This window comes from Tachypleus tridentatus, chromosome 8, assembly GCF_004210375.1.
Source record: "Tachypleus tridentatus isolate NWPU-2018 chromosome 8, ASM421037v1, whole genome shotgun sequence".
Taxonomy (NCBI): Eukaryota; Metazoa; Arthropoda; class Merostomata; order Xiphosura; family Limulidae; genus Tachypleus; species Tachypleus tridentatus.
Window position 1 is genome coordinate 28,951,690 of NC_134832.1, and position 60,948 is coordinate 29,012,637.

At 33.3% G+C, this 60,948-nt stretch overlaps 1 protein-coding gene and 1 non-coding gene across 3 annotated transcripts; both read left to right on the forward strand.

Annotated features, from left to right (window-relative positions):
• Window positions 1-3,245: 3,245 nt before the first annotated feature.
• TRNAR-UCG (transfer RNA arginine (anticodon UCG)) lies at window positions 3,246-3,318 on the forward strand. Its single transcript has one exon. It is a non-coding gene; the product is annotated as a tRNA-Arg (tRNA).
• Window positions 3,319-28,685: 25,367 nt separating this feature from the next.
• On the forward strand, window positions 28,686-58,973 carry LOC143222058 (salivary peroxidase/catechol oxidase-like). 2 transcript variants are annotated; one of them, XM_076447908.1, is made up of 14 exons: window positions 28,686-28,811; window positions 29,606-29,850; window positions 30,175-30,322; window positions 34,155-34,381; window positions 35,669-35,863; window positions 37,612-37,764; window positions 43,308-43,409; window positions 44,341-44,454; window positions 47,385-47,520; window positions 47,922-48,485; window positions 49,076-49,245; window positions 49,454-49,559; window positions 54,820-54,878; window positions 58,566-58,973. In XM_076447908.1, exons 1-14 carry the CDS (start codon window positions 28,792-28,794, stop codon window positions 58,571-58,573), a joined length of 2,247 nt encoding a protein of 748 aa, XP_076304023.1. In that variant the 5' UTR covers window positions 28,686-28,791; the 3' UTR covers window positions 58,574-58,973. The 2 variants fall into 2 exon arrangements, with proteins under 2 accessions (XP_076304023.1, XP_076304022.1); XM_076447907.1 differs by lacking the exon at window positions 28,686-28,811 and adding an exon at window positions 28,861-28,963.
• Window positions 58,974-60,948: the final 1,975 nt, after the last annotated feature.

The following is a 60,948-nucleotide window of genomic DNA, read 5'->3' on the forward strand; positions in this document are numbered from 1 at the left end:
TGTATAGTATGTGTTACTTCTTAATTGCTTGTGTTGTAAAAGTACAGAAAATGGCCATTATTCCCTTCAAACTTTGCTTTTGTGACCTGGATAATGAAATTTAGAAATTAAATTAACCTATTTTCTATGCAAAAACGGGCAAATTTGCACATTTTAATTTACATAAGGTCTGAATAAAACTACATATGAATTAAGATTTATACATATTTATATAAAAGTTATACAAAAATGTTTAGAAGTGAGTAATTTTTCGAGATTTGCGACGGTAATGTAAATCACTTTCACATATCAGGCCCCAAATATAGACTCCCATCATGTTCTCGTTATACGCTCCTTGGTAGCGGCGTTCAAAGTTCAGTATATCTTGGTGGAAGCACTCGTCTTGCTCCTCTGATTATGCTACCATGTTCTCCTTGAATTTATCAAGATGAACGTCAAGGATATGGACTTCCAGCTACGGCAAAATGGGCTGCAGTTCTTCATCAGAACTTCAACCAGTTCCACATAATTTTTGGCCTTGTGATTGCCTAAGAAGCCCTGAATTACTGTGTCAAAGCTGCCCCAAGCTCTTTTTTCCTTCCTACTGAGCTTCTTGGAGAATTCTGTGCAGTCCAGGATCTTCTTTATTTGTGGTCCAACGAATTTTATGATCAGAGTTAACACTTTGCTAAAATACCATACATCATATCACTTTCCCATTTTCCCTCCCTAAACATACATTAATGGAACAATAGAAAGAGATAAACCACAAATGCCTGTCAGAAAAGTATCAAGATGTTTATAGAGAACGAAACTGGTTTTTGTAGCAGAATCCACATGCCAGAACTATGAATGTAATATAGAATAAGGAGGCGTAAAAAAAAAGACAGGTAAATGATGGAACTGTGAAAACGCTACTCAGAAAAAACTCATGAAATGAATTCTACCTTCATATTCATGTCCTAAGATTGTTGTTATTGTTGCTGTTTTGAATTAAGCATAAAGCTACACAATGTGCTATCTGTGTTCTGCCCACCACGGGTATTGAAAGCCGGTTTTTAGCGTTATAAATCCGCAGACATACCGCTGATCCACTGGAGGGCCATAGCCTAGGAAGTGATAGCATTAAACTAATTCCGGATCTTTTTTCCCCTTTTGGAAATTGGAATCTGTGAAAGAAGTTTTTTTTAGTTTATTTGTAGTTTTTCTGTGCGAGTTTTATACCGTATCATATTCCTTCTTGGACACAAATATGGGATTCAAACTGTATCGTGCTTCATTTCGCTTCTTCTTTACGTTAAAACGTTTCTTCCAGAAAATAATCCTACTCCACTTTTCATTTCGCGTACTTTTTTTTAATCTGCAGAAAGTTATGGGTGCCAATTAACGAGGTCAAGGTTTATTACCTGTTCTTACTGTAAACTTCATTGTGTACTTTTATGTTATTCGCTTAAACATTAACGTCCGTAAGTGCACACCAACTCACTGTCATGTGTAAAGTTTTAATAGCTTTGTGTTCTTTTTAAAGTATTCTTAAGTAGATGAAATTTGTTCAGAAGTATTTTTTAAAAATATACAAATGTTTGTGTGTGTTTTCTTACAGCAAAGCCACATCGTGCTATCTGCTGAAGCCACCCAGGGGAATTGACCCCCTAATTTTTATGTTGTAAATCCCTAGACATACCATTGTACTAGGGGGGAGCAAATTTACAAATGAAATCCATGGTTTGTTTTCTTGAAGCACTCTTGTTGAAGTATTGTTGTATGTTTTAATATCAATCGAAATGTAGAAATAATTTCAGATGGAATAACAAAATTCATTTTGTGACAAAAACAGACATGTCAGTTTAGTTTGTTTCTTCCAATTGCAAACTATAACTCCGAATACTAGCAAAATTACTTCTTACTATTCAAACATCTGTATTAATGTTATACAAGCAGTCAATATTGAAGAAGTGGAAAATATTCACACAAATCCCTGTTTTTATCTTCAGGCCAGTTTATCTCCGTTTAAAATATCAATTTGTTTGTTTGTTTAAAATTAGACACAAAGCTACAGAGTGGACTATCTGTGCTCTGCTTACCAGGGGTATCAAAACATTGTTTCAAGCGGTGCGGGTCCGCAGATATGCCACTTTGCTACTAAGAGGCTTAAAATATTGGGAATAGATGAGAAACATTAAGAATTATAAAGCTATTATTTACAATATTACGATTGAGATATTTGTGTTACTGAATTTTTATTATCATTGTAGGTAACACATAAATTGAGTCAACTGTTGGGTCTCACTTAAAAGATAAATATTACATCTGATGTGTTTTTTTTTAAATTAATATGATCAACCCCTTTCTTTAAAAACAAAAAATGAAGAAAAAATTTCATTTTTGAACTATATATTTATTTATATCTGATTACACATTTACAACATAGAATTAGGTAACTACTCATTTCACAAAGCATCGTGAAAACTGAATTTTAAGACTAATATCCTTATCACAACTATTTTTAACTAGTCTTATACATCAGGTCATCCAATAAGTAATGTCCGAAAATTTAATACAAAAAGTACATCATCATTTATGTCTTTGTAAAAGGCTTTAATGGCTAAAATATATAGTAGGACGTCTATATTTTGTTTGTTTTGGAATTTCGCACAAAGCTACTCGAAAGCTATCTGTGCTACCCGTCCCTAATTTAGCAGTGTAAGACCAGAGGGAAGGCAGCTAGTCATCACCACCCACCGCCAACTCTTGGGTTACTCTTTTACCAACGAATAGGGGGATTGACCGTAACTTTATAACGCCCCCACGGCTGGGAGGGGAGCATGTTTAGCGCGACGCGGGCGCGAACCCGCGACCCTCAGATTACGAGTCGCACGCCTTACGCGCTTCGCCATGCCAGGCCAATATATAACTTATAGCGTAGCTTTACGCCTAACAAGATATATAAAAAAAAAAAACAGACAAGTCACTTGTGATAAATGGCTTTTGATGTAATGTGAAAGGGACCAAGTGCAGGTATAAAGCAATAAGACTTACGAAATAGAAAATTTACAAAAAGTTATTAATATATCTGTATTTACGAGGGCTGTTCAAAAAATACGCGGACTGACGTCATAAAACAAAATGTACTTTATTTAGAAGTTACAGGTCTGGGACTCCTTCAAAGTACTCTCCTCCCCAACGCACATACTTATCCTAACGGTGTTTCCACTTGTTGAAACAGTCCTGGTACGCTTCTTTTGTAATGTCCTCCAACTCGAAAAGCACGCGTGGCCTAATGGATAAGGCGTCTGACTTCGGATCAGAAGACTGCAGGTTCGAATCCTGTCGCGGACGACGATTTACTTATTTAAAGGCCCGGCATGGCCTAGCGCGTTAAGGCGTGCACTTCGTAATCTGAGGGTTGCGGGTTCGAGCCCGACTCGCGCCAAACATGCTCGCCCTCCCAGCCGTGGGGGCGTTATAATGTTTTGGTCAATCCCACTATTCGTTAGTAAAAGAGTAGCCCAAGAGTTGGCGGTGGGTGGTGATGACTAGCTGTCTTCCCTCTAGTCTTACACTGTTAAATTAGGGACGGCTAGCACAGATAGCCCTCGAGTAGCTTTGTGCGAAATTCCCAAACAAACAAAACAAACAAACCTCCAGCTCCTTCGTCGCATTTGCCTTAATCTCGGGAATCGTCTCAAATCTTCTTCCTTTCAAGGGTCTTTTGAGTTTGGGGAACAAGAAAAAATCGTAAGGAGCAAGGTCAGGTGAGTAGGGGGGTGGGGAAGAACAGTGATCGAGTGTTTGGCCAAAAACTCACGAGTTCTGAGGGCTGAATTTCGCAGCAACGCAGTGCATCTTCAATTTTTCGGTCAAAATCTCGTAACAAGATCCAACTGATATCCCAGACTCTTCAACAAGCTCCCCTGACAGTCAGACGTCGATTTGCCGGCATCAGAGTGTTGATTTTGTCGACGTGTGGGTCGTCAGTTGACGTGGAAGGACGTCCAGGACGCTCATCATCTTCAATGGACTGTCAACCATCCTTAAAACGTTCATGCCACTTGAAACATGCCGTACGCTGCATAGCAAAATCACCATAAGCCGTGTTAAGCATAGCAAAAGTTTCAGTCGCAGATTTTCCAGGTTTAACACAAAATTTCACAGCAAGTCGTTGCTCCTTCAGGTCATTCATTCTGAAATCCGCCAAACGAAAAAATCGCACTTCACTTAAAACCGCGTAGCTAATACACAAATGAAGATATCTGCAATCGGAAAATGGCGCCGTAATCAGCTGATCTGTGCGAACCTAGCGACACCAAGCGGATTCCCCTGGAACCAACTGGAGCCGCGCAATTCAAACAGTCCCCATATTTTTTGAACAGCCCTCGTATATATAAAGCAATAAAATATTCGAGCCATAAACCAAAACACATTATTATGAAATAAAAATATATATATTTAAAACACGATGCACATTTTTTTTATTTTAAAAAAGAGGATCATAGGGTACAAGTTACAACGTAGAATTATAAAATGTGTCCTAGATTTTGGAGATGAGTGGAGATACACCGTCTATCAGTCTTAATTTTGTAAATTTTACATCAAAATTTCTTTCTTTCTCTTTGACATACCTTTATACAACGAGAAACTAAGATTGAATTTTGAAACAAGGTCTGAGTAACTTATAACTGAGTCATATACTTGCTATTGAAATGTCAAGCAAGATGTTTTGAGAATTTTTGCATAACACTTCCAACTTTGTTAATATTTCACTTCCTCCGTCTGTAGAAGAAAATAAATTACCAGAGTTGTAAACATGTTAGTAGGCAGAAGAAATGTACTAGCCCAAACTGAAAAGTACCAGTTTATTTATTTGATTAGCATAATGAGTTAGTTAATACAAATTGCAAATGTATACATGTTTTATTCCTTGCAATGACGTATTTCCATTTACTACGTTACTTCTTTTCACATGAAGGACTAGTTTCCTTCAGTGCTGCCCTCTATATGTAAAAACGTTATTACGTGTATTACAAGTACCCTACCACCGTTCTATTGGTTTGTTTTGTATTTCGTACAAAGGTACACGAGGGTTATCTGCGCTAGCCGTCCCTAACTTAGCAGTGTAAGACTAGAGGAAAGGCAGTTTGTCATCACCACCTATCGCCAACTCTTGGACTACTATTTTACCAACGAACAATGGGGATGACCGTCACATTATAACACCCCCTTGGCTGAAAGGGCGAGCATGTTTGGTGTGACGGGAATTCGAACCAGTGACCTTCGGATTACGTGTCAAGGTTTGCTTTTTAAAAAATTTGTTTCTGAATAATACATGATTGGGAGACAATATTCTGGATAATAAAAATCTAACTCTTCAAAAGTTACTCTAGTTTTTACCTCGTGAAAAATTATTTTGGTATTTGTATTAGATATATGATTACTGACAGAATCTTAAGTCAGGAAAAAATATTGTCTCATTGTTTATGAGAGATTTTATTAAAAAATAAAATGTAAGTGAAATTTTAAATTTTGTTTGTTTAGATAATAATGGAATATTTGGCAGTTGGCTCTTTGAATAATGTTCTCACCAAAACCCGCCTGTTCGAAAATGAAATACCAGCAGTTTGTAAAGAAGTATGTTATATTGACTGTTATGAATAGAGATTTTTGTAATTTTGTTTTCTAACAGATGTCTAATGATTACAATTTATCTAAAATCTGTTCAGTAATTATTGCAGTTCCTTTTCCATGTCTGTTATGCAAGCATTATTATATTAATAACATTGCTTATATATAATAATAATAAAAGCATGTGTCTGTGCGTGTATGTGACAGTCATAGCTTCAAGAAGAAAGAACCCAAAAACCAAACATTTTGCACCTGTACCAAGATGCTCCTGAGGGTATGCACCTGAGTATTACTTGTCCACGTATATGTGCATCTATTTAAGGAGGCAAAGCAACAAAAACCCCATAGAACAGGAGCGGTTCGTGGCATTACAAATACAAATCAGACAGACAGACAAACACCTGTGAGCAGGTGTATATGTGGATCTTTTTAAAGAAGGAAACTATCAAAAGAACTACATCGAAAAGAAGTTGTTCCCTATGTAATAAATTTTAATATATAGAAAAGTCAAAGCAAAAATTATACTTTTATGCTAAAATGGTTTCTGAATTTTCACCATAACATAAGTGTACAGTAGAGGTGGATGGACTGAGCCCTTTTTGAGGGCCATGCCATTTCATTATGAGTTTTGTCCCATACCATGCCATCAGCAATGACAGTCATGTATGACCAATGCGTTTCTAACGAGGAGTGACCATGTGCCATGACACATGGTTAGTTAACGTCTGTCACTTGGAATATAACAATATAATAACCTGAGTATAGCAAGATACTTTCATTTATAAAACGACACTGAATGTATAGTAAAGCCAATGTGATTTACTAACAGCCCTTTGTAACAATGGCTTTTATGTCATGTCACTTAGCTACAGAAGTGTGTTTTAATATTGCTGTTATTCTGTGTACTGAAAATACATGAAATAAACCATCTAAATAACAAAACTGGAAACTACTTTTTGATTTTTTTTTCAATTTAGAATCTCCACTGGTTAATGAAGGTTTTTATTGTCGGTGATATAACAGAAAATACCTTAATTCGGAAATGATTTTTCTCATAGCCAGTTTTATGTTAGGTGCTCCAGTGTCAGTAAGAACTTTTTCATCTTGGCAGCATATGGTAAAACAACTAATATATCAACCCAATGAAAGCTTGGTAATTCTGCTAGTTATAATTTTAAACAAGCTTTAATATTTCTTGTTCCACTTGATGTTTGTATTGTTGTCTTCAAATAACAATATATATATTTAAAGTATTGAAAACAACAAGCACACTGAATTAAAATTATAGTGATATTTAAAAATATTTATCTTTGAAATAAATTTATATCTCATGTAGGTTCTTCAGGGAATAGAATTTCTACACGTCAACAGTGTAATACGTAGGGATATCAAAAGTCAGAATGTATTAGTTGGGAGAGATTGGAGCATAAAACTAAGTAAATTTTAAGGTATATAATGTCAGGTTTGGTTATTAGAAATACAAGTTAACTGCAGATGTTTTCTTTTTCCAGATTCCTAATAATTTGTCCAATGTTACTGAAAATCAGGGGTGTCTAAAACTCTTCAGGGTTATCTTTTATACACCTCTAATTTGTAGTCAAAATGTAGAAATTAGATGAATATGTAAAAGGAAATACACATGCAGCTATCTTGTTTTACAATAATTTTGAGCTTGTACAATGTTTTAGTAATTTACAGCATTTAGATTGCAATATTTAATAAGTTTTATACCATTTGTATAGATATTTTCATAGAAACTTTTGTCTGTCACCCTCCAGCCAAACTGATAAGCTATCTTATTGAATAAAATATTTTTGGCTCTGACATGTAGGAGACAAAAGATAAAATTGAAATGATGTTTCCGACACGCCTCTAGTATTGAATCACAATGGACAAACTGAGAATAGTGTAATATAAAACGCACCATCTGCACTTAACTTGTTTTAATTAGAATTTTGAAACCAGTTGGTTTTCAATATTGTGCCAGCATTCAGTGCTTGTGCAATGATTTTTGTTATTAAAGTCATTACTTTCGTTCCAACGTGAACAGAAACACATATATTATGAAGATGTTGAAACGTTACATGGAAATCATGTTCACTCAGAAATATAAAATATTTACGTATAAGAATTAGTGTTTCCAGTTCTCATGTTCAGTACAATATTTATACATTTTATAATTTAATACATCTTCATAATTTGTTTCTAAGAGAACATCTCCAAATTTTCTTTTATTCGTCTTGTGCCTGACATGGCCAAGCGTGTTAAGGCGTTCGACTCGTAATCCTCTGTTATTATCAGGTTTAACTGTGTGATACTTGTTGAGATATCAGTTTTACCTGAAAATAACACATAAACATCAATTAAAATAATGTAAATTACTCAGTATTTTACAATACGGATATTCTTGTATCATTTAATTTAGTATTTTAATTAGACAAAAAGTATATTTGAATATATCTGCCTATTTCAATGGCTTTATAAGCACAAGTACTAATTTAAAATTTATCATTGGTGCTACACATGTCAAATATAATACGGTTGAAATATGAGTATATATTCTTCTGTATGCTTTCACTCAGTAGTTTGTAACTTTTTCATTGAATAAAGGGTTCAGGCAGAGTTAAGAATGTGAATCTATATTTAAATTTCTTATGTTAAATTTTAAAACCCATAATTTTTATGAGCAATGCTTAATGATAGATAATAAAGTTTATGTTTATTCACTGTACTTTCAAATTACTATTAAACTTCAGTATTTCTCATAGTTCTTTCATATTATAACAACAACTCCATCCAATGTTGCAGAATTAACATGTTAGCTGATAAATGTAGTATTATATAATGTGTTTGTATAAAATGTTAGATGGATTAAACATGGTTTTGAAGCTATCAGCATTATCAACCAATTTACTACTAAAACATGTTATTAGAAGATAGCTGCCAAATGTCTTTTTTACACAATGTAAATATGAAGTGGAGGTAATTTTAGATCTAAGTTAATGTTAGGAAAAGTAGCAAAGCATTATGGGTAAAACACATTAATTAAAAATAGTTTGAGTTAAAGTATATATGAATTGAATACAATAGCCTAGGGGAAATTATAGGGAGAATACTTACTTCAAAGAGGATTGAGATCTATTGTATTACAAATTTAAATTTGGTTAAATTGATAAAAAGAATAAGAAAGACATCAGCAAAAAGGGATGATAATAGAGAGTTAAAGGAATGAAAGAATAAGAAACATTTGAGCACTGCTAACTAACATTTATACAAAGCAGAGTAAACGTTTAAATATATTGTGTATCATATGCACAAAAAGTAAAAAAGGAATAGCATACAACTTAATTTTAAGGGATCAATATATTTCAAAATATCAAAAAATTGGAAGATCACATTAATATTAAGATGACATAAAAGTTCTTTATAAAATAATTTAATATTTTCATAACATTATTAGTAAAACACATTTCTTCGAACCTATGGCACAGTATTTTAACAGTTTAAAAAATAAAATGTATCACTAATATTTCTTTAATGTAGTAATATTAAAAATAAATATCACTTTTGATCACATATTAAAAAATAGTGGAAGAAAGACAAAAACTTAAATACTTCAAAAGAGAATTCACATTTTTGTCAAGTATATTTATTTTTGCAAATTATTTTTGATTGAAATGTGACAGCCAAGGTACTACAATTTTAGAAATATTATTTCCTTCTGTAATTTCTTAAGATATACTTTATTTATAAAGAAAATAATTACATAGATAAAACTAATGATAAAAAGAACATCTATACTTCTAAAGGGTTTTTTTTTATGCTCATAATATTATTTTTACAAACTCGGGTAAGACAGTTTTTGTTATTGTTTGTGATCTATCTGTTATACATCTTCATTGTTGAGGATATTAATCCCCTGTCCAAAGTGTATAAATTAAGGAAAGAGCAACAGGTTTGGCACATGATTTTGCTGAATTAGAAGTTACAATAATAACACTTTGTATGTGGCTTTGAGAAATTTGAATATTTGGTTTTTACATTATTATATTCAAAATTAAGTACTTTTTTAGAATGTTGATGACCACAAATTTTCTGAAATGATAATAACTTGAGGGCATTTAATCCTAGAATTGAAAAGAGATAATGACATGGCTAATGACAAACCACAAATGTAGCTGTAGTGGTGTGGTTTATTCATAGCAACTAAATTAACTACAGAGCTTCACTTATAAACAGGAGATTCAGTTGAGATATAAAACTATGAAGTAACAGAGTGTGAAGACTAAATGGCACTACACTACTAGAAAGAAAGAGACTGGGCCAAAAGTCATAAACAAAATCAACAATCCTTGAAAATACTCAACATAAAAACAACCTGGGTACCAATTCAGGAAAATAGGAGCTCAATCAAAATAGGGCCACAAGGTTTTGTACATTTAAATTGACTTAGCCCTATGTGCTTATCTTGCTCTCTTCCTTTAGATTCCTAAACACCTTTTTCATTTATAAAGTTCAAGTGATTGTATCACATGACAAGTTATTTTCAGAATAGAAAGTGAAGGTATCAAACAGTAGGTATTACCAGAAAAACTAATGAAGTACATTACTTATTAAATCCTTAAACAAGGTCATATTATGCAGGTTATCCACTGGTGATAACAGGATATACCTAATTTTGAGAAAACAAGAAACAACTTAATGTTGAAATAACATCAACTTAATGGCTTTCTTAGCCATATTTTATGTGTAACATGCACATACCTACAACATAGAATAAATAATATAACAATACAAAACCACAGTCATTTATGGAATAAATGTTACTTAATATTTTAATTATGAAATATATTGATTTCATACACTTTTATGAAATAATTACTGGAATTTGTTTTCTTGCCCTACCACTGCAAAATACTACTTCTACTTTGGCTGATGGAGAAATTATCTTTAAAAATTTACATGATCTTAATTAATTTAGTTTACCATTAACTGTTTTCAAACAAATCTGAGATAACAACTGTGGCTATTTGTAGCACATATTAGTATTATGCCATATTTGCCACAGACTCTGAAGGATCATGTGTTTTATCCCAACCACCAATACTACACTCATGCCTGATGTTGAATTATTATTATTATTTTTAATAGCATTGCTTAAAGCTTTCTTTGATTTGCAACATATTGCATCAATCCAGATTTGCTGTTATTTGTTGAGGTATATTTTTCAACATTATGAACATCATAAACAGCATTGTTCCTCTGTATTCTCAAAGTTTGTTTATTTCCATTTGAACTCAATCAAGTCACATGAATTTTACAACTGTTTTTGTACATTTTTTTTTCTCAAAATATTTCATGTGCACTGAAAATAAAGAACAAATAAGTCATAACAATGCAAATATGGCCACATTTTAAAATACAGAGATAAATTTTTCTTTTTATAAAAACTTTTATACTTTTTCAATTTTGATTGTTTGTTTAGAAATAAGCTCAAAGCTACACAATGGGCTATCTGTGCTTTGCCCACCATGGGTATCAAAACCTAGACTTTAGCAGTGCGAGTGTGCAAACATATCACTGTGCTACTGATAGAGCATTTGTTTAATACTTGTATGTACTTCAAATTACTTGTAGTTAGTAACTATATTTATGAATAATCAAATCAATTCATTATTAAAATTAATTTTCATTGTTCTACAGTTTAAAGTATAAAAATTAATAATAATGATAAAAACCACATTTTATTGTTACCCAGTTGAAGATCTTTCTGCATTAGCACTGATATTTAATGATTTCCCTTTGATTATGTTAGTCTATGTGGTCATGTTAATTCCAATATTTGACACAGTTACAGACACAGAAGAGGTACTTTAATTATTTAGGTAGCTACTATTATAATATACTTAATTATATATATATACTAAACTGGTATTGTAATTTTAGTCATTTCCTTTTCATGAGAAAAAAAAAATATTAGATGCCATAATGATTAAAGTATCACATATAATTTATTAATTGAAGAATTATGATTTTAGTCACATAAACTGTAATACAATCATGTAAAAATAAATTTCATGTAAATCTCAAACTGAAATATATATACATTTTAAACATAAGAGAATTTAGTTACTTTGCTATCTCCTTTTTGGAAATTATTGTGACACATCTTGCAAACTGGGATGGCCATGTTCCTTTTAACTTGGTATTGGAGACTAAACTCAGTTTAGTTACAAAATATCCTACTTATAACTTTTAACTGAAAAAATTAATTTATTTGAAAATATTTTATTACATTTATAAGAATACTTTTTAATTATCTTCAATTTTGAATCCAAAGTAATGCATTATGTAAAAAAAAATCATCAGTAAGCCTAAAACTACATGCATAGAATACATTATAAATTTCTATCAGAAACATAATACAGTTTTCACTTTTTAATTTCAGAATATATTGTTCATTAACATTACACTAATATATAACTTGAAGCTAAAAGAAATGGCACTGTAAAATTCTTTGATGGCTGACTATGGCACTGACTAAAAGTAATAGTGGAACAATGCTGTTAAATTGATAAAGAACACAGGTTTCTTGATCTAGTTTCTACAAGTAAATTGTCATGTGAAGACTTGTTTCAAGAACAATGTGTTTTACGTCTATGGAGACTCATCCTGAAGGAGAGAAAACAGAAAATACCTCACTTCTAGTAATGAAATATCAAACATTTAGTTCATGATATATTGATAGAATAATAGTTTTTTAGTAAATGTAAACCTGAGCATTGAAATGAGCACAAAAAAATCTAAAATGTACAAATAAATGTCTTGTTTGTTTACATGCGAGATTTCTTGGAACTACATAGAAAAGAAAAAGAAATTTGGGACATTTTTCCATTTTCATTCATAAAATACATTCAGTAATTATTCTTTAATGTTAAAGCATCAATTGTGAAATAAATTTGAATAAAACATTTTTGAAATTGGTCTATAATTATTATTTTTAGTTACATTTTGAAAATTGATGTGCAAATATGCACAGGGCACCAGAAGTGTTCATTATTACAAATAACGGTATTAAGATTGGTTGGTTTTTACATTACAAATAAAAACAATACATTATTGACTTAATAATTTCAGATATACATACAACCAGAGTACAGTTTCCAAACTTTTAATGCATTGTCATTTAATTTCAATTTGACTGATCTTTACCTACAATCAACTATAAATTATAATTCACTTTATGTTGTTTCACATATTGCATTTGGGCAGTGTCTTGGCTTGTGCTTCAATACAATAACAGAAAAAAAGTTGCTTCCTTTTGTTGTTTTTTTCAAAGTTTCACTGAGATGTTTTACTACATGTAGTTGGGGCCTAAGGTAGTAAACAAAAAGACAGGTAGAGCATTTCAGGAAGATAAATCATCATCAAATTTAAAATTTATTCTTATTACACTAATTTTGTTGAAATTTCTAAATTTATCACACACTGATGTTTAATTTTATAAAAAAAAAGGTTCCTCTATAGAAGCTATACACATTATAATTCTGAATTTAGAATTCTGAAATTAAAATTTATTCTTATTACACTAATTTTGTTGAAATTTCTAAATTTGTCACACACTGATGTTTAATTTTATAAAAAAAGGTCCCTCTATAGAAGCTATACACATTATAATTCTGAATTTACTAAGTGTATCTTTACATTTCAGAAGCTTTTAGTGAACACTACAGTTCTGCCGTGTACAAAACGTATCTTTATAAAATAATTTTATTTCAGATTTGCCTGTATATTTCCAAAATCTTTATTGAATCGGTTTGTGTGAAAAATGATTTTCATGCTAAGAATAAAAATAGCATGTCATTTTACAGTTTTCGTATTTTACTTACCTAACTTATAAACTCCTAAATGATTTGGTTTGTTTTTAATTTTGTATGAAGCTACAGGTGGGCTATTTGTGCTAACTGCCCATAATTTAGCAGTGTAAGAGGGAAGGCAGCTAGTCATCACCACCCACCTCCAACTCTTGGGCTACTCTTTTATCAATGAATAATGGGATTGACTGTCACATTATATATTGTAGTATTGGCATCAATTTACAGTGGAACGAAAACTTGAAATATATGAAGCAAAATGAATATCATTTTTCCTTTGTACTGATTGCTGTATTGAACAAAAAGTTCCACAATATATACATATAGAGATATCTTGACAGATTCAACCATTGAACATTTCACATTTTTAAATTTAAATTTTATGTTTTTTACTGCTGTACTTTGTACCCACAATAGCAATAATCCTCATTTCAAAAACATTAAAACACAATGTGAGTCCCTTAGCCATTGTCAGTAGGGTTAACACAAATAGCAGGTTATTGTGACATTTTTTACTCATACTTGTGAAATTTTAAATAATTCATTTAAGTTTTATTATGATAAGCAAAAGGTTTCTAATATTTACATTTAGTTATTTTCTATAATAATGTATACTAATAACAAAATACATAATACAAGCTCATTTAAAATGAGTAAAAACTGAAAACCTTCTTTTTGTAAAACTCATTTTGTGTCAGTGATTTGAATTTCTAAAAATTAATTCACATGCCTTTCAAATATGTATTTTACAAAACCAAAACTTATCAGTCAAAGAATGGAATGTTCCAAAACTAATGAACTGGAATATACAGATATAATAGACATTTCTGGAATGTTCTTGCATATTTACTTAGTTTATGGATATGTTTCCTTGCAGTAAGCTAGTAGGTAACAAGAATTGCTACAAGGCAAAATTTGAACTACCTTGAGTAACCCACAAATGCTATTCAATATGGATAAAATGTGTCAATTATTTCTTTATACAATAAAATAAAATTGATTTGGTTAGAATGCTCTAAATGAAAACTTTAAACATAAGGATGCTTTTAAAATACTGATTAATAAACAATTTTATAAATCACAGAGAAAAAGTTTCTATGGTGGAATTGACAAATTTATTGATATCTCAACAAATCAAATATATATAAAAGTAGAATTTTAATTTTTAGCTTCCTGTTATGGTTGGTTTGTGTTTATAAGTGGTTTGAGAGTGAAGTAGCCAGTATTATAAGTTTGAAAATTCTGAAGCAAAGGAATTGGAGCTCAGACATTTCAAGAAAGAAAAATGAAGAACGATATTTTTCAGGTAGAGGAGAATAAATCTTGTATAATATATAAATCGAACAATGCACTATATTTTTCATGTTGAGCTTTACCAATATAAAATAATAATCAAGTTTTTTTTAATTAAATATTGAATGTAATGCTATGAAAGTGAATTACATGTATGTATTTACGATCCACTCATCACAAATCTAAATGTTTCCCATATCAAAGTTATGTTTCTCTTTCTCAAACATGATAGAAATAACTAATGTTACATTAATGATTTTTATATGCATTACCCTAGAGAAATATTAAAACTAACACAAATCAGTAAATCTATTTTAATTTTATGCCCCTATTATTTTTGCATATGCAAGAAACTAAAACAGCTCCAAATGATGAAATTGTTTGATGGAATGGCTACCATTCACTCACAAAGCATTTATAGCTGCTTTAGGTACAAAAATGTTATCAAATAAATGAACTCGTCAAGAGAATCATCAAATTTTGATCTGATAAGATAACCTTATCAGGTTAATAACAGTAAGTGATTTACCCTCAAACTGACTGATTAACTGTAATTAGGTTTGATGAAGAGATTGATCGCACTATTCTAGAAGCTGTTTTATTTACTTAATCACACCACAGAAATTTATAACTTACATTACTTGTGAAGTGGTTATACGTTTTATTAGAAAGTATTTTCTGATCAATTATTGTACTTGTATATCTGTTGTACCAAAGAGTATCTGTTCACATGAACTTACAATACCAGACCACAACATCGGTTGACACTTGTTTTCCATTAAGAATTTCTAAACGCCATTAATTTTGTATAATTACAGTAGTTATGTCTTCTCATGGCTAGGATACAAAGACCTCTAGTTAATCCTTATCTCTTTTAAATTGTATAAAAGACTATATATAAACAAGCTGTTTAGAAAACAATCCCGCTACTGAAGTTTTTAATGTGGTTTACTGTTAATCTTTGAATATTTACTTAATATTCATTTGTCTTTTCCATGTCCCCTAGTCTACGGACTTACAACGCTAAAAACCGTGTTTCACTGCCCATCTTGACCAAAGTACAGATAGCTCCTTGTGTAGCTTTGTGTTTATTTAAAAAAAAAAAACAACAGCCTTTTCCATACCACATCATTTTGAAAATTCATGTGAACAGCCTCACAATTCATTATTTTTATGAATTGGATTCTACTTGGAAAATAATTTCCTTGATTTGGTAATATCAGTAATTGTACCGAAAATCGCTTTACGCAAAACTGTTGTACCTATCTCTTATATAATAGAAATTTTACAAATTTAAATTTTATACATTAAATATATATATAAAACCATAAAATTTTCAAGCCATAAACCAAAACACATTAACATGAAATAAAATACGCTGCATATTTTTTGAAAAAGAATCCTAGGGTACGAGCTACAACGTGGGATTATAACCATCAAATTTTCAAGCCATAAACTATAACACATCAGCATGAAATAAAATACGCTGCATATTTTATTTCATATCAATGTGTATTAATCAGAGGTTGGGATTTTCTGTTTTTAACGCAGTCCTTCCTCATGATTTTGTTTAAAATCAGTAACACCTGTTGCTAAGACAGTCACTCTTTAAACAGATTGTGTGTAAACTGTCTTGGTTTTTGTTTATTTGTTGTTGAGCACAAACCTTCTACACAATAAGTTATTTATATTTTATTCACCCTGGTTATATAAACCTAATTTTTAGTGGTGTTGTTTAGCTCTCAAACTTTCGAATGAGCCACCAAAGGGTGTCACTAATTTATGGCTCTTATGGCTAAAAGAATGAAACGTGTTCACCACGTTTGAACCTAGAATCTTCTGATAAAGTATATCAATAGATCCATCCTTGCTTGTGTTATTTTAATATACCATACGTACAATCAAGTGTTATTTATATCCGCGAATTTTTGAAGATATAGTAATTATTAAAGCCTTTCATAGTTATACTTTGAAAATTCGATTAAATATAGTTTTTGTGACGAATTGTATTAATTAGGAACACTTTGTTGTATCCCAAAAAGAAATGATTAAACTGCAAATAGTCTTTCCATATGATAATAATAATTATGCTATTACTTCTGTTACTTCTGTTTATATCAATAGACACTATGATCTTGTAACAATGGTATTTAGAAGAAAAAAATATTAAAAATGGTTGTGGAACACTTAAATGTATTTTAAAATATTTTATCCTTCTTTTCATGTTCATAAAAAATATTACTTACTTTTACTTAAGTGTTTTTAACTCATTATCGACATTATAAAATGGTTCACTCTTTAACGTTGTGGGGCACAAATTTCCACTGCTAGTAAATATTCGATATCACACAGTTTATGTTTATCAAGCTATCATTACTTGCATTTAAAGTTTAATATTTATCACATAATTTGTAATCAAGTACGAAACCAGCTGTTGTGGCATTGGCTGGTTATTGTTTTTTATCACAGTAATAACATCAGTATGTTTGATAAGTATAAACGAAACGATAATTTTTAGATGATTTTAAACTAACATTTGGTTTCTTATTGATTTTCACAACTGTGACGTGTTTCTCCACATCAAATAAATATATTTTCCCGTTTAACCTTATCATTAATAACACAAGTGCTCTTACTGAATCACATCTGATATATATATATATATATGTAGCTAACTCCCTTTCAGCAGCTCTTTCCTAGGTTTCTCTATGTCGACACATCTGGTAAAGCTAATGTTGGTTACTATCAAGTGTCATTTCTTTGCATGCTGTAGTTTTTGGTATATATTGGAAAAACTCATGATATTTAACCCAAAACACCTTAGATATGAAAAAAGTGCAGCAAAAAAAGGACTGAGCATGCGATCTAAAGGAACGAAATCAAAATTTTCAGCCAAACTAGTAGCTACACGAATAGCATTGATAAGAATTTTATAAGATTCATTTATTAGTTAGTTAGGTCATGTTGTTTGTTTTTTTTCATGATTGTGGGTAAAATAAAATACGCAACCTAGCTAACTAACGAATGATTATTTGCTGTAAAATTCTTATCAGTGCTATAAGTATAGGTACCACTCTGGTCGCCAATTTTGATTTCGTTCCTTTGAGTAGCGCCATCAGTGGCATATTTTTATCTCTGCGACTTATACTGCTAGAAACCGGGTTTCAATACCCGTAGTAGGAAAAGCACAATGAAAAAATGTCTTAGCAACAATTGTGTCCCTGGTGAACTGAACTAGTTGTAACATAGTGATTAATGTTTCAAGTTGCCGATCGAAGGGGCAAGGCTGGAGCAGCGACGCTTTGAAAAATTATGCACTTTTAGCTGTTACAGCATTATAAAAGTGACTGTCAGTTCCATTATTCAGTTGAAGCAACAGGATAAAGTCCAGAGCTGCTGTTTGACCATTCTCTATCTGTCTAAAAATTCAAATAAATATTTTTAAAACCTGTCACACCTCTACCAGTGGCTCAGTATTTTAAGTCTATGGGCCCACCCCAGTAAAAATCAGATTTCGATTTTCGATGTATGCATATCACAGATAGGATATTGTATGGTTTTACGTTTATAAATAAACAAAATCTCACTGTTTAGCCTACATATCACTTAAGGTGTGATTCAGTTTTAAAATTACATTTTCATTGAGTTATACATGTTTGTTTCTACGCAAGTGATTAAAAGTTGGATGTTTGAAATGCCTTCTACAGGACATATCTTATTTAATTATATTAAATATCGTCACTAAACACAAGGCATACGTTGTAATTTTTCAAAATGTTATACTGTTATTCTAAAGAGTAAAATATTCAGTAAACATTTAAACCAACGTGAACTATACAGGGTGTTCGGAAAGTCACTGTGCACTTATATATTTATTAACAGACATGTTTCAATATAGGATACAAGAGGTAAATATGAATAACAATTATAAACAATGTTGAAAGTGACCCCCGTTGGCATCAATACAGGCTTGAATCCTTCTTATTTTGTTTCTAAACACCGCTATCAGTTGCTGGCTTGAAATAGACTGAATAAAATATGGTTACAAAACTGCACAGTGACTTTCCAAACACCCTGTAGAGGCTAAAATATTAAACTCAACAGGCTAAAATATTTTAAAGACAATACTTACTACCTTAAATATATTGATAAAAGTCATTATCTCTTTAATCCGACAAAATTACTTCAGAATTTAGTTACAACGGGGTTACAAATGTAGCTCATCAAATACAATACGAACATGATGGCACAAAGTATGTTTAGTAAACGATTCTCAATAACAATTATTCCTACGTCAGAAGCAAAAAGAATATAATTTATTGCTATATAGAAAAATCAGGGTAAAATCATGAATAATTGTTAATCGTAAATTCCCTGTTTCAGATAGTTTAGCAGAATGTCTTATATAAAGTATCATTCATATTTGATAATTCCAACTAGAATGTACATATATGTTATGTCATTCTCTTATATGGGCGGAGAATACTACTTCTTGATTCTTGATGACGACAAAAACACTTAAAAAAAACCTGAAGACGACCGAGGAAGGTCGAAATTGTTCTCTGCTTTATTAGTAAAAGGGAAAATACTACTGTTTATTGACATGATGCATGGTCCTCTTACACGAACCGGTATTTGAGAGACCCCGCAGTAATTATGGTCTATATTAGTGAACGCACTCGAGTTTGCTTAGCATCATCTAGCAAACGCCACTTACTATATAACAGGAGCACAAAAGCAGATTGGATCTTACTGGTACAGTCCATGTCTCTTACTCTGGTATAATGAACAAATAACAAATGTGTTGCAGTAGATGTACAGTGCTTGAAAATATGTGAATGTTTTATATACTGGCTCGACTGAAGTTCTATGGTTGAATCCAATCAGTTAAAAGAGGTTTGGATGGTATCCTAATTCACCGAAAGAGAGAAAAAAAAGAGCGGAATGTACTTACCTGACTGTCCATGATACACCAGATGAAGAAATGATGGAGCTGGTTGTGCCACCAATATTGAACTTCTGGTCAACTAAAACAGTCACTTCTTAGCACAGTTACTGAGTGAAAGAAAGAGGCATCTTTACTTTCTGAGCTGTCAGGCTGCATCCAATGGACATTGTATGATTGCAACTCAGTTACTTGGAGATGAAATAGCCACAGTGACTACACACAATAACTGAAGTTGGGACCATTGTTTTAAACAGTTCGTAAAAATGTAGATGAGAACTCGAAGTTCGAAGTCTTAAATAAAAAGTGTTATAACCCTTGCATTCTGGGTCACTGAGTATTTTTTCTGATAAAGAACAACATACTCATTACCTCGTTTATTCTTATGTTCTGTGAAAGTATATGACAGGTCCATCTAATAATAACAAAGTGAAACAGGAGATGTCTAGAGTAGCTGTGTTTGAAAATTTGACTGAGTTTTAAGCCTGCTGAGAAAATAAGCAGAAGAGAAACGTTTAATGTCGTTAATTTGTTATATCTTTTATTAAATACCAGAAAATATATGTAAGACTATATGTTTTTAGAACGCACTTGACGAGATATGTTCAAATATAATCTCAAATCCCAATTTTAAAACTGGCTTTCGTAAAATATTTCAACTTTTCATGATTTTTGTTACATTTTCTGATGAAAGTGTTGTGCACCTGCTGTAGTATCTTAGATATTTTAGGCATTTTTAATAATGTATATGGATTTGGGATTGACCTCTATATGCTAAGCTGGCCAAACCTCATCGGCAATAAGTAAACATATTTTAATAAAAATGATATCAACTGTTCAATCATTGCATTCTAATCATTATAAGTGTTTAGTTTAACGGCATTGCAGAACTCTAGTTAGACAAGTATATTAAATTAACGGCGGTATTCAACGAGTTGATTTTCTACTTAGTTAGTTCCTTTGCTCAGAAGTTATTGATAAATGTTAAAATAGAGCCTGAACTGTGCCTTCAGTATTCTACTTTCTACGTTAAGAGTCAACTGTTTTATTAGTAACGTCGAAGTTGAAAACAGCTATTACTTGTCTATGTCTTTTAACATTAACAATATAATGAAACGTTTTCAAGAAGGTATTGTTCAACAGTTTTCTTTCTTTACTTCGTGTCTTCTGTTTTATGTCAACGTAAAAAGTATTAAAAATAAAGTAACAGAAACGTTAATAGATTCTACAGATATTCATTGCCTACCTCTTCAAGAGCTAGAAATAGTCAGTTCCCAAATTAATAACTTTTATTTTTACATAACAAAACACTCATTATTGTAATAACATGATTTTATTTTATTTATGTAATTTAAAAGTAATTATGTTCGAACCTTATTTTCGAATATTTAGATTCATTAAAGTTTTGGGATTTATCTGGTCAGTGTAAGTTTACATTATCGCTCTCTTTTAGTACAATTTTCACTCTTTTTATATACAGTAGGTTAAACATTACTTTTAGAGTACAATCTGTGTATGTTTGCAGTTTTCGTAGCATAGAATTCAACTGTGTGTTTCTGTATACTTACAGTATATTCAATTTTATCATAATCCTTTACTTAGTACAACTTTTAGTTGTGTCTGTTTCTATACATTTACAGTGCCTTCAATACTATAATTATCCTTTACTTAGTACAACATGGCCCGGCATGGCCAAGCGTGTTAAGGCGTGCGACTAGTAATCTGAGGGTCCAGGGTTCGCATCCCTGTCGCGCCAAACATGCTCGCCCTTTCAGCCGTGGGGGCGTTATATTGTGACGGTCAATCCCACTGTTCGTTGGTAAAAGAGTAGCCAAAGAGTTGGCGGTGGGTGGTGATGACTAGCTGCCTTCCCTCTAGTCTTACACTGCTAAATTAGGGACGGCTAGCACAGATAGCCCTCGAGTAACTTTGTGCGAAATTCCAAAAAGCAAACAAATTAGTAGAACTTTCAGCTATGTCTGTTTCTATATATACTTTTCAAAAAAAGAAACGCAAAAGATAAAATATGAGACAAATTGTTAACAAGTTTATTCCGGGTAGTTCTGTATGACATGTGTGAAACTTTGCACATTCACTGCTGAACATCCAAAGTCTGCAAAGGCGAAGTCCACGCTCACTAGGTGAAGTTTAACGTCACTCAACGTCAATAACGAGTATGCCCCCCGTGAGCATCAATAACTGCTTGGCATCTCCTGCCCATGGAAGCGATGCGATAACGAATCACATCCTGTGGAATGGCTGTCCACTCAGCCTGCAAAGCTGCTGCAAGCTGAGGTAGAGTCGGCGGTTGAGGTTGTCGCCGTTGCAAAGATGTTCGATGGGGTTTAAATCTGGTGATCTGGAGGGCCAGGGAAGAAGGTTGATGTTGTGGTGTCTCAAGAAGACAGTGGTGAGTCGGGCTGTGTGAGGACGGGCGTTGTCATGTTGAAAAATGTCGTTGACGTTCACCATGATGGTTTGCACATGGGGCCAAAGAATCTCGTCGACGTATCGTTGAGCCGTAAGATTCCCTCGAATGTGTAAAAGGTCTGTTCTGGCATTGTAGGCGATGGCAGCCCACATCATGACGCTGCCACCACCAAATATGTCAACATCCTGCACACAGTTTGCTGCAAAACGTTCACCTCGGCGACGGTAAACACGGGTCCTTCCATCCTGCCTACGAAGCATAAAACGTGATTCATCGCTGAACCAAACATGCCTCCATCGTCGATGAGGTCATACCCGATGTGCCCAAGTCCACTGCAGCCGTGCTTGACGATGTTGCTGGGTGAGGATGACGCCTCTGACTGGACGTCAAGGTCGGATTCCTGCATCTCGTAGACGGTTGCGTACGGCCTGATAGGAATACTACGCAGACCTGGTATGGTTGAGGCAGTAGACGTCGGAGTGGTTGTCCTATCCCGAAGGTGACGTAACCGGATGTTGCGATCTTGTGCGGGCGTGGTCACACGAGGTCTGCCAGATCGTGGACGGTCAAGAGTTGATCCATGTTGTTGGTGACGATTCCATAGCCTTGTGATGGTGCTTGGGTGGACATTCACAGCTCTGGCAACATCTGATCGAGATTCGCCTGCTTCCAAGCGACCAATGGCGTTGTTGCGTTGTGCTTCAGTCAGTCTTGGTGTAACTGTATTGCACGTCGGTGGCTTAACACTGAGCTATGGAAACCGAGAACCCGTCACTTTTATAGGGATTTTGCACATGTTGCACTTGCAGAACATGCAGATCTCTCAAACAAATTTATTGAACACGCATGCGTTTTGGCGAAAAATCCGATGTTTTCCTCCGTTTTCAAAGTGCACAACCTTTATTGTCATTTTGGTCTGACAACCAGTGCCTTAACACGTGCAACATCACATACTCTGAGCTTGCAACGTTATTACATATATTTCTCTTTAAAATAACAAAAATATCCCTTTTGCGTTTCTTGTTTTGAAGAGTATATTTGCAGTATATTCAGTATTATCGTAATCCTTTACTCAATACTACTTTCAGCTGGGTCTGTTTCTATATGTTAACAGTATTTTATATTCAGTACTTTCAGCTGGGTCTGTATATGTTAACATTCAATACTCATCCTTTATACTACTTTCAGCTGGGTCTGTTTCTATATGTTAACAGTATTTTCAATATCATCATAATCCTTTACTATGTACAATTTTCAGCTTTGTCTTATAATGACAAGAAACCCACTTGAAGTAAAAATGTATTCTAAAGATGACTGGCATGGGTATTAAAACTGTAATTAAAGTACAGAACAACGATTCGACCTCCTTTGGTCATTTTCAGGTTTACCTGTACATTATTTTAATTAACGTTTCAATAGCCATGCCAGCTGTCCTTAGAATACATTTTTAGCTGTGTCTGTTTGCATATATATATATTAGTGAAAATTAATACAATTTAATGAAGTTAACTAATCAAAAAGACAGAAATATCTAGATATATATTTACAGAATATTCAATATTACCATAATAATTTATTTAGTACAACTCTCAGCGTGTCTGAAAAAATATATATATTTACAGTGTTCAGTATTATCATAATCCTTTATTTGATGCAGCCTTTAGCACTATCTATCTTCATGTCTACAGTAGAGTAAATATTATCCTTTTGCAAAGTGCTGAGACGTACCTCGTCTGTATAACTATAACAGGCTTATTACGTATAACTTGATTTAATGAAAATTAAAACTTATCAAATTTTCCCTCTGATGCGTCAAATTTCATAAAAAGGTTTTGTTATTATATCTATTATTTCTAACTTTAGTTAGTTATTACGTATTTCTTCGCATCTTTGTATTGAATAACACGTCATAAACTGTGTGAGGTTGTAACTTTTATTTTTCAATTATTATATTTACCTTTCACTTTGCCCCCCACTAGTACATCGATATGTCTCCGGATTTACAACGCTAAAATCAGGTGTTCGATTCCCCTCGGTGGGCTGAGCAGATAGCTCTTTGTGGCTTTGCTATACGAAAAACACACACCTTTTATTCTTCCTCTATTGTTTATTTTATTTTAAAAATTTTAGTTGTATTAAAGAGCTAACTTTACCTCCTACATAATCATTTGTATTTTGAGTAAATATATACGTGCATATGATGAAAATAACACCAGCTTCCCTTATGCTGACATACATATACTGTTAATGTAGCAGAAGTGTTTTAATTTATGATCACATGAGATGTATCCTCGTGACCTACTCTCTGAATAAATACACTGCTATAAACTTCACTAAGAAAGATAGAGAGAGTTTATATGTGTGTGTGTGTGTGTGTGTTTGTGTATGTATGTATATATATATATATATAGAGAGAGAGAGTTTATATATCTGTGTGTGTATATCTATATATATATATAGAGAGAGAGAGTTTATATATCTGTGTGTGTATATCTATCTATATATATATAGAGAGAGAGAGTTTATATATCTGTGTGTGTATATCTATATATATATATAGAGAGAGAGAAAGAGCTTATATATCTGTGTGGGTATGTGTGTGTGTATATATATATGTATATATACAGAGAGAGTGATAGAGTTAGGTTGTTTTTTGTTCTTTTTCCTTAATCTATTATTATTGATTTCATAATATCTTTGATATATTGCTTATTGGTGTGAATTCCTGGACAGGTCCCTGTTATTAACAGTGTTTTGGCAAGTGTTGAATTTATTTCTAAAGGTTGTTGTTATGAATAAAGTTTTTGTTGTTGAACCCTGACTGTAGCCGCGTGATCATTTTAGACAGTTACAACTGTTGATGCGTGAATATCTTTGTATGTGATAGTCACTATTGTTCTTAAACTCGTGTTAGACAATCATTAATCAATGTAAGACTAAACTTTGTTTGAACACTCGGAAACGTCTGAGGAAGACATTCGTAATAAAGGAGAGTTAAATAGTAACTTCAATTTTTCTGAAACGAAATCTAGTATATCTTCTACATGTTACTTAGTTCTAATTACCTTCTCTGGCACCAGTAATGAGAAAGATTGATGCAAACAAGTAAAAACCTAATAAATAAATGAAGTTGGAAATAATAGATGTAATAATAAAACGTTTTTGTAACATTTGATGCACTGGAGGTAAAAGTTGATAAAAACTAATTTTCTTTAAATCAAAGTAAACATAGTAATGTTCAGTAATACAGACAAGGCACATACATATGTTAAATATATAAAAAGAAACCATGTGAGAATTTTATTTTTGGACCAACATCTGGATGTTTATTTCTGTATGAAAGAACACTTGTGCAGATGTTGTGAAAAAATAAAGACTCGCGAAAACTCGAATCAAACGCATTTGGTGAAGCAGAGAATAGAATATTTAGTTTTGTTGTGTTTTTTTTTTAATTATTTCCCTTTTAAAAGGAACAGTTAAAACATGAAGTACAGGTGATAGAACACCTATTTTGTATTAATTTTATGGTTTACTATTTCATCTGTGTTCATAAAGTACAAACTTACTTGATATAATTGAGATATTTAGAATGTTAACGTGGCTCTTTTTCTCGCAATGCAATAAAGTACCGTCAAAGTTGGTCTAATCTAATTTGGGGTCGTTGATAGCATATTCTTGTGTTGTATCGCTATGAAAGTTTTGAAAATGTAAAACACATCATTTTTTCTTAAGTCATCTACAAAATTCAGAAAAACAAACAAACAATGGGGCAACATATATTAGTACAAATCATGAAAATCATATGTTTGTAGTATTACGCAGGAAAAAAACAACAACAATGATTTGTTTGTTACTTGAATTTCGCGAAAACTACACGAAGGCTATCTGCTCTAGCCATCTCTAATTTAACAGTGTAAGACTGGAGGGAAAGCAGCTTGTCACCACCACCCACCGCTAACTCTTGGGCTACTCTTTTTACCAACAAATAATAGGATTGACTGCGACATTAAAGGCTACCCATGATTGAAAGGGCGAGACTGTTTGGTGCGATAGGAATTCGAACCCGCAACCCTCATATGATGAGTCTAGTGCCTTAACCACCTGGTCATACCGGGCTCCAAAATGTGGTAATAAAGGGGATAAAAAACAACAACTCTTACACTGTTTTTAAAGGCCACTTGAGCATTCAGGATAAAATTCACATTGTAATTGCATTGTTGTTGGTTTTTCAAGCAAGATAAAGTCACATCTATCGTCACGTAAATAGGCTTCTAACAGGCACTTTCACTGAGACAGAATCATAAGTACATACATTCAGGTAGAAATAATCGATGTGTCTCCAAACCCTATTTCCCGTCTACACTTAAACTCTGTCCAAATATTCTTCCTCATCTAAATTATATGTCAACTCAAATCCTGTCCAAATTATATCTTTATTATTCTTAATTTTGAAGACAGTGAGTTCATTTGTTTCAGAATGTTCGCAAAAAATAATACGAAGACAACACATTCATATTTTTCCTTAATTTTTACTCGTAAAATATCTTCATTTGAGCCCGGGATTCAAAATCCAGATACGCTGCTACTGAGATACATTTGACTCAAAGATAATCGGATGAAATCAAGTTATTGCAACGCATTGGTCGATTTATCCTCAAAAAGTGAAGAAAGTATTATGTACTTCATTATAATTGTTGTAGCACTATATTATTCTTTTAGAACAGAGTTCTGCCCTTCCTTCTGTTTATTCCTTTTCAGAAATCACCAGGCGAACCATTTACTCTATGAGCATTTCTTTTGAATTTCTTAATAGATTATTTGAGAGAAATGACATAAAAGTATTTAGGGTTAGGTGCGATGATTTGTTTTGTACGATAAAATCATTTATTTGTATGTCATTGTTTTTTCTCCGAAACTCCTGCCCCCCCTTCCAATGGCATAGCCGTGTCTGCGAACTTACACTGCTAGAAAAGAGTTTCGATGCTCGTGGTGGGCAGAGCACAGAAGATAGCCCATTGTGTAGCTTTGGGCTTAATTTCAAACAACCAGTCAACTGAAACTCTTAACGGCAATAATAATTAAGTTGTTTGTTTGTTGTTAAGCAGAAAGTTACGCAATAGGCTATTTGTGCTCTGCCCATCAGAGGCATTGAAACCCAATTTTGATAGAGAACATTAGAGCTCCGATGTTTATTTAAAAATTTTCCCTATTCGTTATTAAACTGTAATTTTTGAACCTGAATAACTTTTTATATGCAGTAGGCTACACGATTAGGTCAGAAATCCACGAGTCTTAATTTCAAGCTACTGACCATAGGGAAAGCAGCCAACCAACAGTATTCGTCGGTACAGGGATTTTGTTCAGCTCTTTGAACCGAATGGGGATTGACTGTCACATTTATAACGAGCTCACATTTGAAAGTACAGGATGTGTTCATCGCTCCTTAAATCTTGGACTCTCATTTATTTTCATCCCTTTTACATCGTAAGAACAGCCTAAGAAATGCATCTTAGGTCTCTAAAATAACTATTTTTTCACATCATCACAGCCTAAGAATTATCTGTAAACATTTTATCAGTTCTTTCTAGTTTAAGTATTAACTATGATGTGCAGTATGCTTAAGTAACGAAGTATAAGTAACTGAAAATTTGTATACTAATTTTACACCTTTCTTCAGTGATACTGTAACACTTTTCCTTATTTTTCTATATAAATAAAAGACCCAGCATGGCCAAGATGGTTAAGGCGTTCAACTCATAATCCGAGCGTCACGGGTTCGAATCCCGGTCGCACCAAACATGCTCGCCCTTTCATCCGGGGGGTCGTTATAATGTACGGTCAATTCCACTATTCGTTGGTAAAAGAGTAGCCCAAGTGTTGGCGGTGGGTGGTGATGACTAGCTGCCTTCCCTCTAGTCTTACACTGCTAAATTAGAGATGGCTAGCGTAGATAGCCCTCATGTAGCTTTGCGCGAAATTCAAAATATAAATAAAATATATTTTATAATAGAAATATTGAATAGTTTACATAACTTCACTCTATCCCTTTTTCTCAGTGGATATTCAGCAACATTTGAAACAACGTCTATAGAAATATTTGAATATTAAAGCCATAAAAAATAACATTTTTGTTTTGAATTTCGCACAAAGCTACTCGAGGGCTATCTGTGCTAGCCGTCCCTAATTTAGCAGTGTTAGACTAGAGTTAAGGCAACTAGTCATCACCACCCACCACCAACTCTTGGGCTACTCTTTTACCAACGAATAGTGGGATTGACCGTCACATTATAACGCCCCCACGGCTGAAAGGGCGAGCATGTTTGGCGCGACTGGGATGAGAACCCGCGACCCTCAGATTACGAATCGCACGCCTTAACACGCTTGACCATGCCGGGCAAAAAAAAATAAAACAAAATAAAATAAAGTATAATATTACAATATTGAAAAGAAACACGTGCAAACTACGTGGTACAGAAGAAAAAACCCATAAAATTTTAAGCGAATTCTAGGAATAGATCACAGATGTAAAAACCAGGTGCACGTACTATACTTCAATTCACCTACCTTTCATTATATATAAGTAACAACTTGAAACCGTCTGACCGTAAAAGGACGTATGAACAACATATCAATCTCCCAGTTTCACCATGCGTTCTTTCAGCCAGAGGTAAATTCCATTTCATTTTTTAACCCTAAACAGAACTATAGACACTTGACGCTTTTCAGCGGCAGAGTAATAAGCCTGTGGACTTATACTACTAGAAACTGGGTTTCAATACCTGTGATGGGCAAAGCACAGACAGTCCTTTCTGTAGAATTGTAAATAACAACAACCAAACTAGACACTAACCTTTTAAATATTAAAAAATTATCAATATTTAGCCCTAAGAGTAAGTGTAGCCTCCCAGTGGCTCAGTGGTATGTCTGCGGACTTACAACGCCAAAATCCGGGTTTCGATACACGAGGTGGACAGAGCACAGATAGCCCATTGTGTAGCTTTGTGCTTAATTTAACAACAACAAGAGTCAGTGTATCTATAAACCCCAAAGCTACGCAGGTTAAACCAAAATCTATGCTGTCACCTTCACTAAGAAACTTCCAGACATTTTAGTTCGATGTTTGTAATTTTCTGCAAATCACAAACTACATTTATATATATATATAAACATACACACATCTTATATATTAAAAGTATAAAACGTTAATAATGAGAGAAGAGATTTCAAGCTTTTTTAACATTTATAATTTCAAATCCATTTTTTGTCTTGTCACAATAAGTTTTACTGATATCAGTTACAATTAACTTAACAGATTCAGAATTAAGACACTTTTAGGTATGGTATCACTTTTGTAAAATTTATACATGAAGTTTTAAGTAAAAACATGCATATTGACTTAGAATAATATGCTAATAATATTTGTATGCACTTTGAAATGAAAAGTAATAAATTATTTCTCAGGATTTGGTCGGCTGTCTTCTTCGTGGTGCTACTTCTTATTTTCTCTCAGACAAAAAAGACGGAACATAAACGTAGACATTTTAAAGGAAATGATATACAGCTAAATAACGACGAAAATAATGGGGAAAATCTTATAAAACCTTTGGATGTATCCTGGAAGTTCGATCCTCTCTTCTTAGATGACAATGACAACTTTAAGAAGTTACAAGAAGTGAAGAAAACAGCCAAAAGGAGTAGACGTAAAGGTATGTTATACCTTGGATGGTTTCAGATTTTAAATGTTTGTATACTTCTTCAATCTTAATATTATGAACATGTGTATGAAATCTAGAAAAGTAACTAACTAATGATCGGAAGTTTCACTAATATTTATAATCGACTTAACTGATTCAGAATTAATAAGCTTATAGGTAGGATATGCACTTTAGTTTTATTTTCAGTTAAAGAGTTTATAGCAATAAAATCTATACATGAAGTTTAAAGAAAAAACTACATACTTACTTATAATAATATTCTAAACGATGTAGAATTATTCACGCTGGCTTTACACTAATTTTTCATTCTTCCAGCATCGAAGAATAGCAATAAGAAAGACAGGAGATTTTTTCTCACGAAAAAACATAATCGTGATAGAAGATCCATTAAAGAAAATAAAGAATTTAGCACCAATGATGCCATAAAGGTGGCTGAAGACAAGACCACTAATTTAGTTAAAAGGTAAGACTTGATACGATTTGATAATAGTATTGGTTTGGTTTATTTTGAATTTCGCGCAAAGTTACACGAAAGCTATCTGTGCTAGCCGTCCCTAATTTAACAGTGTAAGACTAGATGACAGCTAGTCATCACTACCCATCGCCAACCCTTGAGCTACTCTTTTACTAACGAAAAGTTGGATTGACCGTAACATTATAACGCTCCCACAGCTGAAATGGCGAGTATGTTTGGTGTGACAGGGATTCGAATCCGCAACCCTTAAATTACGAGTCGAGTGTCTTAACCACTTGGCCATGCCCAGCCTAATAGTATTGAAAACGAATGTTAAAATCTTAAAATAAAGCTGGTTGTCTGCATGATGGTTTACGTGGCTATACAATTTTAGAATATTTTTTAAAATAAAAATGAAATACAACAACAGAAAAAAAAAAAGGCGCACAACGTACAGCAACACCCGTAATGTTTTGGAAATCTTTATAAACTCTAAGCTATTTTTAAAACTCTTCATGTGTTTCCTCAAAATCTGTTTTATTTTTTCAAGCCAGTTAATTTGCAAAGAAATAAAGATTTTTTAGTTCATAAACTAATATTGCAAACAGATTAAAAGCGAAGTATAAGAGGTTTATAATGAAATAAATAAAGTAGAAAAATAAAATATCCATAAAATAATTAATTACAACATAAGAATTTTAATATTATCACAATGTGTATCCTAATGTGTGAATGCCTTTTCTAATGTAATTTAGTACCTAGTGATGATATAGTTATTGTAAGATTTTTGGCAGCCTTCTGTGTTAATGAGTTTATTGTTTAGGGTTGTGTTTACAGAGAACAAGTACAGCGAAATGTTGTTTTTATTTACTGATATCCAATTTTTAAACTTATTTTCTTCCGGAACAAGCGTTTTTACAGCTCTTCTCAATCATAAAAAGACCTTCGGAAATAGTTTCTTGGTGCTGTTATCTAGAAATAGTTTATCAGTGGTGCTAACTGTAAACAGTTTCTTGGCTCTATAACATACAAATAGTTTCTTAATGGTATTACCTGGAAATATTTTCTTAATGGTATTACCTGGTAGTAATTTATTAATGGTGTTACGTGAAAAGAGTGTCCTGTTGCTGTTAACTAGAAATAGTTTTTTTACTGCTGTTAACTAAACGAATTGTCTCCAACAACACTTTCTTTAACTACTGATGTCGAGAAAACCCGGTTGTAGTGAAAACATATATGTAAAAACGGCTCGTTTGGGTTGAGAAAATGTTTAACGTGTTTTTTTCTTGTGTGTGTGAACCTGACGATGATCGAAGAAGGTCCAAACGTTGTTCGCTCCTCTACTTAAACATTTTCTCAACCCAAACGAGCCGTTTTTATATATATATACTTTCTTTAACTGTTTTATCATAGTTATTGATTTTCCAGCTCCCTCCTCTTTTATCGTTGCTCATTTATGCTTATGATACGTACCAATTTTGTTGCGTGTATTTAAAATGCAATTTCAAATAAAAAAAGAATTGGTTGCCTAGTTCTTCCCTTGGTATTAGAAAAAATACTTCATATACTTAAAAGCCTTTTCTGTCTTATTCAGGATAAATTATAATGACAATCGGGCGAGATGAACTTAAATCAAGATGACAGATAAAGGCATCGTCGTTTGGTTATCCAGTTTGTATGTAGATTTGTTTCAACTCACTAGTGGAGGTACTTTGAGTATACAGTGACTATCAAATACAGTAAAATTAAAACTAAGTATACAGTAAAATTTAAGAACTTTCACCTTTGCCAAATATTACAGTGACAACCAAAGTACAGAAAAATAAAAAGTAAAGACAGAATAAGATTTTACAGGCTTTCATCATACTAAGGAGAATGAACATAAATTTTAATATTTATAGATATTCTTTTCTAATATTTTTAATGCTTGGTAAAAATTACTTTTATAAAAACATATTTGGTTCGTTCGACACACTTCCCTAAAACTGCAGTTTGTCGGCTTTTGTCACCGATTTTTGAGTTCACAGATTATTACCTATTACTACTGCTGGGATACAACTTGTTACAGATCTGTTTCTGGATGATTCTGGGCAGAGAGGTCATAAGATACTTATGAAATTTGGAGCTTGGACTTACAGGCGCAGAAATTTTCAAATTTTTAGTGTGATACCAATCATGGTTTTCTTTTCTAATTTTTCAAGACACGAACTGGGGATTCGAAACAATTTCAAATATAATCTAGGCACGGGTTCCGTCTGACGTTGTCTTTGATCCTTAAATGATCCATATTCCTTTAATTTCTAAAGCCGTTTAAATATAAGTCTTGGAAGTGTTTTGTATATAATGTGAACGCATTTATATACATATATATCTGATATGAACGTGGCTTTATTACCTAGAAGTATGAATATCTTGCGTCGAAGAAGGTTGTTGCATATACATTCCAAAAAAGTTATTGATGGCGTTATTGGTTAGAGGATTCGACTCGTAATCTAAGGATCGCGGGTTCGAATTCTCGATACACCGAACATGCTCGTCCTTATAACCGGGGAGATGTTATAAATGAATGTCAGTCCCATTGTTCGTTGGTAAAAGAGTAGTTGGTGGTGGGTTGTGATGACCTAAGGCTATTAATAATTAACTAAAATGAAGTTGTTATTAATTTAGCTATACAAGATTACAGTTTCTTGTTCTCTAAACTATTCAAACGCTTTTAACCAGGTAAGGATAATATAACTTATGTAAATATAAATAAGTACTCAAATTAATTTATAAACTAATTACGATATGCATTTTTATACTCCTAATTTGTTCCATACAGTTTGTTGTCTACATACTTTAACACGTACCTCAGTGTTTCGTAGAGATATAGTTATCCTTTTGTAAACGATAGTCGAAGAGCAAATTAAAAAGATGAAATAGGGAATCCTGACAAAATGTTATCTTAAATTGATGTTGTGCACTGTCCTAATCTTCCTGATATTTGTTGGAAAAATAATAATCTAGGAATCCAATAAAAAACTAGTAATAAAATAAGAGGTTGTTTATTGCTTTTATATTAAATAGTAGTTCAATAAAGTATGCGTTTCACGTAAGATATGCTCATTGTACAATCTGTATTAAATTAAATAATTTTCCACTAAAACTCATATTATGTGACATTTGAATTAAACGATTAAATCAGAGATCCCCAAGATCCAGACAGTATTATTAAAAGGAAGAATAATTAGTCAGTATCAACCTGCACCTACGCTCTGCTCGTAAATGAAAAGCGGTTATGAACTTATTCGGCTATTGTTTAGCTAAATATTAGTTGCAAAATTATATTATTTCTAATTAAAGAATTCATGTTAAATTAGATTTAAATATTTTGGCTGACATGCAAGAGATCATATATATCTTACTAGAAAATATTTTTATTTTATTACCTGAGTCATATTATCAAAGAGATAGAGGATTGTTTCTCTTCTCCACTATTTTTTCTAGAATAATAACGTAGTTGTTTTTTTTTAACTACTGCAAAAAATTAAAAGGCTTTATTCTTTCTCCAAAGTTTTTGCAGAATAATTATGGATATTTTTCTCGCCGAAACTTTAAGAAGAGCCTAGTGCAGTTTCCTTCCATCCAATGGATTTGCAAAAGTTTAATAAAGCTTTCATTTCTACAAAACATTCACAGCAACCTTTAAGGCTTTCTTTTCTACAAAACATTCACAGCAACCTTTAAGGCTTTCCTTTCTAAGAAACTTTCACAGCAGACAATAAGATTTTCCTTTATCCTAATAAGCCTTTCCCTTCGCCGAAACTTTCAAAACAGGCTAATGCATTTTTTTTTCTTCAAGTCTTTTACAGGAATTTAACAGAGCAGAAACTTTCCAACAGGTGGACGAAAGAGAAAACAATCTCAATGAACTGCTTAGGCAAGAATTGCTTACAACCAGAACAGAGCCTTGTAATTCTCTACAAAAATATCGTGAAATCGATGGTCGGTGTAATAATTTGTTGAATCCTGAATGGGGTGCAGCATTCACGTGTATGAATCGACTTAAATCCCCCAGCTATGCTGACGGTAAAGTATCTAGAGAGAGGGATCTCGTTTCATCTCCCCCAAACTTGGTTTATTTGTTTAATTATTACAAGAGAACGTGGAATGATATGCAATAAAAATCATATATTTAAATGCTAACTAGAGTAACTACAGCTCTCTTAAGGAAGCCAAATGCCTCGTCATCTAATTAGTGACGCGCATGAATGGATTAAGGAAAATCCTACTGTCCCTATCTACTATCTAGCGAAACCACAGCCAAGGAAACGGGCTTAGAGGAATCGTTACAAAATTCTGGTCTTCTTGCAAACTTCTTTTTGTGCATTAAGTATAGAAAATCTGTATTATCGTAGAAGTTTGAAGTTTCGTATTCATGGTTATTCGGTTGTGACAAATTACTTTTTACTTGTTAATGTTCTACTTACTGGGCCTTTTGCGTTTCTTGCAGAAAAGCTAGCACTTGTTTGTTTGTTTGTAGTTGAGCACAAAACTACACAACGAATCGCCTGTGCTATTGCCCTTACTGGTATCAAAATCCAGACTTTAGCATAACAATCCTCGGATTTACTTGAGGGGGGTACCCCAGATCTTACTTTCGTGCACTTGTTGATACCATAGTTGTTGTTCATTTACTTCTTCATTTATATAGATATTCAAAATTAACATTTCTGTTTCATTTACGGTTTGTACAAATGAAATTTGTGTTAAGTATTCCAGTAATTTGGATAAATTATAATTTTTCAAGGAATGAAAGTAGAATGTAGTATTGTTTGAATCAGGTAAATTAGTAGCAGGATGGTGTCTAAGTTACCTTCCGTTATTTCGCTATCCTATATTATGAAAATATTCTAATTCTATAATAAACTACATTAAAATTATAAACTGAATTTTTATGTCGTATTGTTCAGATGATATACTTGAAATTTATGTTTCCAGATAATTTTGATTAAACTGAAAGTAAACATTTATGCTGGTTTTTATTTGTTAAACTGAACTTTTTAGTAAAATTGATAATAATGAAAATTGTCGATGTTATCTTTTAATCTGAACTGTAACACGTTACTTTTCGGTAAAAATGAGATATTTTATGTAAATGTTAACTGTTGTACTTCTGGTTAGTCTCCTAAGGATAAAGGGAAAAGAAATTTCACGATAGCGGTAGAGAAATTTTCTGAAAAGACAGACTGCTGTAAGAAAATATTATATAACTTAATTTGAAAAAGAAAATACAATTGTATATCTAAAGAAATATACACCAGAAGCTGAAATTGTATTTAACCTTTTTATACTTATACTTGATGTGCCGTATAGATCTGTCTGCACCAAGAAAAGCGTCCTCTGGAAATGAGCTTCCAAATCCCAGACAAATGTCAAGTGAAATTCACAAGGAAGCCAACGTTCCTTCAGCGAAGTACACTAACATGTTTATGCAGTGGGGACAGTTCCTCTCCCAAGACTTGTCTCAAGCTTCCAAAACTGCTTATCCCGAAGAAATGGTGTTAGGAGGTATGAACAGTATTTCAATTGGATCAATAAATACGAAGTTGTTGATTAGATCGTTATTGTCTTTATTGTGTAGGCATTTACCTCAAGGTTAAAAAATCAGTAAACGATTTATTGATGCATCAAGATTTAGTTAAAATATTTTATGTTTGTATGTTTGTTATTTTAAAGTTTTCTTCTTAAAAATTGTTGAGACTAAAACAAGTTGTTGGATTACCGATTTAAGATTTGAAACTTGAGCATTTGATGAAAGTTCTCTTGTAAAAACAGTTGGAAGAAATAAGCACAATTTTTTGTTTAAAATCTTCACAAAGAGTAAGGTCTCCATGTTAGTTTTTTACTTATGTAGGTATCTCAGATAGGCAATATAAAACATGGTAAGAAATATGCAGTTAAAACTTAAGTGTTATAAAGAGAGTTTTATCATTATTTTCTAGTTTATAACAGCGGAAATTCAAAATTAAAATGGTAGAGAAAGAACAATATAATTCATGCTGTTTGTAATGTGCATGATTCATATGAATGAATGAATTAACAATTAATTTTTAATTAATACTTTATGTTATTTATCTTTCACATGTACTTACTCCCTATTCAAATATCACAAGTCAATATTTACATGGACACTTGGAGGTTCCTTCTCCGGTGGACTCAGCAGATAGTCCGATGTGGCTTTGCTATATGAAATCACACACACAAACATACACGCCTCCTTTTCATTAATTATAAACATAATTTTTATAAGCAACGTGTAAATTAAATTGTTTCGGTCAATGACTATGTTGGTTAGAAGGTCTCTTTACAACATGAAAGTCACAGAGGAAAAAAAACGTTAACAAAAAACGAAAAAACATTAATATTGTAATTACTACCAGTAAATACTGCTGAAGCTTCCTGTGTATTTTCATGGAAAATATTCTTTGCCCTTACTTTACACTAAGTTTCATGTAACAGCTAGAAACATAAAAGTGCGTATTTATGGTCCAACTTATGAACTGTAATGAACGGTATACAAGTAAACGAGTAATGTGAAAATTAAACAAAAGTGTAATAATAAACCAACAGTAGCCTATTTCCTATAAAAAGTGATATCAAATATACGGTATCAACATCAAGGTATGGGGTTTCTTGTCCTTTGGAAAATTATTTCGCTGATATAATGGCTTGAGATTCAGAGTGGTCCAAAATTATCTTTTCTATTTTTTAAATTTAATAATTAAGTATCTAAGGAAACACTACCATATAGCTTTCAGAATTTTGTAGCCTAACACAAACAGTTTTTACTGCATTATTTTTTCACTCTAGTAATTAGTGTTACCTCTAAAATGGCAACCATACAAGAAAAATCTCATTGTGTTGTTTTGTTTGCAGAGACCAAGTCAGTGATCGTGTGTAGCATAACTACAGACGCTAACACAAAAACGAAGTATATTAAAGATATTGGATATCGTACACCTGTAGCAAACATCATAGATCTAAAGACATGGATAATTAATATCATTGACAACACAACTATGAACATGTTGCAAAGAACGTAGACTGCAATCGAATATCGGTTAGATGTGCTGATATTCACTAATGGTGCACACACAGAAGTCTACTGACATGTCAATAAACACTGTTTAAGTTGAGCAACAAGGTGTTGAGAACTGAATGGTTATAATTTCTTAGTTAGTTAATTATTAAATATTAGAACATAAAAGACAATTTTGGGTCACCCTATATTGTTGGCAGTACTTTGTTTTCCGTAGATTCAATGGCAACGTTTGATTGCTGTAATCCTCAAGAAGCAGACAGTGAATGCTTTCCCATCAGTATTCCACAGTCTGACCCCTTCTACTCAACATTTGGTCAGACTTGTTTGAACTTCAGAAGATCTGCAAAATGTTTAAAGGCAGATGATGGTTAGTGTGAGTTTTGTTCCAGATATGACAAATATAATGACCATATTTACGTTAAGTTAGTTTTAAACAATTGTTAACAATTTATTAATTAAGAATGTCAAAGATAATATCTACAGTTTAGTAAACATAATTGTAGTAATTATTTTCATTTAAAAAGCCATTCGAAATGAAAACCGTACACCTTAAAAAATGAAACCCAAGTGACGATCGTAACTCCAGTACCGAATCTTAATCCTTTTGTTTTGTTGTTCTTTTCTTGAAATTTCAAGATAGTTTTATGTAGTACATAATATGAATACTTTAACTTGACTTATTATCTACTCTGAATTTCTACATAAAATGAGGTGAAACTTACAGACATATAAAGTTGTATACAATCGGTTAGCAGTCAAACAAAAGACACATGAACAGTCAGACATGCAAAACGTCAGCCATTAGGAAGGCAACAGACAGAAAAATAAAGAAATATGCAAATAGACAGTCATCAAAAGGAAAACAAATAATATAGGAATAAACAAATGAACAGACAGTCAACCATCAGGAAATAAAAGAAATAGTGGAATAAATAACTTGGCACCAAAAAGACAACAAATACAGGAATAAACAAATATACAAACTCTGAAAAATAACAAAGAAAACAAATATGAATAAACAAAGACACCGTTGTACCACCATCAGGAAGGCAACAAATACAAGAATGAACAAACATGCAAAAGTTAGCCACAACGATGAAAACTGAGAAAATAATAAACAAATACATAGACAATCAGCCATCAGAAAAATTACAGACAAAAGAATCAATATGTACATGGCGAGGGTACCTCCCAGAGAAGGTTCTGCCTTTTGAGTTTACCTCCTCTGGAATCTGAATGTCCACCCACGTATTTGCCATACATGTCAACCCGTAAAGGGAAGGAGGAGATCCTAGTGGTTGAGGGATCCAACCTCAACACATCACTTTGGTCTTGAATTCCTCTATACAGGTGGACTTTATTGACCCCCCCCGGGGTCATTTGGCTGCTCCTGTTTGGTTAGGATCGACTGAATACCAGTGTTGAACGTTCTAAATGGATGTTGTGGACATTGTTTCTAATGCTGATGTTTGGGTATATTGCTCATGAAACCCTCGTATTGCTGCAGTTTTCTTTCTTGGCATGGTAGTGCGTCCCCTTATATGACTTTATGGTGGGTTGGCACTGAATTTTTCTCCTTATCTTATGGATTTTCCAAATTCTCCTAAAAATAGAACCGTAGAAAGCAGCTAATTTGACGCTAACCACGTCTTGAAGACTCTGAACAGAAGTCTCAACTTCTCTGTACTCTCTGTATCTTTACGTGGTTTTCTCATCTTGCAGACAAAAATTTAGGACAAATGTTTCCATTTTTTATTTAGAAGGGATTAGAGGGGCTTGCTGGTTCTCTACAGTTACTCGAAGCTACGTTCTTGGGACATCTTGGTGGAAAAATCTACCCAAAATCACGCTGACTTCCTCTTGAATTCGAACACCATTGGGATATACCCTTTGAATTTACTCCCCATGCTACTTTGAATTCCTCACAAGGAGTTATTGTTAAGAGAGATTTGAAGAACATCCCTGAGTCGGAAATCTTCGCTGAGTTATCTAACCAAGGAGTTTCTGCAGTGTGATATATCTCCACTCATAAAAAAGGAATTACATTGCCTGCCATTGTTCTTATTTTTACGTTTACATCGTCACGTCCATCTGCCACTATAAAGACAGGTTATCTGAATTGTAAGGTACAGCTATATATTCTCAACCCTCTCAGACGCTTACAATGTCAGTAGTTTGATCTATTGAAGACATTTTGTTGTGATTCTGTGGCATGCTTGTCGTGGCTGCAAAGGTCGCAACGCCTGTAAGTACCAACTGGGCTCTTTCTGCGTTAATTGTAGTGGTTCCTACCCCTCCTAATATCGATACAGGGTTAAGGAGAAAGAAATGCAGTGATTAAAAAGTTAATATTTCTTATTTGTAAGCTTGAAAGTTGTTGTTTCTGACTTCATCATGGACATATGGTACTGCACTACATTTCACTACTACAGTGTGTGTGCAGATAATGCTTTCTGTCCTCCAACAGAGTTCTTTTTTGCATCACATGAAGAGTATTTTGACTATGGATAGTCGAGTTAACAAGTGAACATCTATTCCTGTCTCTGTTCCCACCATTTTTTCTTAGTGGCTGCCTAGTATCATACCTCTGGCCCCAGCTTCTGGTGTCTGCTCGGGTCCATCTTCATTGTTTCCGAGATGCATAACGATTATTCGTTCACGTTCTCAGTTACTGGAACCTATATCTCCTGACCGAGATCTGTCCACGCGACGCAGAAAAAGATGAAAATAATGAAAAATGACGCGGTCATAAACGGAATGGTTCTCTGGCAAGTTCTCCTCTACCTATGTATAAATGGCCACTTTGATACAGAGAAACTGTCGAGATTTCCATTCTAATCTGGATGACATTAAGGACTCGGCTGATTTCTATCGTCTCATATGCCTTTCCTTACAGGAAACATTTCTGAAACCTACAGATGAGTCATCTTTTGAAAGTTTTCTTTATACCTGTTATTATGGTACACCTTTAGAAACCATAGCCATCTGCATTTCCTTGGGTTGTACCATCACTGTTTGTTCTTACTGCTTTTCTTCTGGAGTGACTTTTGATCAGACTTTGATGCTCTCGTTGAACAGTTGCAATCTCCCATTTTAATTCTGGGGTACTTTAACAGACACAGTCTTCTCCGGGGTAGTGCTCATGGTGATGGAAGGGATTATTCTGTGGAAAACATGCTCTCAGATCACAACCTTTCTCTCTTCAGTATTGGTTCTTATACTTATTTTCATGCTATTTGTTTAGTTATTTGCTCCCCTTCACTTTTCTCTTTTTATTTTTTGGAGGGTTGACAGTGACCAATGGGGTCGTGATCATTTTCCTATTGTTTTGAGAAGATTGGCCTGGTTGATGATACCTAGTCCGAGTGCCATGGTGGAAGTTACACCAGGCCAACTGGCTCTCTTTCCCCTCTCTTTTAGAACTTGATCTTGTCCTTAGTCTACTATCTATTAACGACTGTGTGGAAGTAGTAACTGCTTATTTTATACCTAGAATCTCGACATGTTTCCAATGGTATTCTCATCCATGGTAGTTTCCAGCCTGCCAGCAGGCACAGAAAGCTCAAAAATTGGTCTGGGATACCTTTTGTACATATCTCACTCTTATGAACCTCACTGCTTTTCATCAAGTAAGTGCCAATGCTCGGCTGGTCAAATGTCAGAGTGAAAATGAATCTTGGATTCAGTTCACAATTAGCAGTTTTTCTACAAGTTGTTTCAAAGTCATATGATACAAGATTTGAAAGATCAAAGGGATGTATTATTCTCATCTCTTTTCCATTTTGCTCTCCAAAGGCCAGGGAGTTGCTAATTTTCTGGCCACTTCAGTTTTTTTCGTGATTTCTTGCCCACTCATTCTTGGGCAGAACAGTCGACTCTTTTATTTCAGATTGATCGTCTCTACGACTATGATCGCCTCTTTAGACTCGTGGAACTAAAGCTTTCTCTTCATTAGTGTGGCAGTACAATGGACAGACCTAATGTTGTTCACTATAAGACTCTGTGTCATCTCTCTCCTGCCTCTCATGCTATTTTCCTCGTTGTTTTAACCTTTTCAACATCATTCCATCATGGGTTATGTCTTTCTTCTTTGGTCGTCCATGCTCTTTCAAAATAGATGGTCTGCAGTTCCTTTTGGAAAGAATTGGGTCTGGCATTGGATGACATTGCTGTTCCCTCTGATCAACCAATTCCACTGTGGCTTATTACCATCCTCAGATGTGGCCTTTCCTTGAGCGATCTGAGAAGGTGAATACTCCTGTTTAGAAGTATTATTTTCTCTTTACTGACTATCTTTAGAACCATTCTTATATTCACATTTACATAGATGGTTTGAAATCAGACGTCTCTGTAGGTTTTGCTATGGTTTGCTGTGGCTCGATAATTGCTCGCAGGATCAGTTCTGAAGTTTCTATGTTTACTACCAAGTTGTACGCCATATCTCTTGCTCTGGATCATGTAGAAGACAGACAGTAGACTGATTGCACTATTTATACTGACTCTATACTGGTTATTGAATCGCTTCACGTTTATTTTCACCATGTTCTTATCAATATTCAACAACAACTGGCCTTCCATTAGTATCTACTTTTTCTGGATACCTGGCCACATCAGTATTTACAAAAACGAGCTCGCTGACACCACAGCTACGTCCATCTACTCTGGTGCCGTTACAGTGCTTGTTCCATATATATGGACTATAATCTAATATTGAAACCATGATTTCACGCCAGTTGAAAGTCGATTTGTAATGAGCAACTTTATAACCAGCTTTTTCAGGTCAAACACTCTGTTGTTCTTATTTCCGTAAGAAGCGGAAGAAAGAAATTATCCTGGTTCGGCTAGGCATTTATCATAGTTTCTTAATCTATCGTTTCTTTTATCGGGGACTGATCCATCTTTGTAATACTGAAGGCACATCAGCCCACATTTCACTGCTGTTACGACTCTGAGTGATGGCACAATTTTAGATACGTATTTTCGAAGAGTTTACACCTAACACGGTCCGGCATGGCCAGGTGGTTAAGGCACTCGACTCGTAATACGACAGTCGCGGGTTGGAATCCCCGTCACACTAAACATGCTCGCCTTTTCAGCCGTGGGGCGTTATAATGTTACGGTCAATCCCACTATTCGTTGGTAAAAGAGTAGCTCAAGAAATGGCGGTGGGTGGTGATGAACAGCGACCTTTTCTCTGGTCTTACACTGCTAAATTCGGGATAGCTAGCGCAACTAGCCCTCCTGTAGCTTTGCGCGAAATTAAAAAAAATACTACTTACAATGGATGGTGTCATTGACGATGGCAACAGTCCAGTATGATTGGGCCCGGCATGGCCAAGCGTGTTAAGTTGTGCGACTCGTAATCTGAGGGTCGCGGGTTCGCATTCCCGTCGCGCCAAACATGCTCGCCCTTTCAACCGTGGGGGCGTTATAATGTGACGGTCAATCCCACTTTTCGTTGGTAAAAGAGTAGCCCAAGAGTCGGCGGTGGGTGGTGATGACTAGCTGCCTTCCCTCTAGTCTTACACTGCTAAATTAGGGACGGCTAGCACAGATAGCCCTCGAGTAGCTATCTCACTATATATATATCACTATATATATAGTGGGCTTTATCACCTGCTAAAATACGTTACGAAATCAAAAATAACACATACTAACAAAGTCATTTATAGAAAAAAAATTAAAGAAATATACGCACCTTACACTCAGGTTTTCTTTTATTTAAGTTAACTGCAATTTTACCACAAGTCTTTTATCTAACTAATGAAGATTTTTAGAATCTGCTAGTAACTTGGATAAATATAGCCCTAAGCATAATCTGTTTGTTTCTTTAATTTATTACAAGACAGTATGGACGTTTTTGTTTTTTTTTTTGGTTTTTTTCTGATCACACTGTTCAACTTTGTGTAGATGTTCGACAACAGATCAACTCTGTGACATCTTTTATTGACGGCTCACAAATATACGGGAGTTTGTTAAACACCAGCTACAACATGAGGCGATTTCAACACGGTAAGTTGTAATTGTCTATCCAGTTCCACTTCTTTTTTAGCATTACAGTAGAGTCAGTTGTACTCAGTTATATATTTTGCAATTTATATAATGACAGTTCTAATAACATTGACTCACTTTACTGGCGTACATGATACCGATGTGCTTCTTTATACGCTGTCAGCAAGTACTAAACATTAGTTTTGTGTTTAGTTTCCGAGCTCAAAGTATTTTAAGCTGCGTATTAAGAGAAAAGCGACAGGTACTTGATGAAATAGTTGTTTATATATACGAAATTAAGAAAATAGTTGAATTAACGTCGAGGTAGTATTATCATTATTTTGACTAAAAGTAATGAAGTAAAAGTGTAGTCAGCTTTTCGGCTGTTTTCAGCAGGATTTTCAAAATATATAAACGTAATAAATGAAGTATCTGAGGAAAAAATATCTTTGGCTTATCATATACTATATTAGTGATTATAAGATTCGCACTTATTTGATTATTTTGATTAATTCTAGCATTTTTACGCAGTCACATATTTTGGGTATAATAATATGATTTTTGGTAAATATTTTCTTTCGAACTCCGGCTCCTTTAGATTTCCACTTCTAATTAATATATGTCGTTGCTTGGTTACCTAATTACGAAGATATTTATTTTGGGTGAGAGAATATTGCACCATCACTACGTTTATTGAAAACTAATGTTTCTGATTTTGGTATAGTTTTTGTTGTTTTTTTTTACAGTTCTAATCAAGTTAAAAGATATGCGCATCATACATAATAATAATAATTTAATATATATCTTAAAATATAGAAAACGAAGTTCTGAAATACTTGTAGCATAAGTCTCGTTCTAGCTGTATATTTATGTTGTACGTTCTTTTTATATTCGCAAGAAAAGTTATACCAAGTCAATGAATCAGTGTTCATGGGTTATTATATCTTTTTAGGATTTTTAAAAACACAAATGGACATTGAAGGAAGAGCTCTTCTATCAAGGTCAAATGATCCAGCAAATGACAAATGTAGTGATATAGCAAATGAAAAGTATTGTTTCGAATCCGGTATGATCTATGATACAGAATCTTAAATGTGAAATGTATTTCCCTTTATAAGCATAAAGGTAAAGATCGGATTTTTATTAAGATAAGATTATTGTGTGACGGTGAAGAAGGTTGATACAAGTTTATGTTCGTTGTACAAGTAAATCTGTGATTTTATATAAAATTGCTAATATGTGGATGCATACTTGTATCGCATTTTCTGTAGAAATCAATAACATCCATGTATTAAAATTATGTTGTAAAGAGAATTTTTTATTAAAAATAACAAATAAAAGTGTAGAAACAGAAATTTAATACTTTTTTTTTTAATTTGGAGTCGTAAATTCCATTTTTAATTTTTTTAAACTAATACTGATTAATAATCTGTTTTATTATATTGTTTATACAAGTACCCAACTATTATGGAATTGAAAACTCATCTTTAAAATTATAAGTTTTACCTACCACCCCTGTAATCTAGATCTAGTTTTTACTTACCACCCCTATAATCTGGATCTAGGAATGTATTTTTATTTTATTCCTTAACTGCCTTATTTATCATTCCTCCAGCTTGCTGAGGATAATGGAACGGTAAATGTGTACGTGAAAAATTGTGAGCGTGAGCATCTGTAACTGCTAAAGATATTCATTTTATTTTTATTTTATTTAAGTTTTCTTTTAATGTATCAGTATTGCAAGTAGACGACGTTGCTTGGACATCTGCTGTTAACCTTCCCGTTAGGATAGATTTTACCTTTCTCACAAAATAGTTCATATCCGAAATTTATTTGTCTGCCTTTTCAGTGCTGAGTTTTCTCAAAAGATATTTTTTTATCGTTCAAAATAGGAAGATGCTGCTATGTTATGATTTCATTGAGTTAGATTTTGAAAGCCCCCCTCTAGTACAGCGGTAAGTCTACGGAATTTACACCGCTAAAATCAGGGGTTCAATTCCCCTCGGTAGGCTCAGCAGATATCCCGATGTGGCTTTGCTATAAGAAAAACACACAGATATTAAAATTAGCAGTTACACAGCTGTATCCTTCCAAACATATCATTTTTTTCTGTGCAATTTTATTTGATCTGATTCTTTGTTTTAGTTTCATAACTTTAAATTATATATCTATAGAAGTATAATAATATTGTCTGTTGTATATCCACGTAACTACTTCGCAGGGTGTGAACGGATCTTTACAAAAACTGGTGTGGAGGTTCATTACGTTTATGCGGGGGTGCATACAAATTCAGAGTTTTGCATTTGGCGTTTTCTATCACTACTTTACCCCCTTTAAATGGATATTTACCAAATTTGGTATGAAGGTTTGATAGATCCATGCGGAGGTGCAAGCAAACGTATGATTTCACATTTTATGTTTTGCAGTTTTTAAAGGCGTTTTTTTTTTTTTTTTACAATTACGTATAAGGGAAGCAGATTTTCATATTTAAGATAACCATTCATTAATCATGAATTTATATAACTTCCGTACAGGGGGCAGGTACTCGAGCTAGTTTTAAATATTATGTTACAGCGATAAGCTACGCGATAGACTATCTACTCTCTGTTCACAGGGGGGAATCGAGCCCCGGATTTAAGCATTATACGTCCACAGTGTTGTCGCTTACTCACCGGAGGATATTTTTAAAGAAAAATAATTATGCATACACAAGTATTTTTACAGAAAGACTCATCGTTAGGTGTATTAATTAAAACGTTTCTGTTAGTTATTATTTGGCATTGCTGATATAAGTTATAGATGTAATTGAGTTTTTCCATTTCACTAATTATTTCAACTGCTGTTAAGTTCGTGAAATCAAATGATATACACTAAATACTTTGTTTAATTTGATCCCACAAACTGCGCTATTTTCTATACACTTATGTAGTTCCCTTAGTTTTAACACCAACAATAGTATTTAAATTTTAAATTTGGCATACTTATACGTCACACGCTGTTTTTTTGCTCTGTGTTCAGCACAGTATTTCACAACTGTAACACCTTTGGATTATAATAATAAACTGACCCCTTGTGTCCGCTTTTTGTTTAATAATTTCGCATGACACAGCTATTTGCACATCAGATGTGGAAATTTTTCTTTGAGAACAACAAGTTAAAATGTCATTAATTGTTATAAACTACTTACTCACGTAAATGTATATATCCGAGTTTAAATTGTTAATAACACTAAATATTATGGTTGGATAACCGAAAGGGGCACAACACTAATTCATTATGTAGTTCTACGTTTAACAACAACAAAAATCTAAATCTCCATTTTATTGCTGTCTTCAAAGTTTTCATTCGTCGTGGGGTCGAATATTTATGTTTTGAATTTCGCGCAAAGCTACTCGAGGGCTATCTGTGCTAGCCGTCCCTAATTTAGCAGTGTAAGACTAGAGGGAAGGCAGCTAGTCATCACCACCCACCGCCAACTCTTGGGCTACTATTTTATCAACGAATAGTGGGATTGATCATCACATTATAAAGCCCCCACGGCTGAAAGGGCAAACATGCTTGGTGCAAGGGGATTCGAACCCGCGACCTTCGGATTACGAGTTGAACGCCTTAACACGCGTGGCCATGCCGGGCGTCAGGATCGAATAAGTTAGAGACGTCGTTAGATGTTTAAATTATTTGAGGCTTGGGCCCATAGGTACGGGAATTTACGGCGTTTCATTATGATATAGATCACGTTTCTTCTATTCTGATTTTTCAAGACGTCAACTGGGGATTCGAGACGTGGGCCTTGTGTTCCACTATCTAGCGACTTCTTTGGAGTTAACACTAGAAATGTATATAATTCATTATTGTACACCTTGTCATGTGACCTTGGTGAATAATTCGCTTCAGTACACAGATTAAGACATTATCTGTTTTATGGTCTGTATGAATTATGTTTTAGAAACTCAAAATATTATCCAGTTAAACCTAACCAACATTTTATATTTACAGGATTTAGCAGAGTAAACCAGCATTTAGGCCTAACTACCATGTATACACTTTGGGTAAGAGAGCATAACCGTATAGCTACGATACTGAGGAATTTAAACCCCAATTGGGAAGACGAGCAGCTCTACCAAGAGGCAAGGTGAAGTAAGCTTCGGAAAGAATAATACACACAGAGTGTTTTATTAATAAAGAATCCACAAATAGTTTATACCTATCCTTCAATTATATGTTATGTATATATAAACTGAAGACGATATAGTTGAAAATTTATTTGCTGTTCGTAAATAAATGTATTTCTCTTATTATCATGTCTATTATTTGGTTTCAGGGCTAGTTGATCATAGACCTTTTAAACTTAAAGTTTTATATAGCTAAATTTCTTTTAAAACAACACAATTCTTAAAGTTCTATTCTTCGAACTCACAGTATTGAAGAAAGGTATCTAAAATTTCATAACCACACTTTTATCTATGTTTAGTCGTATCATGGGAAAATTAATATGCCAAAATAGTAATTTCTGTTGTAAATTAATTTCTACAGGAGAATTGTGATTGCAGAGATGCAAGTAGTTACGTACAATGAATATCTTCGAATTCTTCTTGGTCACGAACTCTATGATTATTTCGAATTAAAGACAAAATCACGTGGCCGCCACACTCATTATCATGTGGACAAGGATCCTAGTATACTGAATGAATTTGCTACGGCTGCTTTACGATATGGCCATTCCTTGGTGCAGAAGGAGTTCGTCCTGGTAGACGCAAATCTCAATGTTAGTAGTATAAGACTAAAGTACAACTACTTTAACCCTTTCAAACTGTATGAAGGTGCTTTTGATTCTGTGTTACGTGGACTAACGCTTCAACCATCCCAGTCTTTCGATCAATATTTTGTAGAAGACGTCACTAAATACTTGTATAAAAATCTCGTGGAACCACACGGCTCAGATCTGGTTGCGATAAATATCCAAAGAGGAAGAGACCACGGGATAAAAGGTTATTCTTCTTATTCTCAGATGTGTAATGGACTACTTCTGTCTTCTTTCGATGATTTCGACACCCTTATGCCAATAACAGTTCGTCAGAAGTTACAAGCCCTGTTCGAGTGTGTATGAAACAGTCTGTTTTATCGTTGTTACTGCCATTTTGTAATGATTATCAAATAACAGATTTTAATAACTTTAATAACCTAATATTTTTAGGTATTAAAAACGATAACAATTTGATGATGATTTAAAGTTTTCTATAAAAGTTGTCTGTACCAGTTAAAACGTATGCGTAATAACGAGTAATTATATTAAAAAATAAGATTAACATTTATTTTAAAATATAGCTAATTTCAAGTTTTGAAATATTAACTCAAAATAATAAGCTCCAGGATCCCTCAGCACTAAGGTTGAGGATTTATATCATTAAAATTCGGGGTTCGATACCTGTAGTTCGTGCAGCTCAAATAGTTTACTGTACAGTGAGCAATCAGTAATATAATGAAACTTATGAAAATCAGTTTAACGTTTCTTCAACATTTTTTCAAAGGTTTGAAAGAAGGAAGATTATTTAACACAACAAAATCTTCAAGTATGAGTTCGTATAAGGGTGAAGGAAGAGTGAGACGGTAGGCATAATATTGATTTAAAAGGATATTTCCATAAGCCGCTCCGTTTCTTTTTCAGTAACAAAACCACATTTTTATAGATCTGTGGAAGACGTTGACTTGTTTTCCGGTGGAGTTTCGGAATATCCTCTTTCAGAGGCAGTGGTGGGCCCAACTTTTGGTTGTATCATAGGTAACCAATTTGCCAGGATCAAGCAAGGTGACAGGTTTTATTTTGAAAATGTAAACGAGGCAGGATCCTTTACAAAAGGTAAGAACATTTGAGAGAAAAGCATACGCAATGTTCAACATTTATAAAAAGTTCCTAAATATCTAAGGAATTTCTCAGTTTTTTAAAACTTTTTATTTACTAAACTTAAATATTCATAGAAAATATATAGTGTAACGTTGAATTTGGTCTGTTGAGTTTTTGTATTAAAACAACAACAACAACAATAATCCTGTTTATGACTTTGAAGATCAACGAGAAGAGCTTCAGAAGGTGACCTTGGCGGGAATTATCTGTGCGAACGGTGATGGAATTGATACGATCCAAAGTAGAGTATTTGAACCTGTCGATGAAAAGTAAGTTCGAATAACGTAGTGATTTCTACATCAAAGTAATTACATACCATTATAAGGTTATTTCATTCGTTTGTTAAATGCACTGTAGTTTAGTAACCTTTATTCATGGTAAAAATATTTTTCATCGTATGTGCTTTACCATAACATATGTTTAGAAAGTTTCAATTAGTGGCCACTAATGTTTGTTTGTTTGTGTTTGAATTTCGCGCGAAGCTACACGAGAACTATCTGCGCTAGCCGTCCCTAATTTTGCAGTGTAAAGCTAGAGGGAAGGCAGCTAGTCATCATCACTCACCGCCAATTCTTGGATTACTCTTTTACCAGTGAATAGTGGGATTGACCGTAACATTATAACGCCCCTACGGCTGAAAGGGCAAGCATGTTTGATGTGACAGGGATTCGAACCTGCGACTCACAGATTATGATTCGAGTGCTTCAAACACTTGGCCTTTTTTATAAGTTCAATTTTAAGAAAGCTATGTCTCCCGAGAGACATATTTAGTGAAATTTTAGTTACTCATCACGAAACATTTAAAAAAATATATTTAATACTTATTATCTCTAAATGGATCTGAAAGTTATTACGAAACTGAATTTTACACCACAATTTTTTTTCCGCTACATTGATCGTTTTCAACTGCCCATTGTTCACATCTCGTCAACTTATACACGTACGGAAATTGTAAGGCCTCGTGTATTGTCGAAACCAAACGTCACATTAAAGTACGAGCATGTGAACACATGGACATATCTATAAAAACTGCAAGGGAGGTTACAAACCTTCCCAGCTTCGTTATCTATCAGCGCAATACAGAAACAGTACATCTGATTTCTCTCTCTAACTATAAAATTCTCCCAACAGTGAAAGATGTTACTTAACTTCTTATAAATAATAACACACAGTCTTTGTTACATTTAAACTTATTTTAAGTTAACTGTTTCAACTGTGCTACGTTTTTGTTTTCTCAAATTACATTTGCATATTCAAATAGTTTACTCTTATGTATATATTTTTGTTGTAATTAAAAATATCATTTGTTTGTTTTGTACCTCTAGATTACTAATGATGGAATTGTGAGGATTCCGAAACGTTTAATAAATGCTTCTTATTATCACGTTCATGTTTTTTTTTTTTATTATCATTAAGTTATGTTTTCCGAAAATTGAGTTGCTTACTAAACCTTCTATTAAATTAAACTCCCTTAAAATTAACTGCATCTACCACATCTGACGGCCACAAAATCCGAAAATCAGCTACCCTGTTATAAAAATAAAAGCTGTTATGTGAAGATGATTTCAACTCTACAAAAATGTATATTTCCTAGTACGAAAAAATAAATGCATCAACAATATCGATTCCTTTAACAATCTTAAACACCTCAATTAAATACCCTCTAATTCTTCCTTTTTGCAAAAGAGAACAATTTAAAAATGTTTACCTTTCCAACAATTCAATGTTCTCTTTATAGCAATAGGCACAAGGCTGAACACAGCACTATAAATGTGGCCTAAACAGTGACCTGCACAATGAAATTATAACCTCTTTACATTTTTATTCAATATTTTTATAGACACAAACTAAAATTATATTTGCCCTACCAATAGGTATTTACTTGGATGGTTTAAGTGACTGAACATTCAGAACACAATATCTTTTTCTTCCATACATTTTAAAGAATATTCCCATCAAAATTATACTCATAATTCAATCTTTAATATCCAACATGCACTACCTTGCATTTATTATACTTAAATGTCATTTATCATTTATTCTCCTAACTAACTCGAATCCTTATCACAGATAACAACACTTAAAAACTTTAATGTCATCAAAAGAAGCTAAATAATTTATTATCCATTGGTTCATATGTGTAATTGAAATAAATCAAAACGTGGAACTTTCTTAACGTTTAACCATGAGGTATCCCACTTGTGATATGAATCCAGCTTCAATTAACTTTGTTTATAACAACCTCCTGCTTTCTTCAATTCAACCAGTTTTCAATCCATGGACCAACAGGTGCTTTACTGCAGGTTAAAGTAGTATAAAACCTGAGAATACTAAGACAAACATGTACTTTAGTGCAGTGGAAGAAATAAAACTCATAACTTAATTACACTTGTCCGTTTGTTTTCGAATTTCGTGCAAAGCTACACAAAGGCTATCTGCGCAAGCCGTCCCTAATTTAACAGTCTAAAACTAGAGGGAAGGCAGCTAGTCATAATCACCACCGCTAACTCTTGGACTCCTCTTTTACCAACGAATAGTAAGACTGACTGCACATAATAACGCCCCGACGACGGAAAGGACGAGCATGTTTAGTGTGACAGATTGCGAGTCGAGCACCCTAACCACCAAGTCATGTCGGGCCTACACTAATCGGAACATAAAAGTTTGGCATAACGAATATAACTGAAACTTGGTAAAAAGTTGATCACTTTGATTAAAGGATTGTTTTGAAAAACAGAGTTATAGACTATTTAATAATGATTGAGCACAAGAGTGGCTTTTTATGTGAAATGCGAGATGCATCTTATTCAAGTTAAAGATATCAAAACCAAAAGGATTTTTTTAACCTATTTATGATTCTGTTTATTCACCTATCTAACTTGCCAAAATATCTGAATCCTTTTGTACAAGCAGCAATATCTTTAATATCATTAGCAAATCTAATTAAATTATTAACCATTCCTTCATCTGTATTATTGATATAAGTCAAAATGAGCAATTGTCCTAACATTGAACCATGAAGTACTCCATTTGTGACATTAATCCAGCTTGGTTTAACTTTGTTTATTGCAACATCTGTTGTATTCTATCCAGCCGGTTTACAACACAATGAGTCAACCCGTCCCTCCACACCAACAGATGTAACAGTTCTTAACAAGCCTTTTATGTGACTTCTTGCCTGAAAATCTAGATACACCAAATCCACACATGTATCCTTATCCACATAAACAGTAACATTTTCCAAAACAAGTTTTCTCTAATGAAACGATACTTAATTTAAAACTCCTTACTATTAACTTTTACCTTCTCTACCAATTTTTTCATATAGTTGATTGATTTTCTAATTTCCTGCTTAATCAGATATCCCGCCATTTTAGTTGATTAAAATTTCTTATATTTATAATGTTTTTTTTTTTTTTTCTTTACATTTTCGGTAAACCATTTCTACATTAGAAGTTATCAATACGTCTAAATTCAGGTTAAGTAGTTAGCACACAGGATCATCTACAAAAGTTGTAATATATTCAAAACGAGATCCAAACTCAAGTGCTTTCGAATAGTCAACTATTTTTCTTCAGGAGAATAAAGAGTTATGCCAACTTTTCGAGTTTTGGTTCTCCTTTTGAAAATTTATCTAAAATATCATTGTTCCTAGTAGGTTCCCTAACCAATTATTGAATAAAATAATACTGAACAATTTCCAAAACTTGTATCCCTAGTGATATGGCTTTAATATTTCGAAGTATGTATATATGAAATTGAAATATGCGTTATTGTATCATTAACAGGCGAATCCTTTATTTCATTTTATAGTTTCTCATAAATTTCTTCAGTTTCATCTGGTGGTCTGTAACAAATTCCAACCGTAAACCTTCTCCCCTTATAACCACTAATAGAAACACATATACAGATTCAACATCATTTGCTATTACTTCTAATTTCTTCAAGTTGAATCGGATGTAACTCACATTTTACACATAAAGCCACTCCTCCTTTCTCTCTGTTAAACAACCTATAACCCAGTATATCAAAAATAATTCTCGTAATAAATATTCTCCGCATTTGACCAAGTTTCAAGTATTCCCATCATATCAAACTTTTATGTTTCAACCAGTGTATTTAAGTTATCCATTTTATTTATTGTACTTTTATACCACCTTCATTTACGGTGAAGTATATGTTGGTCTACGTATAGTCAGGTTTTATACCACCCTCACCTGTAGCAAAGCACATGTTTGTCTACATATCTTCAGCTTTTATATCAACTCTACGTGTTGGTACATGTTGGTCTACGTATAGTCAGGTTTAATACCACCTGCAGTAAAGTGGAAGTTGATCTACGTATATGTAGATTTTGTATCACACACAGTAAAGTGCATGTTGGTTTAGCGAGGACTCGGGTTTTATACCACCTTTCTCCAACTTCTATTGACGTCAATACAGTTCTGCAGGCATTTGCATTATTCTGGAATTGCGCTCTTACTACCTGACATGATCATCGAATAGACATTTTTGCTGATCATACTACGCGAAATGTGGATTCGACAAGTTTCTATGGCGAAAGGATCAACGGCGGCAGGCCCGGTGGTTGAGGTGCTCGACTCGTGATCTGAGGGTCGCGGGTTCGAATCTCCGTCACACCAAACATGGTCGCTCTTTCAGCCGTGGGGGTGTTATAATCTTACGGTCAATCCACTATTATTTGGTAACAGAGTAGCCAGTAGGTGGCGATAACTAGCTGCCTTCCCTCTAATCTTACACTGTTAAATTACGGATGGCTAGGGCAGATAGCCCTCGTGTAGCTTTGCGCGAAATTCAGAAACAAACAAACAATTCATAGGTGGCATAGAAAATAAAACAAAATTCAGTCTTGTTTGTTTTTGGAATTTCGCACAAAGCTACTCGAGGGCTATCTGTGCTAGCCGTCCCTAATTTAGCAGTGTAAGACTAGAGGAAAGGCAGCTAGTCATCACCACCCACCGCCAACTCTTGGGCTACTCTTTTACCAACGAATAGTGGAATTGACCGTCACATTGTACGCCACCACGGCTGGGAGGGCGAGCTTGTTTATCGCGACGCGGGAGCGAACCCGCGACCCTCGGTTTACGAGTCGCACGCGTTACGCGCTTGACCATGCCAGGCCTAAATTCAGTCTTATTCAGATTTGTGGATAAGCGTTAAAAATGTGACAATTACATTATCCAGAGCTCTTGGTAAATAAAAAACCTTGAACTACCTAGGCTTTTGCTTAAGCAAATTTATTTATTTAATGATGTCTGTTTGAAAAGAACAGCAGACTTGAATTCTGAGCACCACAAGCTGGCCTTTACTTCTGTTAACAGTGAATATTTTGGTACTGTCTGTTGATAAAAATCTTACAATTATTCCTTGTATTAGAAACAGCAAAATTAAATAAAACATGTAGGTTTCTATACTTAGATACTAGAATGATATACCTTTTATTCGTTTAAACGTTATTATGCAGCTGTCAAAAAGCTTGTACGAACACGTTTTTTTTAATTTTACTAGAAACCCGGTGACACCTTGTAATACTATAAAACAACCTGACTGGGATGAATGGGAAGAAGGTAAGTTTCTAGCTGATGTTTAAGACGATTGAAAATATGTCAGTGGATTTTTTAAATTGGAATGAATCAAAATAAATTCAATTTTAGTTTCTATCTTGGGAAATTAAAAGAAGGCTGATAACTTTTAGATTCTGGTTGAAAGTAACTTAGTAGTAACTTAAAACTTTCAGTTTGAATGAAAGTATATTAAAAAACAAAAAGTTAAATTTATATTCTCATTGTGTTTAAAGTTTTAGTTTCCCATAGAGTTAGATTTATATATAGCATTTAAAGAAAAAAATTAATCATGATACCAGAGGGAGAGAGGGTGGAACGAAACTTTTCAACAGAAGTAAACATGTAAAGATAAATTCCCTCATTTTTAGTAAATAAAAACTTTGTTGATAAAATATTTGGTTTTATTGCATTAAGTTGAATATATGATAAACTGACACCTACTTTCTTGAATGCTACTTTTTCTATGTGCTATAAATGTTTCTGACAATGCTGATTTAAATAGCATCTCAAACATTTTATGAATATTTATCACGTAAACTCATTATTGCCCAAACGATGTTGCTCAATGTGGTAAGGTTAGGTTTTAAACTAATAATATTTTCAGTTATTTTTGACATTTTTTTTCACATGTACAGTAAATGATTCGGACTTATTTTTGTGTGTTTAGCATCTTTCTTTCATATTGAATATTTTTAAAATGTACAAAATATAAATAGAACTTTAAAAGTTAATTTATACATTTTATAGAAGTCTTATCAGAATTTAATAAGAAAAATATTTATGCAACATTTCTATATTTACAGAAAGCACTTTGAAACTTTCCACATCTAAATATATATTGGGTTGGTTTATTGAGTTTTGCGCAAGCTATACGAGGGCTATCCACGCTAGCTGTCCCTAATTTAGCGGTGTATAACTAGTCATCATCACCCACTGCAAACTCTTGGGCTACTCTTTTTTTTTTTCCAACGAATAGTGGGATTGACCGTCAGGTTATAACGCCCCCACGGCTGAAAAGGCGAGCATGTTTGGTGTGACAGGGATTCGAAATATAAATATAATGGTGCTATCTGTTTTATTTCTATGCAACTATTTCGCAGGGTTTGGATGGATCTTCTCCCACAGCAATATGTCTGCAGACTAATAACGCTAGACACCGTGTTTCGATACCCGTGCTTAGCAGAGCACAGATAACCCATTACGTAGGTTTGTGCTTAACTTCCAATAATAAACATGAGATGGATCTTTACCAAAATTGTTATGAAGGTTTATTAGGTCTATACAGGGGTGCATACAATTTTTCAGTTTTGTATTTCTGCGGGTTATATGGGTGTTTTTGCTTTTTTTAATATTACTTCGCCCCCTGTAGATGGAACTTTACTAAATTTGATATGGAGGTTTGTTGGGTTCATGAGGATATACATACACACTTCAGTTTTGCTACTACCTAACCTCTTGTTCATGGATTATCACCAAATTTGGTATAAAGATTTATTAGAACCATGCGGGAGTACATACAAATTTTCATTTTTAGGTTTCTAAAAGAGTTTTTTACGACTACTTCGTCCCTTGTTGATGGATATTCATCAAATTTGGCATGAAAGTTTGTTGGGTCCATGAGAATTAAAAGTTTCACACTTTTTTTGCAATTTTTACCGGCATTTTTTTTTTTTTTTTTTGCAATTGCTTCTAAGGGAAACAATTTTGTTCTTAAATTTCTACCGTCCAGGGAACAGGTACTCCAGTTAGTATATGTATCTGTGCGTGTGTTAACACTGTTTACGTTTGTTGAATGTTCCAACTCTGTTGTTTATTATTTAAGTAAGTGCTTTAAAGTACAATAGTTCTTTAAGTCACATGAGAAATAAGATGTTTCAGAAACGCGCCGTTTTTTTTATGTTTATTTGGAACCAGTTAACTTATCGAAATTATTAACTGATTATTTGATTTTAAACCTCTAGTCATGTTACCCTGTGATAATGGTTCTTTTAATACCCAGGTGCACTGAATTTTGTAATTCATTAACATTAAGACAGTCTTTAGGTTTAAACACAGGAAAGTTTATTTTTTTCTCTCTCTCTTACGCTTAGTAAATATGTCTATTTCATCCGGTTGTTTTCTGCACCAATTACTAGCTTATTTCTGGATGCTTGAAAGCATTACGACTGTACAGTGAGATGTCAGCAAGAAACAAAACACAATACCTTTTCTTGGTTACTTAAGTTTTAATAATTGCTTTTATTGTCACTCAGCAGTTGTGTTATTAACTACTGATATCTCGCTTAGAGTGTGATTAGTTTCTAACTTTCATATAATTCATACAGTATTACTTGTAAATATTAGCCATATAAAAATAGTAAGCGCCACTTACACTCAAATAAACCATAATTCTCTATTGGAACTACTGAACAACAAAGGCAGTAATACAGATTTTAACGGTCAAACTCGATGACAGCAACTCAAACAACCAACATGTTTTAAAAATATACTCATAAAATCCAGAGACATACTGACATTCCAAAATAATGTCCACCACTACTCCAGGACTGTGCTTTATATTTTATTATTAATTTTCTCATTCTCTTTGTAATATGGTAATTTTGGCGCAAGCTTCCAAAAGATTAGAAAGCAGGTAATAACAACTCTGGAATAATTACAAATATACGTCACATTGTTATCTGTTTATGTCCCAAATATAGCATTTTACACATACTACTATTTATGTAATGTATGAATCTTAATGAAAACTAGGCCTACATATGTAATTGCTTTTACGCTCAGTTTTTTGGGATATCGGCTTGTACACTGCATTCTGTTTAACCAAATAAAAAGCAATAATAACGTTTTTCTCCCAAAATATAAAATTTTTCATAGGTTGATACGTGTTTAAGTTGTAATACACAGTCATTAAATTATCCGTATTAACTATCTTTGACAATAAGTGTATCACGTACTGTAAATAAACTACACAAATATTTATTAAAATCATTATTTCATAAGAAGGCACAATAAGAGTTGTAAAGTCAAACATCGATATAGTGTTAGCTGTTTCTCAAACTTCCACGTTTTGTAACAAGTTCGTTATTATTTGCTATCTTACATACTTTAAAATAATGTTAAACAGACAAAGTTAGTATTGACTGTTCATACGACTTTTGTTAATGAAAAACCTAATTTTAGTACGGTTGTTATAAAAGTTGGTTAGTAAAAACTCACTCAAACCATTATTACCATATTAAATTAGTTATAAGTTTTAATTTTATCGGGTTGTTACCTAAGGATAACAAGTTAACTCCAAGTAAATAAAGAAACAGGACTTATCTCACTAAATCATCAACTAACTAGATATTTTAATTTATCGCTTGAGTCGAAGAGAAGACGGCAGTAATAAATTGGGTAATGTTTCAAAAAAACTGTGTAGAATATCTTAGCAGACCATTCGCTAGTAAACATAGTCAATAATATTGAAAAATATTTCTACAGAAATGTAATGAAAGTGGTCCCTCAGCTATAGTTAGTAAGTATAGAATGCCTTATTTAGAAAAATGTCGTTAGCATAAACATTCTTGTGCGATATTTCGTGTCTTTCTTATCTAGATTTGTGTGTTCGCATTATGAAGTTTTACGTCTATTATAATAAAAAATACATTTTCAAAACACTACAATTAACTGTCACCTTTTCTTCGACAGATCATTGAGAGAACAAACCTCGAAGACAGCATTGACCATCTATACTACAACCTTCACTCTGTATCAAATAATGCACTGTATTTAATAAGCGTAATTCGATAATATTTGAGATATATTGAATAACGAAAGTTTTCTTTATATATACATACATAAACATAGAAAACAAAGTTCACGCATTTGTAAACACTACTACATGCAAATCGACACTTTTTCTTTCGAGGTTCACTAATTATAGCTTTACTCTGTCTTATATGAACGTTTGCAATATAAATTTTTGCTCTCCCGTAATTTCACACAAATTTCTTTGGATATGATGTAGTTCACTTGTATTTTGGTAAGTCACGAGAGTCGCACGAGATTTGTAATATAAATTAATGTTGTGAATAAAATTATATCATATATACGCATTACTTGATGATCGAAAATGTTCTTTATTATATTAATGATTATGTCAGGAACTTTATTATTTGTGAAATATTTTTAGTAATGTTAGCATTTTAAGGTTGAATGCATTTATAATTCGTTGAAGACTTTAAATGGCTTACCATTTTCATGTAACAGTTTCAAAAAGTTCTTTAAGCCTCCTTTTTTTACTTATTTCTTCACCTGGAAACATCTTATTGTACTTGGCGAGTTAAACGGCCAAGTTGGGTTTATTTTGAATTTCATACAAAGCTACATGAGGGCTATCTGCTCTAGCCGTCCCTAATTTAGCGGTGAAAGACAACTCACGAACTGTTATTTTACCAACGACTAGTGAGACTGGCCAAACATAAAAACGTTCTCACACCTGAAAGGGCGACCATGTTTGGTTAGATGTGAATTTGAACTCGCGAGTCGATTGCCTTAGGCACCTATGCATTGCCCACATTATCGGCCTATGTGGCACAGATATAGCCGTCTCAATAGGTTAAGATCTTTTGCATTTTCTCTTAATTTTATAAAAAAAAATCATCTTCAGATAAAACAACTTTATGTTTCTAAAAGGGTGGTTGGTCTGTGGAATACTTCAATTGCAGTAGATGCAATTTAAGGGAAGATTTGATAAATATCTAAATGATAAGGTCTGGCTTTCACTGTTTTATTTTGAAGTTTAGTTTCATAGATGGGATAGCCTAAATGGACCAATAGGCCTCTTGTAATACTTAAATTGTGTATTAAAGTAAAATGTCATTAACTTAAGATATTTAATATAAATATATAATTTACATATATATATTCCAGTTAGCTTATTTCATTTTTATACAGAAATGATTGTGTAGTACTCCTTGCAAAAATATGTAAGGGATGATGTTCTGTGGTACTTCTGAATAAAGAATGTTATCACAGAAATAAACCACTATTGCAGATAACAAAAGATTCAAAATACTGTAATAGTAGCACAAGCAAACTTCAATGCTCAAACATTAAAAAATTAGATTGAACAGAAAAAATCAACTTTCATATTTTACAAGAGAGGAACTACAGTATTAAACTCAAAAATAAACTGAAGGATGAATTTTATATGCAAAAACGGCTCGTTTGGGCTGAGAAAACACTTTACATAGAAGAGCGAACAACGTTTCGACCTTCTTCGGTCATCGTCAGGTTGAACCTGAATGGCAATATTCTAATGTTTTACACCGTTCATTTGTACCTTTATTTGATTTTCTTATCATGACTTATAGATACTTTGTAAAAATAATATTTGTAAAGTTTTTACTGTAATATTTTTGATCAATGGATAATTAACACATTTGAGCCGCCTCTCAGTGGCTCAGCGGTATGTCTGAGGATTTACAACTCTAAAAAGCGGGTTTCGATAACCCGAGGTGGGCAGAGCACAGATAGTCTATTGTATAGCTTTGTGCTTAATTCAAAACAACAACTATAACAACAACATTTGAGTCATTTGAGTCAGGTTGAACCTGACGATGACCGAAGAAGGTCGAAACGTTGTTCGCTCTTCTATGTAAAGTGTTTTCTCAGCCCAAACGAGCCGTTTTTGCATATAAATTTCTCAACAAGTGGGTTTCTCGTCATCACTGATTAAACTGAAGGATGCAACTCTATAGAGAAAAATAATTTTAAAAACTTTCTACATTATCAGGTTCAGCAAATAAATTATCTTGTCAAACTGAGAGTGTGTTTGCTGAATGTTCAGATCATGGCTTTTATGCAGCTATAGAACCAAATGAAAATGAAATACAAAACAAATGATAATTTCATTAGATGCCAGACTTCACAAATAAATATTACATATATTTTTAGGTACAATTAAACTTTTATGTATAGAGTTGGTTTTAATCAGAGGAATATGGCTAAAAGATAATGTTTATGTATTTGTTCAAAGCTATTCAAACTATCTGTACAAGGTGTTCCTAACTCTGAATTGATACACAAG

Coding starts and splice junctions, on each gene's coding strand:
- LOC143222058 (XM_076447907.1), top strand. CDS start 28,929: ATGGGCAAAGCACAGACAGTCCTTTCTGTAGAATT. Junction 29,851..30,174: donor CAAAAGGAGTAGACGTAAAG/GTATGTTATACC, acceptor TCATTCTTCCAG/CATCGAAGAATAGCAATAAG. Junction 35,864..37,611: donor CGAAGAAATGGTGTTAGGAG/GTATGAACAGTA, acceptor TGTTTTCCGTAG/ATTCAATGGCAACGTTTGAT.